This window comes from Chanodichthys erythropterus, chromosome 13 (genome assembly GCF_024489055.1).
Source record: "Chanodichthys erythropterus isolate Z2021 chromosome 13, ASM2448905v1, whole genome shotgun sequence".
NCBI lineage: Eukaryota > Metazoa > Chordata > Actinopteri > Cypriniformes > Xenocyprididae > Chanodichthys > Chanodichthys erythropterus.
Window position 1 is genome coordinate 36,463,202 of NC_090233.1, and position 71,159 is coordinate 36,534,360.

The 71,159-nt window shown below is 36.7% G+C and overlaps 4 protein-coding genes across 5 annotated transcripts in view; 3 read left to right on the top strand and 1 right to left on the bottom strand.

The window, feature by feature from the left end:
* Positions 1–7,133, top strand: part of si:ch211-225b11.4 (tRNA (32-2'-O)-methyltransferase regulator THADA) — a 20,747-nt gene extending 13,614 nt beyond the window's left edge. The window contains exons 26-31 of one of the 2 annotated variants that reach the window (XM_067406744.1): positions 1–99; positions 2,245–2,492; positions 4,535–4,705; positions 4,949–5,215; positions 5,989–6,191; positions 6,408–7,133. The exon at positions 1–99 is cut by the window's left edge and continues 90 nt beyond it. In XM_067406744.1, the coding sequence (XP_067262845.1) occupies positions 1–99; positions 2,245–2,492; positions 4,535–4,705; positions 4,949–5,215; positions 5,989–6,191; positions 6,408–6,649 (1,230 nt within the window). In that variant the 3' untranslated portion in view covers positions 6,650–7,133. Of the gene's footprint in view, positions 100–2,244; positions 2,493–4,534; positions 4,706–4,948; positions 5,216–5,988; positions 6,192–6,407 lie in introns of those variants that run through there. The other variant, XM_067406743.1, reaches the window with a different exon arrangement.
* Positions 7,134–11,796: 4,663 nt separating this feature from the next.
* pik3ip1 (phosphoinositide-3-kinase interacting protein 1) lies at positions 11,797–20,218 on the top strand. Its single transcript, XM_067406886.1, has 6 exons — positions 11,797–12,027; positions 12,329–12,442; positions 12,875–12,991; positions 15,088–15,282; positions 15,373–15,451; positions 18,821–20,218. Exons 1-6 carry the CDS (start codon positions 11,958–11,960, stop codon positions 19,035–19,037), a joined length of 792 nt encoding a protein of 263 aa, XP_067262987.1. The 5' UTR covers positions 11,797–11,957; the 3' UTR covers positions 19,038–20,218.
* Positions 20,219–29,678: 9,460 nt separating this feature from the next.
* Positions 29,679–60,611, bottom strand: limk2 (LIM domain kinase 2). The gene is made up of 16 exons (XM_067406868.1): positions 60,384–60,611; positions 59,592–59,688; positions 52,444–52,579; positions 44,268–44,377; positions 42,538–42,729; positions 42,036–42,141; positions 40,781–40,995; positions 40,414–40,597; positions 39,602–39,688; positions 39,147–39,278; positions 38,520–38,576; positions 35,157–35,222; positions 34,448–34,625; positions 34,069–34,124; positions 33,647–33,804; positions 29,679–31,119 (listed from the first exon to the last, which is right to left on the bottom strand). The coding sequence occupies exons 1-16, from the start codon at positions 60,397–60,399 to the stop codon at positions 30,957–30,959; spliced, it is 1,953 nt and encodes a 650-aa protein (XP_067262969.1). The 5' UTR covers positions 60,400–60,611; the 3' UTR covers positions 29,679–30,956.
* A 10,256-nt stretch (positions 60,612–70,867) lies between these two features.
* si:ch211-225b11.1 (uncharacterized protein LOC561694 homolog) overlaps positions 70,868–71,159 on the top strand; it is a 21,556-nt gene continuing 21,264 nt past the window's right edge. The window contains exon 1 of the mRNA XM_067408114.1: positions 70,868–71,159. This exon is cut by the window's right edge and continues 294 nt beyond it. The gene's annotated coding sequence lies outside the window, so the exon portion shown is untranslated.

The following is a 71,159-nucleotide window of genomic DNA, read 5'->3' on the forward strand; positions in this document are numbered from 1 at the left end:
GGCAATGCAATAGTGAGGCTCTCATTGGTCAAGTCTGCTATAGAGGGGCATGGTTGGAGAGGAACAGACCTCCAGGAGGTTATTGAGAGAGCACTGCAGGTTAGTATAACCATAGCACTTCACTTTTACTACTGCACTGCCTCTCTATATGCTCAGTTGATTTTGTTGTAATTATTGTAGAATGACACTTTATTGCAAAGATACAATAATAACACTGAGATACAAATATACAATTATACAGCCTTTTATTGTGTGGGAATTATTAAGAAATTCAATGATAAAAAGTGAAAGTAAAGACATACAATAGATTTCCATTTCAAATCAGTTGTGTCATTTTGAACTTTATCCATCACAGTTTCTGCAAAAATATTAAGCAGCACAACTGTTCCAGCATTGATAATAATAAGAAATGTTACTTGAGCACCAAATCAAATGATTTCAGAAGACTCATGTGACACTAAAGAATGGAATATCAGGAAAAAATGACATTTTAAAATATATATAGAAGTATAGAGACAGTTAATTTAAAGGGTTAGTTCACCCAAAAATGAAAATTCTGTCATTAATTACTCACCCTCATATCGTTCTACACTCGTAAGACCTTCGTTCATCTTCAGAACACAAATTAAGATATTTTTGATCAAATCCGATGTCTACGTGAGGCCTGCATCGCCATCAATAACACTCCCTTTTTCAATGCCCAGAAAGCTACTGAAGACATATTTAAAACTGTTCATGTGACTACAGAGGTTCAACTTTTAATATTTAATATCTGAACCACTGATTTGAAACATAAGATTTGTAAAGCTTCGAAGCTTCATGAAGCATCCTTTTGAAATCGCCCATCATTAGATATTGTTGAATAAAGTCGTTATTTTTTTATTTTTTTTGGTGCATAAAAAGTATATTCGTCACTTTATAATATTAAGGTTAAACCGCTGTAGTCACATGAACTGTTTTAAATATGTTTTTAGTAGCTTTCTGTGCATTGGAAAAAAGGGACTGAGCCATTGGATTTAATCAAAAATATCTTCATTTCTGTTCTGAAAATGAACAAAGGTCTTACAGGTGTGGAACAACATGAGAGCGAGTAATTAATGACATAATTTTCATTTTTGGATGAACTAACCCTTTAAATAAAATTTAAATAATATTTTGTAATATTACTGTTTTTGTATTTGTACAAAAACAAATAGTTGTATTTGTATATATATATCAAATAAATGCAGCCTTGGTGAGTATTTCAAAAACATTTAAAAAATCTTACTGACCCCAAGCAGGTGTGTATCAATATTTGCTTTTTTACAAAAAGTCAATATATTCCTTCAATATAGTCAATATAGCCACAGAAATCCATTTTGCGTTTAACATCTCTAGGGAAGACCTGGCTCTTGGCTCTTGACAAACTCTTGTATTCCATCTATGCTGTTTTTTTGCTGATCAGCAAGATAGGCCAGGGGCCAAAGACATCCATCTAGCTTATTTGTTCATAAAATTAGGTAGATGGACCTTTTTGGCTAGTGCATCATGTCTTGCTGCCAGTGAGCGTGATTAAAAATGTCAAATTAAAAACCTTTCACCTTTTATAAATGCGTCTTCTAACCCCTGCAATCTGTTCAATTGATTTGTGCTCTGTGTAACTGTTGATGAAAGTCATTGTACTTCATCTGTGCCTGCTTTCACTTAGTTTGGGTTGTTTAGTTGCATTGTCTGTTGGATCATACAGGTCAGCAGTCTTTATTTATTTATAATATATTATTTATATTTAAATAAGTTTTTTTCCCTGAACCTACTGCTAATGTGGCCTTTTCTATCACTGGCTGGTAGCCAGTCCCAAATGTCAGCTAGATACAACTGAAGGAAATGAAAAACAATCAAGAGCTGTTTAAAATGCTGGGATAAATCAGGCTGTAGATCTTATTTGACACTTCATTTTTCTTGTGTGAAGGGGGCATGTTAGTCATTGTATTCAGTAATCGTTAAAAACAGACTGGGTTTGGACTTGGCCAGGATTTCCGCCCAGCCATCATGTGAGGTCAATGGAATATCAAACTCACACACCTGATGGGAGCTGCTCTACGTCGTGAAAGATGAAATATACTACAATCTTTTAGTGCCTTTTAAATCCATTCATAAGAAAGAAAAGAAAATATCATGATTGCAAAATAATAGATGGGTGGTTTTTGTTTTTTTAAATAATGTCAGGAAAGGGTGCTCTTGTATAACAGTATCCATCACCTGCAGGCCAACCTGAAGAAGGCGCTGTTGGACCAGAACGTGGAGTACAGGGGAGCATTCTTGACCACGTTAGTTGAGGTTATGACCCCAGAGGAAGAGAGTTTTGCCCTGCCCCCTCCCTGTCCTCCAAGGTTTGAGGAGACATGGCTGAAAGAGTGTATGGAGGTTCTATTTACTGATCTGGAGTCAGATAGAGGAGGACCTGTGCTGATCTCCACAGCTCTGTGTGCAGTCAGCCTGCTCCTTTCCCAGAGGTACACTCACATGTCATGCACCCTAATGTTAATATGTTTTAGCTTGATGTTATTCGATATTCTTGATGTTATTTATTTATTTTTTTTTCCATTCAGTATTTTTGTCAGTCAACATTAAATCCAAATTGATCCAATTTACTTTCCATACCACATTTCTGGTCTTACTGAGCATGATTCACTTTATTTCAAAGAAAAAAATGCAATGGCTTACTTGCCTATGAAACTACTTTCTTGTTAGGCAGGGGAAATAATGTTGACTAATAAACAAATAACTATTTAAACATTATTTTATGCTACTCTTGTAGGTAATGCAGTCTTTCTAAAGTCCTGCCAATAGTTAAAGAGTAGTTATCACACACAGTTTCTGCAAATCTCATGTTAATCTTGAGTACATATAGAGTAACAATGCATCCTTCATATCTATGAAAAGTCTTTAGTTTTGCCATAGAAAAAGCAGAGATCCTGGAGGCGTATCTGCCGTCAGTGCCGTGGGCGGAGCTAAAGAGCGCTCGCAGCTTCTGCGATGTTTGCTAGCTGCGACATCACTACAAATACAAAGGGAATAAAAGCGTTCATGTTGTTTACATTATATGCACTTGCACGCCGATTCCCAACAAAATACAGACATCTGATGCAGCCTTACTCGCCACACACGATCTGCAAATCCAGCACCGAACTGGGACTTGTTTACAAAGTATTCATCACCGAAACAAACAAACATACATGCACAACTCCATTGCTGCCCTGGAAAAACAAATTTCATCCACTGTTCCCTTAACGCTGGGTTCTTTGGGAAGCTGAAAAAGGTAATCTTTCCCATACAACAAAAAACACACTCCTTCAATGACAGGAGCTTCATCTCATTTCGGAGGCTGCGTCCTCCTGAGGTCACATTTGAAGGCTGCATACGTCATCAAGGATGTCTTATTTAAGAAAAGTAACCGTAATAAAATTGACTGATATTCATTGTGAGGTGTAAAATACAGTAAATTCTTTCTTACATTGCAATCTGACGGTACTTTTTCTTTAATGAGACCGATGATGTATGCAGCCTTCAAAGGGTGCAGCCCCTGAATTGGGACACAGCCATTGTTGAAAAATCTCTCGGGCTTCCGTAACCCGAGTGAAGCGCGTTGATGGGCGTGCTCTTGCTCTTGTTCTGGCTGATGTGTACACGCTTATCAGGGAGAAGTGCCTATACAAGGAATTCTGCTCTCTTTTGATGTCATACAGGCCATACTTGGGGAAAAAAAACTCTCCGAGACCTGTACCGAATCATTTGGTACAGAAATACTCCATCAAACTTCCAACTCGTGTTTTGAAACTTTGTCCATGTTTAGCATGAGAATCCAACTTTTCAACAGTGTAAATAAGTCAGAATGCATGAAATAGCATTACACCTCCCCTTTAACACACTAATTAATGTTGTTAATAAAGGTTACAGCAGTAATAGCAAAAAGCAATAGGTTTGAAAAAGAAGCATTACCATTGGTATACACTACTGTCTTATGCTCACCAAGACTGCATTTATTTAAGTAAAAATACAGTACAAACAATTTAACGCTGATTTGGTCCTCAAGAAAAATTACATAATCACAGTGAAAACGGTTGTGCGGCTTCATATTTTTGTGGAAACCCTTATACTTTTTTTTTTTTTTTAAGGATTTTTTTGACAAATAGAAAGTTCAATTGAACAGCATTTTTAAAACAGAAATCTCTCGTACCAAAGACTGTTAAAGTCCTTACTCTCACTTTTGAACATTTTAATTAATCCTTGCTGAATAAATGCATTAATTTCTGTGAAAAAAATGACTTTTTACTGACTCAAACTTTAGAATGGTAGTGTATGTTGCGATGCCTTTAAAAAGTGGGTGTTGGTAATGTTTCAGAAGGGATATAGATACATTTCTAAATAGATAAAGTTGTGTGTTCCATTTTATGTCAACTTACTGATGTTTCTGAGAAAGCAATAAGACTTTATAGGTGGCTAATGGCTTTACTTTGTTTGCCTGCCCTTCTCTCTCTCTTTCATTCTCTCTCAGTGTGGACTTGTCTTTGCTCCAGCGCTGGTGTAAGTTATTAGAGAAGCACAGATGTCCCGAAGCTCCTGAGGCACTCAGAATATCCTGTGCTCAGGCTCTGTGTCTGTGTGGCGTCTCTGTGGTGACCAGGAGCCTGACAGACAGACTTTTACTCGCAGAGCTCAGTACCAGGTATAATAAAAAGGGGTGCTTTCATAACTCCAGTTTGGGGAGTAAGTTAGACCTAAGTTATATTGGTTGTAAATTATATAGCTATATCTGGTTGACATAGATTAACAGATTTAACTTATGTTTCTGCATCTGGTGGATTTTAAGCTACATTTAATACTCAAAACAAACCAGGCTTTTGTTTTCAGAGATGTATTACTTATTTGTGTTTATTATTTGATATTTTCATCCCTCTGTATTTTGAAGCTTGATCAACACCGGTATCTACCTGCTTCAGGATGAGAGTCCACAGGTAAGAGCAAAGGCAGCTATCTTTGCCTCTCTGCTCTGCTGTTCTCGACAACCAGAAGCTCCTCAGAGATGCTTCTACATGCAGGTGAACCAGGCTCTGCACTCACTGCTGGACCTGCTCTTGGAAAGATTTTGGGATGCGAGTGGCGCTTTAGAGGCCTTAATGTGCCACTTACCTGACTGTGATCTGAATGTTTTGCTGAAGGAGTCCAAAGAGACACAGTATGTCAACCCACATACAGAAATTATCAATATTTAGGACAGTCATTATTGTTTTTTTGTTTATATTATTGTATGTTTACTGTTGTCATTGTTTTATTTTTTGTTTTCAGACCACATTCAGTTTGGGTTTTTATTAAATATAAGTATATATATCAACTTTTTTGACAGGAATTATTACTTTTATTCAACAAAGATGCATATAATTGATCAAAAGTGACAGTAAAGACTTTTTCATTGTTACAACATTTCTATTTGTAATACATTATATTGAATTTTCCATTCATAAAAGAATATCATCAAAGTATCACAGTTTCCTCAAAAATATTAAGCAACACAACTGTTTTCAACAGTGATAATAAGAAATGTTTCTTGAGCACCAAATCATCATACTGGAATGATTTCTGAAGGATCATGCGACACTGAAGACTGGAGTAATGATGCTGAAAATTTAGCTTTGCCATCACAGGACAAAAAAAAAATTAATTTATGATATTTCACAACTTTATTGTATTCTTTCAGCATTAAAAATATCTTACTGACCCCAAATTTGTAAACTGTAGTGTGGCTTGTAAAAAAATCTTATATAGGTTTTAATCTTTATATCTTTAAATATATTAAATATATTTATATCTTTATAATATACTTTATATCTTTAAATATATTTAAATATATTTATATCTTTAAATATATCTTTAAATAATAATATATTATTTTGCATACAAACTTCCTGTTTTCCTGTCTCTTACATTATTTTTGTGTTTTCTGTTGGTCAGATGCCGCAGTCTGTATGAGCGCGATGAAGCAAATGTGTTTGCAGAGCCATCTGTGATCTCAGAGCGCCTGTTGCAGTACCTATTGCATCTAGTTAAACATTACCCAGAATCCTCCACTCTCGCCAAGAACCTTGAGCACTGGGCCCGAAACAGTGCAGCCATCGTCAAAGAGAATCTCACAATTTGTATGCAACTTCAATTAGGTATGTAAGATTTACCAGATATCCATAATTGTTGTTTTTTCTTGTTGTTACATTAATTATCAATAATTAACTTCCTGATGCTCCTTTATAATTCAATACAAAACCTTATAATTACAATTGATATGATCTGTAATATTTATTAATGGTTTGTGCGTAGTCGTTGTTGTACATTTACGCATGTTATTTTTGTAATTATGTCTCTCATTTGTTGTCTAGGCAATGTCCTGAATCCTGATTGGCTGAGTTTGCTAATAGATCCCCGTTTCCATGGCGCTCTTTATGGCCTGTTCACTAGGGCGATTATACTACTTCAGCTGTTCAAGAAGTGTGATTCCATACGACCCCTACTCGACCCTTTGAGTTTATCTACAGACCTTCAGGATATTCAGAGACGGTTTGTCCTAAATGGAGTCTTCCTTCCTCAGGTCTTCACTGATGCACTAGCACAGACAGATTAATCTAGTGCCGTCACAGATCAGGGTTGCATTATTGCAGTTACAGGCTTAATTAAGCACAAAAAAACAGTGTAATCATTATTGATCCGGGAAAGCTGGCTCTGCATCGCCATATTGAGTGCAAACTATTCAAAAAGAAGAATAACAGTCCTTTGTTGTGCAATACAAGAGAGACAATAAAGAAAACCTTTGCTTGTCTACTTCACCAGCCAAAATCAAACACCAACTCCAGATCATTCTTGATGACTGTAGCTCTGAGTGTAGCACATCTAAATCTGAAACGGCTGAAAGATGCCATTGTTTCTGGATGGGTGAAATGGAGCACACTGCTAGCAGGGACAAACAGTCAGCAGTGACTCAAAGAATCAGCGAGCATGTGTATGTTTATGCATGTTCATATGCATGTGTTTGACTGCACCCACGTAACACCCTGAGGATGGTATATGTATTTTTAGTCAAATCTCTCTTTTGAACCATTCAATATCAACTGTGATGTATGCTTGTTTATTGATGCTTTATATATTTATAAAATAAAGATTTAATGATTTTTTTTAGAACTTATTGTCTAACCTTGATCTGTGACCCCAATAACAAAGGGGATAGTCTGTCCCCTTTAGAAAATGAAGTGCTGCTCTTTTTTTTTTGATGCTCCATCTCTGTGAACTCGGAGACTCATTCGTTTTATGTGGAGTGGTGGCACATATTTAGTTGCGATAACACTTCACAAAAGCCCAGACCGGTTTGAGCTGCCTCGAACCAACCTCAGAGCATCTTCTGACACACACAGCAGCAGCAATTAAGCCTCATTCAGGAGTTTCAGACTGTAAGTCCAGATCCGATGTTTGTGCATATTTGAAATCCGATTTAACAAGTGTGAACAGCAAAAACAATCACATGAAATGTCAATCACAAATCTGTTTCAAGCTACATTCGTATGTGGTTTGAAATCTTAATCAAATCACATTTCTGGAAATCATTTTTAGTCTGACTGATCTGATCAGATTTTGTGGTTTATGCGACTTTTTCATGTCATGTAAAATACAAACATCAGACGTTGTTATAGGAAGTATGCTGAAAGTCGCTGCAGAAACAAGGTTGTGTTGTTGTGGAGTGCCGGACGAGCAGAAAATGACTATTGTAGGGTGACCATATTTGGATTACCGAAAACCAGGACACTCGGCCCGGCAATGAGATACTCAAATGATACTCGAAATTTACTCAAAGATGCCTTATAATTACAATACATTTAAAGTAGGCCTATGCCTTCTCTGTATGGATAGAAAATTGTTATATTACAAAATACTATCTATAACCAAAGACACAAATTCAGATAGGCTTCTCAGAGGTTACTCAACATGTTTTATTATGACAAGTTTCAAAAATAATGAATGAAATAATGATATAAATAATGTCTCTTCTGTATCAGAAAAATAATAAATAACTAAAAAAAATACCTCTGCTATATTAGCGATCCAAATTTAACAGAAAATAACTCTCACAAACTTACAAAAACTAACAAAAAATATCTATATCTTTAGTTTTCTTCTTCATCCTCGTTTTCCTTTTTATCCTGTTTTTCTTCCTCATCCTCCTTGTTTGCCCATCTATATTTTGCTGTAGAGCTGATCTTTCCCAGCAGTTTTTTGTTACTTAACAAATAGCTAAGTATGAAAGTTAAAAATAAATTTCTATATTCCTGTCAGCTGTTACGTCGCAAGGTACGAAAGAAGAGCACAATGAACTGAACTCATAGTAGACGATAGCTGAAGGTGGCTCTGCTGTATCTGTTATTCAGTTACAGACGACTGCACAAATCATGCATACTAATCAAAACATATAAACTTTTACTTAGAAGTAAACAACTGTAGTTTAGGCATAAGTCAGCCGTGACGCTGAGAATATACCTTTATGGAATAATCCACTAATGTCTTGAGATACAATGTGAACTAATATTCTCAGTTGCACGTGCATTATTAATATATGGATATTAACTCATTAATATTCATGTATGCTCCGCCTTCGGAAACCGAAAATCTCGTAACACCGGTAAATTGAATGGCCCAATGAAAAACAATGAAAACCAGGACATTTTCATCACTTTATAAAAAACAACCAGGACGGCCAGGACAGGACGTGAAAACAGGACATGTCCTGGGAAAACAGGGTCACCCTAATATATTGGAGAGTTGGAGACATGTTTTGAGACCGACGGAGATGATGGCAAAGAAGACGTAGTAGTCCAGGGCAGTGGCTACACACTGTCATGTTGCATATAAGACAACATGTTTCTTGCAAACCCCTCCATGTTGCTGCTGGTGGTGTTTTTGGCATATGCCTACCAACGCAATATTATTACCATAGAAACCAATGCAGATATTCAGGAAAACAAAAGAGTGCAGCGGGACACACACATCTGATCTGAACAATTGCAATACACAGTATGGACAGTCACTAATATAGACCAGATTCCAATCGGATACGCAAATAATTGGATTTGGACTGACAGTGAGGACGTAGCCTTACTTGCACTCATACTCTTTTTCCTACCCTATTCCTTTCTTTTATGTCCAATAGATATTTTATTATTTTATGTCTTTCTTTCTCACTCTGTACCCTCTTTCTCATCCTCATCTTCTCTTTGCATAAGCCACTTCTACTCAGGTTTCACTGCAGTGGTAAATGCATCAAACAGTGATGTAATGGCTTTTGCGGCAACAGTAGAGTTGCCCTACCATAACAGCAAGGGAATAGTGCCTGCTTTATGCCACATTACAGGCTCATCTCCCAGGTTAAGTGTCCATTTTCTGCCCTCAGCATAGGACTAGTTGATGATTCATGCTTGGAATATGTACTCAGTTGCTGTGCAACACGCCTGCGTGTCACAGGACACAGTGTTAGGACGCAGCTGGGTATCCCAGTAGCCATCAGTGGAGCAGATGGTCTGAGTTTACAGCAAACACTGAAGAGATTCACACTCCTCTACAAATGCTTCAATTCTATTGTAAATGACCTATTGATTATTTTAGAGTTTAGAGGGGATACAGGTGGATTAAAAGAGCAATCTTGTGTAAGATTGTTTTATTATTTAAGATTAAGTATATATCCATTTTATAATATTTCTAGAAAGATTTAAAATATTTTAGAAAATTGTTTTAGGATTTGGAGAGAAGTAGGCCTTTTTCATTTGACTAGCCATTTTAAGAAACAAGAGCTCATAACTTTTAAATAAGCTATAAATGGGCTATTTCTGTTTTTGTTTTTTCAAACTATTTTAAAAGAGATGTATAATGTGAAACATCTGTAAAAACATCTGGCTTTTTCCACTCATTGTCTGCTGTCTTCGCTATACAAACCCATGACACTGGTTTAGTTTTATTATTATTATTTTAATCACAGTAGTTTGGTTGCAAAGTATCTTTGGACAGAACATAATGGTAATAATAAATGTGTTGAATAAATAATGTTTGTCCCTAGTTCAATTTTGGAGTAAATAGGATCTTTTTTATCATCTTTATTCACTGTACTGTTTATGACTATGCATCTGTCCTGAAAGCATTCATGATGTTCACTCTTTTTTTTTTCTTCCAAATAGCACATTTTAAACAAACCAGTCAAACAGGACTTCATAACAGGCTGAAACTGCAGAACAAACAGGAGTAATGACTGGGTGTCAAAAATAGTAATGACATAATCAACAAACTTGAAAACAAAGAAACGCTGTAGTTACTGAATGTCTGATCTCTCTCGCACTCATCTGCTTGGGTGCACAACTCACAAAAAAGAGCTGCCAACCTGGCTCCAATTTTACTTTGGAAACTTTGTGTAATTACTTTGGAAAATAAAAGTGGGTCAGTTAACCAGTGCCATGGAAAAAAAAGAAAACTATCTGGTCAAATTAAATCTAATTGCTTACTTCCATGCATCAAAATGCCATGAAAACCTTGACATAATTTCCAAGATTTCAAAAAATTCTGATCTGATAAAAAAGACATTGTGCTTCTAGATTAATGGTGGACTGCAGCAGACAATGTGACACTGATCTTACTGTGCTGAACAGTGCAGAACTATTGAAAACAGATAGCTGTATTTATAATAGTTGTGTACTGTACTTGACAAAAGGAATGCACTTAAAACAAAGGGAAATGTCAGAATAGAGTTGTCCAGAATGTACCACTGAGAAAATCTTAACAAAAGAGCATGACTCACAAAGCATGTGTTTTTCATCTATTCTGAGAGGACAACTTTTTCAGAAGCTGAATAGCTTACACTGATCATGTCATCACTAATGAACCCTGTGTTTTCCTCCTTTTGATAGTGTCTCCTCAGGAGACCCTCTGCTTCCTTGTAAATAATAGAGGCGCTCATTGTTCCTTTATCTCCTAATGAAGTTCTGCTCTGTCAGATTTGTTTAACAAGAATGGATGACATGACTGCATTGATGGTGCTGTAATGATGAATTTGTGTGCAGGTTTTGTCCCATTTCATTCTTTGAAAACTCATGTTGCATAAAAGCTCATTCAGGCACATAGCTTTCATCAGGAAAGATAGCAATGATATCTTATATGACTGCTTCAAATTGTAAATTTGACTCTAAGGAAATATGTCTGAAAGGGGTCCGGTTGTGTCATCTGAGAATGATATGAAATATATATAATTTCAATTATTATATTTAATATATTATTATATTATATAAAAAGTCCATTCATAAAATAAGTGTGGGACTTGGGACTTAATATACGCACGCATACACAATAAATCACGTAGCTATACTGCATGTTTTTGGATAGTGGGTGAAAACCCACGCAGACACAGGAGAACATGCAAACTCCACACAGAAAGGGCTTCCGCCCGCTACCCACTGTGATTTATTTATATTTCTTTTTTTTTTCTCTCTCTCTCTTTTTTTCTAATGTACCAAACTCTGTACTAATGTTAAAAAATCTTCATACCAATTAATAAAATATTTGTGTGTGTTTTTTAAAAAAATAATACAAACACAATCGATTGTCTGCTGGAACATTCTGGTCATTTTGTCCGAGTATCATTCACATGTAGCCTACCGTCCATCATTTTAATCAGAGGAGCTGCTGTTTCTAGGACCCGGCGGACGCGGAGTCTCTGCAAAGGGAGTGCTCAGTCCATTCAGGCTGTTTACCAGCTCAGAGTCAGAGCCCAAAACAACAGCGCGACTGCAGTGTGTTTGGAGAGCAGTGTGGCTCGATTCACCACAGGCTTTTCCATTAAAACAGAGCGGTTTTAAGTCGTCATGAAGAATAATTGTTCCTGTTGTTAATAACATCGACGAATAAAAATGTTTCGACTGCTTTACTTTGTGCCCCTGCTGAGCTCTGGTTTGGTGAGCTGCTTGTCTGTTGTTGAAGGTAAGATCACATTTCAGTGTGCTGCAATATCTTTCTAAAAAATAATAATAATGTATGCTTTATTTTAAGTGATTTAGAAAAGGTAGCGATGCTGCATCAGGCTATATTTTCCTCACGATTTTTCATTTTTACATCCGTTTTTTTATCATTCCAAATCTGTTTATTAAAAAATATATATTGTAATGATTGTTTAATATAGTAAATGGTGAATTTGTTGTAATTTAAACATGAAAAATTAACCACTTGAACTTATCTGAAACCAATCTTCCAAATCATATAAAGTTCAATTATTTTCCCACAGAGTGTGTAACATCTAATGGCGAGAGCTACAGGGGAATGCAACAGAAGACATCCACAGGGAACATTTGCCTCAACTGGAACAGTCTAAAGCTTAAGTTTAAAGAATCACAGACAGGTAACTTATGTTTTTACTTTTCTTGATCTATTTGTACATTTTACTGTATAATTTGAAAATAAACATTTTTTAAAAACACACCCCAAAACATTATATTTGAGGAAATTAAGCTAGGATATGTACAATCATGCATATTTACAGATCGCACCCATTAATTAGAAAGTGCAAAATGCAAACTGTCAATGTTGCTAATTATAGATTTTGTAAATTATAGTTTTGTATGAAGAGGGCATGCGGCCAGGATATTATGAGTCCTAACTGAAAAAGCTGAGCAATCACAATTCCCTAATCCAGACGAGGGCATGTCTGGAGATGTGCATCTAGGATGCACTCACTACAACTCAGAAACACATACAAACATAGAAAAGTTTTAATAGAAAACATCTAAACCTATATAAAATGTATTTAATTTGTTTTGTTTTTTCTTGTCAGATGTTGGAGATCACAATTTCTGTCGTAACCCAGATGGTTCAGACAAGCCCTGGTGCTATGTCTCCGGATCCAATGGAGAAACCAGAAAAGAAGCATGTGATATTAAGATATGCCAAGGTAGCCATGTTTACTCTCGTCACCAGACTACATTGCATGTGTTTGGAGGAAAAAATGGCAATAAATGTCAGCAGCTCTTATAGATTCAAATAAATTTAGCCTAAATTAAATTTAATTTTTTTTTATGAAAATAAGCATTACAACGCACTTGATGTTTTTTTGGGGAGGAGAAAAAAAACATCCAGCATGAAATGTGATTATGATTTATGAAAGTGATTTATTTAACTTGTCTTTCTGTGGCATTTCACAACTGGGTCTTACTAACGGTCTTACACAAGTGTTTCCACAGTCTCAAACTCTTAGTCTTACACTTTTTCTTCCTAGAATCTGGAGGGAGCTGATCTAAAAATATTTACATAATGCAAAAATGTGCAATCTTACTTTTTCTGGGAAAAAGAAAATGGCTTTAAGAAAACATCCTCTAGGGAATGAATAAGGTCAGCACCAAATATTTTAATGCATTCATTTTCCCCTGAGCTTACTCTAAACACTGGTGCTGAACTAAACTTTTCTTTTGCTTTTCATTTTTCGATAAGCCAGCTGTCTTTTATTTGTTTCAATAGCAAAAAAAAAAACAGTATGGCAGTTTGTTTCCTTTGAAGAAAAACTCTTATTGAGACCACTAGGCCAGTTGGTCAGTTTTAATCCACACCAGTGCAGTTTTCTTAGAATTATCTTTTGACTCAACATGCTGCAAGGACAGTTAAAATTAAACAATAACACGAGTCTAGACTCATCAGCCTTGAGGCTTCTTCTGTTGAAAGGAGCAAAACAAGGAGCAAACAAGGAAACTTGTTCTGCAGCTGATAAAGAAAAGGTCTAGGCCTCACCCTCTGGGATTCTGATTGGCTGTGAGGACCATGCTTACCATGGTGACAGCTACTGATTGGCTAGCTGGGCTGTGACCTCATGATATTTAACTCTGCTGGAGTGTGTAAACAACTTTTTCAGAGAAGAGGGTGGTGGAAAAAATCAATAGGGCTGGCCTACAGTAAGAGAAGCACATGTTAATGTTCTCATCTGTGAATTCTTCCTATGGGACCTCTGAAACACACCACGCCCACCTGATGTCCTATTTAAATAAAAATAGCCAAACTTTATCTCATTACACAGGCTTCAAAAAGAAAAAAAGTCCTAGTATTCGCCTGGTGTGTCTAGTAAAGACTAAAGGCCCCGATATACTTCAAACAAAATTAAAGAACGAACTGATGTGATGTCATTTCGAACAAAATCAGGCCAAAACTATGTTCATTTTGGAAGTTCAAAACGGTTTGCCAAAGTGAACTTTCAGGAAAAGTTTGCTCCAGCTGCAAAACACCTTCGTACTACTATTGGTCCTTGAGGGTAACGTAATAGGAGGTGTGCCCCAAGGCTCCGCCTTCATTTTCGTGGAATTTCGTTTGTATAGTATATCGAGGGCTTATCGGGGCCTTAAAGCTTTGTTTGAAATAGCATACCACCACACTATTATGTGTTTTGCGAATTGCGTTCGGACTCATTTCAGAACGTAATGAGCAATTAGTGTTTGTGTTCACATACTTGTGTAGAGCATGTTTTTTGGGCCAAAATTGTTTAAGTTGTTTTAAAGTTGTCATGAAATGAAATTTCACCTTGTTTTCTAAATGCATCTTACTGATCCTGAAATTTGATCTTCCCTTTGGTGACATACTCTAGACTCCAGTCATTTAGTCCACTTACTTCCTGTATATATATATATATATGTATATATATATATATATATATATATATATATATATATATATATATATATATATATATATATATATATATATATATATATATATATATATATGTATATTTTTCATTGTAACTTTTTAAAGTTTTTTTTTTTTTTTTTTTTATGACAAAAAAACAACAAAAACATTAAACAAGAAGTAAGAAAGACATGGTGAATAGAGGACACAGTTGTCAGCTGAGAGCGCTCACTCCCTGACCACAGTAAAACTGTTTAGTACAATGGTGTGATGCCAGTGGACTTGTTAATTGATGAGAGTGCAGAGCTGACTTACATTAGCAGTGCAGATTGAGAAAAAGCAGAAAAACACTCATATCCTGTTCTTTCTCTCACCCCACAGACCAAAACTCCACAGAAGCCACAGCTCCAGAAGAGTCTGTCCCCACTCAGGGACTCACCCCAAGGATGGTGGAGACCTTTGAATCCAAAAACTCCTTCCCCTCGCAGGTGGAGGGTGCAGCGGTGCAGCCCGTCAAGGGAGTGCTCCAGCAGGCCAGGAGTGGACCTAAGAAGAAGAAAGACCTCGGGACTCTTGGTAGGTCTTGGGAGAAGATGATTAAAATCGAACTAAATCTGAAAACCAAGACGTTTATGCTTCTATTGGTTATCTTTCCTGCCTTTGCAGGTTATGTTCTCGCCGTCTTCATGATGGCCATTATCATCCTACTTGGAGGTGGCATCACCATGGGATACTTCTACAAACGGTCAGTATAACCTGAAACGCAATGTCTTCTCACAGTGTGCACTTAAAGGGTTAGTTCACCCAAAAATGAAATTTATCCCATAATTTACTAACCCTTAAGCCATCCTAGGTGTATAAGACTTTCCTCTTTCAGCCAAACACAATTAGAGTTGTATTAACACAACAGCTTTATTAAAAAATATTCCTTACATCATAAAAGTAATCTATACAGCACCAAGGAATTAATAAAGGCCTTCTGGAGCGAAGTGATGCATTTGTGTGGGGGAAAAAAAAAATCCATATTTATAAGTTTATAAACTAGAATTCCAGCTTCCGTACGCGAGTTGATTCCAGTAGAAGAGTGAGCTAGCTTTGACCTGATGCATGACATATTGATGAACACAGAGCGCAGAGTACAAAGCAAAACAAAACACCGGTCATGAATTAGAAGTGTAAAACAACTATTTTTAAAGATAAATGTCGGAGGAGCTTGAGTTTGTTACCCAGCCCTATTTGTAAGGGGCATCTACTCTTACTTAAGCTTACGCTACTCCTACATCCTACGTCATACACCTGAACTTGACTCTCTTGTGAATGCGTGAACGGACGGTTCTGGAGGCTAGTGATTCTAGTTTATAAAGTTATAAAAATGGAAATTTTTCTTACAAAAACATGTCGCTTCTCTCCAGAGGGCCTTTATTAACCCCCTGGAGTCTTATGGATTGCTTTTATTGCTTTTTCTGTTCTATGAGAACAGAAAAGAGACAACAGCTATGATCAATAGGGAAGGTCAACCCACAAAATCCAGGCAAAAAAGGCACTTCAGTTCTTCAGAATGAGGGGACTCAAGTAACTAGTATACCTCAAACTTCATGTACATTTCAAAATAATTGTAGTTTCTCTTTGCTGGAGAGCACAGTTGTTTGGGATAGTATTTGATCTTGACAGTTTTTTTGAGATGTTTGTTGGTTTTACTCTAGCTCAGAGGTGCTGTCTGTAGAACAGAGATAAAGGATGTCATTGAGTTTGCTAGATGCTTTCAAGAGAGTATGGAGTATGGAGAGTATGCAACGTCATGGATCACAAGCCAGGGCTGGAAACACATAACATGTTCTTCTAACAGCAGTGTCAGTGTTCCTTTAATGCCATTAGACACATGAGAGAGGTGGCGAGTGGGTGAAGTTATTGGAGGCATCTCGACTGTCTATATTTAGGGGGTTGGTTTGATGTTTAGAAGTGGGTGTTGAGTTTGGGGAGGAACAGAGCGACTCTGAAAGCTGATATTCAGAGATATCAATTGTTTTGGACATTTCTAATCACAATTTACCCGAACCAGTCCTCAAACAAAAGTGCTGTAAATGCAGGTATATCATCAACCATGACAATATGTGTGAAGTGCGTGTCTTGATCACATTTCACCTTAAACTCAAAAGAAATTTTTTTGATTTAGTATAAAAATAATTAATGTTATTTTTGGAGCAAGTGATATTTGTCTTGTGATATTATTTTAATGACATAAAGCATTTTTTTTATTGCCATTGCCATTGTTCTCAATCATTATTTATAAGGTATAATAAATACTGTAATCAGTTTTTTCTATTTAAATAATCATAAAGGCACTATAACAAATACAACTAAATACATGTTATTAATTTTTAATAATTTTGTGGTGAAATATGACATGGACCTGTCCTTTTATAGGTTTTATGTGATTCACCTTCTCAACTTCTCAGAATAGATCTGTTTTTAGGTCTATAACTTAAGTAAATTCTCGTCTCTATCTTGTAAAGAGTTTGGATTACCCAGTAGCCTCGGGCAGCATGTGCTTGTGCGTCAGCTGATTATGTGTGCATGTCATCATATTAATACTGAGCCAGTTAATCACTAGAAATAAGCAGGGTAGGTTGTTGAGCTGAAAGGAGGGTTTAGGGACAATGTCACCCACAGGAAACATGTTATGATGTTATGAAATCTTCATCTACCTCCTCAACCAAATGCTTTACTTCTTTCCAGAGAGCTTGTGTGTTTTAAGAAAAGAGATTAAATTAAGATGGAACCAATTCTGTTCATTTCTGATACAGCAGAGCTCTCTGCAGACACACAGGCAGGCAGGGAAGTGCTGGGTAAGAGTAGGAGGATTGCATAACATGCCGCAGGTCTGCTGTGCACAGCCTGAATGGGCAAGACGGAGAGAGATGGAGTTAAAGAAAGTGTAGACAGGGGTGTGTCCAATGAAATGACATTTGTCCAGCATTCAGCCCCCATTGTTAGGAATCCACTTTTAGGAATCTGAGAATTATCAATGGGATCCGATCCGTCTCTTGCTTGGCAGAGAATGACGAATTAGGCCTGGTCCTCTCTCTCTCTACAGTAGCACATTTATATCTTGACTCTAAAAATAGGCGATACTGGAGACAAATCACTCCTTCTGTCTATAGTGTGTCACTGTTAAATATGACAGTAATGTATATTATTAGAAATGGATAATATTAGACATAATCTTCAAAATATTCATAAAAAATGAAGTGAAACCACTGCAGAATAAGTCATTCATTTTTATAATGTAATTCAGAATGGTTCTTCAAGACTTTGCTGCCGAGACAGAAAATATGAATTTGGAAATCTTGAATATTCTTTTGAATATCCAAAGTATAAGAGCCATTATTTGAATAATTCAATTTGATATTAAAGTTAGAAATGCATGAATAGGACACATTTTTATTTGTTTGGACATATATGTATATTCGTTAAACACCCCCATGTTTATTATGTAATGGTTTGCTCCGTTTTATTATTGGACTGCCTTGGCGCCCCTTTGTGAGAAAGAAAGAAAGAAAGACGGAGCTACACAGTTTTTTTTACTTATGTAGTAGCAATAATCTTCGTTGTTCTCGGGCAAAGAATTAACTCAGAGTTTATTTTATTTCTGTTTATTGTACAAGAACATTCAGTAAACCATTGAAATCTGAACGAAGACCCGAGTCAATTCTTTGCCCGAGAACAACGAAGATTATTGCTACTACACAAAGGTTAATTTTATTATGTACAGTGAAAATCATTGAAACATTAAAAATCTGGGACTTTTTTAAAGTTAAAAAAAGAAAACAGGCTTTCAATGATTGAATTACTGTCATCTTTTAATCAAAGTTTATTAGAACAGATCATTTTACACAGGATAAACATTTAAGCAACACTACGCAACCTGTTTAAATAAAATAAAATCAATTTTACAAAAAAAAATTTTAAGCTGTCACTGGTCTCTGACTTTTACACCCCGTTCTATTATTTGATCAGTTGACGAATGACATTAAACATGGCTGATGTCTAGATTACATAGAATTCTGTGTTTGGCAATGGTTGAAGTAAAATACTTATGTTTTGGATCCTGTAGGGGTCGTGACCTCAAGAAACAGCACGAGCAGCGAGTTTATGAGCGCGAGATGCATCGCATCACTCTTCCTCTCTCTGCCTTCGCCAATCCCACCTGCGAGCTGGTGGACGAGAACACCATCGTCATCACGGCTGAACCGAACAACCAGACCCCCACTCAGGAGCCCATAGAGGGGGCTGACCCTCTTATGGGGACAGCGGGGACCCCTGGAGCCTGATGGAGGAACAGGATGAGCGCCTGGACAGGCGTCTTAAGATGTATATGCAGCACCGAGGAATCTCAAAGGACTAAACTCCACCTCCCTCTTGCCTGTCTGTTTTCTCTTTACCTTGCCTTTACAGCACGGTTTCATGGTAAAGGTAGGGCATGTGCCCTGAGAGAGCGTGGGAAGATTTTTTTGGTTCCCAAACTGTGTCCTTGTTTCCTCAACGAAGCTGTTGGGGAAAGTAGGACATGTGGGGATACACTGGAAAAGATGAAATGGTGGTTTTATATTAAATAGGCATGTCAGGGATTCATGTGGAGAAAAAATGCTAGTACATTTTGTGCATATCATCACAGAGCATGAATACTCCCTGCTTGTTAAACTCCAATGAGAGGGCGACAGTCTCGTTAACTGCTCCGTGTCCTTTTAAGAAGCGTCGATGGATCAGATCATCTGACGTTCTGGTGTTTTGAAAGAGAAGACAGTCCATTCTTATCTTCTTTCCTGCCTTTTTCTTTGTTTTTGTTCCTAATGCAGTTGTTTTGGAGTTGAAACTGAAATTGTAAATGTGTAACAATCTGTTGCTCTACAGCTGGGCTGTTCACTCTATAGGGAGCTTTGGTTAGCAGCTAGAGCTAATTGAGTTAATTGCCTTTGATAGCTCATTCCCAGAAATCCATATTCATTAGGCAGATCATGTGGCCTGGAACACTAGAGCTAAGCTAGGTAATGGTTTTCACTAAATGAAGAGGAAAGCTCTTCCAGAGATCTTGCCCTAGTAAATTACATTTGAATGTATTATTGCTTCTGTGGCCACAATCTGATAAAGAGCTAGTCATGCCTTCAGAGACCATGAATCAGATCCATTCTGATTATTTTGCTGGTTACATTTTTCATATCAGTGTTCAGTTGTTTCTGACCATACAGATGGGCTGAAATAAGACAGTGGACTTGATAAAGCATGAACTGCTGAGGAATGGATTGTATAGTTGGATGCTATTACATTAAGGCAATAGAATTCAGAGACTGAAAGAGAGTGCAAGATGATGTATTACAATAATAAGGTTTCATTTTGCAGAGATTCCAGTTTATGAAATGGGATTATGAACTTCTTTTTAACGTATGAATTTGTTTTCCCATGGGTTATTGAACTGTACAACTATTTAAAGTTCCATAAAAATTGTATTTTTATTTTTGGCAGCTTTTTACTGCTGTAAAATAAAATAATTTTGAAATTATATTGTCATACTTTTTTTTACATGATCTTGCCATATTTTACAATACAAATTCATGGCTCATTGAATTGTAAAAAATAATTCAAGGTGGATGGTGTGGTGTGGTTGGGACTACTGTGCCTTAAACATTTTTATTTATTGGGTTAAAGCGTAGAAAAATAGGCATTATTCTTTAAATTATTTATATCACTGTAGTACTGGAGTGACCACCAGAATCTCTCACACACACAAACACACAACCCATCCCTTTATATAAGCTACCTAAAATGGTGCCTTTGGAGGTCACTGAAGTGTTTAATCATCAACATATATTTATAATAAAAATAACTCTATGAATGAGTTCCAAATGACAATTCCCAGATAGTTGTGCTGGCCCACATCTGCCACACATGATCTGGGCCACATGTGGCGTGAAATGATTGCTCTTGTGCTGACCGATCTGAGCCACAAGCAGGCCACAGCAATGACACGTCAGCCAAGAGCAAAGCAATAAACCAGAACTGGACCTTGCCTGAGCCACAAAATGGCTCAAATATATTTATACTTTTATATATTGTATACTTTTATATATTATATTTATTTATAGAATCGTCTTAGCATTAACAAGCCTGTTAACCAGCGGAATCACTGAAAGAAAGAGGGGAACAGAAAAAAGAAACAAACAGAAACACAAGAGCTACAACTGATTTCAGCCACAGCCTTAGATGAAATCAACTGAAGATAAAAAGAAGATATTAAATCTCTCCAGATCTTAGCAGAGGAGGATTAAATATCACCACAAACAGCCTCAGCTTCACATACTAGACTGTCTTTATTTCTGTCGTGCATCTACAGAAGTTTAACGCTCATCTTTGTGTCATTTGAAATCACCATAATGCAGGGTACCCGCGGGGTCTTAAAAGCATTGAAAAAGTCTTAAATTTGATAGTCTAAAATTAAGGCCTTAATAGCCTTGAATTTGGTATACAAAGTCTTGGATTTCGTTACAAAGGTCTTTTTTTTTTACTTTTCCTAGGATTAAGTTCATACCGTAACAAAATGAACTGTTACTAGTGTAGGCTAATTAAAAATTCATGCAGCGTAATGTTGAGTGCACCTCGCGCTCCACGTCATAGCAGTAAGCGCGAAAGCTCGCGCACCCGTTACTATGGTTACTAGGCAAGTGAGGTAAATTACTAGAGATGAGCCGGATACTCGGCTGAAACGAGTATCCGGTACGGATAAAGCACTTCTGCCGAGTACGACTATTATACGAGTAATACGAGTCAATATCTGTGCTCGGATTGAATGAAAATCATCATTGGGTAGCTGATTGTGTCAGCGTTCTGTGATAGTCTAGTCCAGTGGTCTCAAACTGCCGGCCCGCGGGCCATTTACGACCCGCAACTGATCTCAAAAATAAAACATAATCCGGTCCGCTAAATTATTATTATAATTATTATTCTCTAGTACGCGTCACATACGCGGGCACGCCGGCATTGTCCTTCTTTCCAATGCGCTTTCGCTCCCGTGGCGTCTGTCGTTGCTATGCAACCATGAGCCGCGCTCTCAACCGCGTCGCTTCTATTATGAGCGCGCTTACAGTAAAAGCACTCGACTTAAAGTCACGAGCGTCGTTTTCTATCACCGAAACGCGTCCGATGCTACCATGTCAAGAAACAGAAGAGTGTACAAATGTATTCAAGGGTTGTATTTGTTCTGTACAGTGTTGTTCAGTGCAAGATTTTAATTTTATTTAAGCTAGCATGAAGTAAAGGAAAACAGCCTACTTCCACTAAATGTTAAAAACTAATAACAATGAGTGATTTTTATTTTTTGGCAAAATAAAGTTGATATATATAGCTTCAGTTTTTTGTTTATTTCTGACCCCTTCCTGGCATCTATGAGTGTTGCTGGTTTTGTTCCTAAATTACTAATTTTTTTTATTCCATGCACCTTGTTGGATGTGAGAAGTTGCACCAGACTATTGCAATTAATAGTATTATATTAGTAGTATTATATTAGTATATTAGTAGTATTACATCAATTACATTAGTAGTATTACATCAATTATTAGCCTATACAATTATATTACACTCTGTAACAATGAGAGAGACACTGCTGTTTACATTTAGTAGGCCTATGGTAAATAAAATATTTATAGTATAGGTATAAAAATATATGCCGAATTAATTATTTTCTAGGGTTCAAAATTTATACAGATTTGACATTTTCCCCTCATACTTCTGTCAGAATGGGTATGAAGTTGGCATTGAATTTCATTTAAAATGGTATTAAAAAGGTCTTAAAAAGCCTTGAATTTCATTTGAAGGATCCTGGGGGTACCCTGATAATGGTGATTCGTGTTTCCATTAGTTGGGCTCTTAACTCTTATAGTGTGTTTGTCAAACTCAGATGCAGCAGCAAAAAAAGCTGAAATAATGATTTTCAGTTATTTTATATATTCATCATAAATAGCCTGAATCATTGATAACATTAATACTGTACAACTGAATTTCAAACCCCATTTTACTACAACATGAAACTATATTTTGTTTCAGAAGACTGAAAATAAAATCAAACTTCAATTACAAACACAGACTTGAGCAATCAGCCTATGAATCTCAAAAATGGTGACAACAAAATATTCAGAAAACTCTGGACATCACACAAACCTACTAAAAGACAGAACAAAAACCACAGCAAAAACAAAAGCAAATATTTAGAATTAAAGAAAATAATAGGACAATTCTGCTGCATAATTTATTCATGCTGTGATGCATGCTGGGAGTTTTCTACTATTGTTCCAAGCATACATTGCGGTATGACACTTTTGATTGTCACCATTTGATTGTCACCATGTGCTGATTCTTAATGTCTTTGAGTGTCAATATAATTATTATTTTTTTTTTTTTTGATCTGGTTGTTTTCTGCAGTATATGATCTCATGTTTGTGTTGTAGATGTATCAGTTGTAAAAATGCTTTTGTTTAGTCGTGTTTCCACTCTAAATAAAAATTCTTAAATCCAGATGCCTTTACTAGATAAGTAAAATGACATATTTTTATTGTTTTCTGAAAAGAAAAAAAAATATCTTGTTTCTATTTGAAGGTTATTTTTCTAAACCCTTTAGCAGATAATTTAGCTTGTTGTAAATATGAAACCTGATTGGGGACACTCCGTCCAGATTGGGAGCAGTTAAATAATTGTAATTTATACCACACAATAGAGGATTTTTAGATAAAAAATAATTTGCGACAATCTTTGAATCGGGCCACAAGTGTGTGGCCAACCTAAGATGCAAAATCTTTCTTTACAAATTGATCGCCAACTATGTTTGCCATGTGTACAGCGCTTTTAGTCATTAGCGCGGATCATGTAGATGTAATGCAGTTAATTTCAACTTAATGATCTGTTATAGAATTCATTGCGGCATGAAGCATGTCACCATTGTTGAGATGTATATTTCTACATAAGAGGGCCTATGGTTGATAAAGTGCTTAAAAAGTCCTGCAGTGGGCAACCTGAAGCTTTCACCTGCATCCCCACTGAAGCTATGGAAGGTTGATCTGAGTCTATATCTGGATGAGAGCTCTCCCGGTAGATTGCTTAGCTGCAGGAAGTGGAATTAGAGAGGCCAGCGGGTCTGATTCCCCAGTATAGTAGCAATAAGCTGTACTGTATAAAGGATATCACCCTGGTGTAAAATAGTCTATACAGCACCTCATATACTGCCCAACACTGCAGTACAGTTGCCATAAACTGTACTGAATAAAGGGTTAATATAAACCCCAGAAAATAAGGGGTGTAACCCTGGGCCAAAAATAATCCTTACATTACATCACATACCACGCAGGTAGTTAAGTTAGTTAGTTTCACATCACAAATGAAATATCAGTTCTTACAACTTGGAAGCACTCTATTTTTTATTTTATTTTTTCCCCCTTTTTTTAATGTTTTTGAAAAAAAGTCTCATATGCTCATCAAGCCTGCATTTATTTGATCCAAAATACAGAAAAAACAGTAATATTGTGAAATATTATTACAATTTTAAATAATGGTTTTCTATTTTAATATACTTTAAAATATGCATTTCTCTGATGCAAAGCTGAATTTTAATTAGCCATACTTCATACTTCAGATACTTCAGAAATCATTCTAATATGCTGATTTACAGTCTGACAGCAACAATCGTAAAGAACTATTATAAATCGCACAGTGTGCACCCAGCTTTAAGGCGTGATTTCCCCTTACCTATCGGAATGACTTCCCCGCAAGAAATTTTATGTTCCCAGAACATTCTCAAAACGTCCTCACTGGTGTTAAGGACGTTGCCTAGTAACGTTCCCATATGTTCAGAGACAGTCACGATGTGGAGTTCTTTTAAGGTTTGAAGGACGTTATTTGGCGGACCTTTACAGAACATTCAATACGTTCTTTGAACATTTAGGGTGTTCTCAAAACATCCCTGCTGCCATTGTCAATAAATTGAATATTAGAGATAAACTAACAAAAGCAGCTGTACAAACAAAAGCAAATTTTTCTTGAATACCTTACACAAGACAAAAAAAACAACAGCACATGTAGGCTATGAGCTAATGTAACATGCAATAGAACACCAGTGTTTCTGGATCATCACTGACTGCAGCCCAGGCTCTACTCTCCAGCACAATGGTAACCTCACAAAACTCAGATAACAGAAACAACATTAAATACCATCAGATCTCTCTAGATCTCAGCATTTTCACTTATTACAAACCACACTGACTTTATTTCTTTAATACAAATCTTCTTAATGAGGTGTTGATGTTTTATCAAAACTTACACATGTCACCGTTGCGGAGGTAATCGCTTGCTAGTTGGGCTCCTGACTCTTAACATTTTGACTTGCTGTAACAGTGTTTTTGAAGCATTTGTTACAAAAACAATATGCTTCAAAAACTGATCAAATGGGTTTGATTGCCTTTTGTTGATGATTTTATCAACATACAGTGGCTTTATTCACTGATTCTTTTAGCTTTTTTTGCTATAACTAACTAAACCATATTCTAGTTTTAAATGTCAAGAATCAAGAACCCATCTAAAGCAAACGCTCACCTCAATAACGGTGACTTCAAACTTTATTAATTTATTTAAAACACACACGTAGAAGGCGACGTTCTCGTGACCTTGCGCAACTTTGCCTAAAAGTTCTCTAAAAGTGACAAAAATTCAGAATCTTTACAGAACATTTGGGACATAAAACGTCCTCTTTTGGTCATGAAAGTGCTGCAGTTCAAGGTTCCTTATGATTTTAGGGGAACATTCCAATTTGGTTAATTTTATGGTCACATAAGAACGTTACAATGAGGATATTTGGGACATTAACTGAACATTCCCACATGGTTCTCTGTTGGTCATTTAATAACGTTCCCGATATGAGTTTAGGGGGACGTTCTATTTTGGTTATTTTATGGTCGCACGAGAACGTTACAAAGAGGACATTTGGGAAGTTAACAGAACGTCCTATAGTTATAGTCCCCTAAACATTCCCAGAACGTCCTAAATGTTCCCTGAAGGTCCACTAGATAATGTTGCACAACCACATTGTGACCTTCTCTGAACGTTCTGGGAACCTTACTAGACAACGTCCTTAATACCAGTGGACGTTCTGAGAATGTTCTGGGAACATTAACTTAGTTTTGCTTTTATTAGGGCCCGAGCACCGATGGTGTGAGGACCCTATTGGAATTGTTCAGCCAATTATTCTCCTTCACCAAAATGAATCACATTTTTGAGGGCCTAAACATTCTCAAAAACTCATGAAACTTTGCACACACGTCAGAAGTGGTGAAAATTTACATCTGATATGGGTTTCAGAATTATGTGTGGCAAAATGGCTCGATAGCGCCACCTACAAAATTTCAATTAAGCGCCCCTCATACTACGTTTCACGTACAGTTATGAAATTCGGTAGACAGATGTTACAGCCCAATACCTACAAAAAAGCCCCTGGGGTGCAAAGTTTGTAAACCCAACAGGAAGTGAGATATTTAGATTTTTCTCTACAAAATTTTGGCAGTTTTTGCCATTTCCACATGTTGTACTTTAACGAACTCCTCCTAGAGCTTTAATCAGATCAACATCATATTTGGTCAGTCTAATCTAAAGGCCTTTGAGACGTTAAATTGCGAAGATCTAGAGTTTTTGCTGAAGGGCGTGTCCGTGGCGGCCTGGCAAAGTTCGATGTTTCGCCATGAAACAGGAAGTTGTTGTAACTCGGGCATACAATGTCTGATCTGCCCCAAACTTCACATGTTTAATTAGAGTCCTGACCTGAAGACATCTATATGACAATATTCAGTTACAGTCATAGCGCCACCTGGGGGCAACTGGAAATGACATGTTTTACACTGTGATTAACTCCTCATAGAGATTAAACCAGATCAACATCATATATGGCCAGTCTAATCTTAAGGCCTTTGAGATGTTAAATTGCATAGATCTTGAGTTTTCGTTGAAGGGCGTGTCCGTGGTGACCGACAAAGTTTGATGTTTCGCCATGTAAGGTGAATCACTTTTTTGAGGGCCTAAACATACTCAAAAACTCATGAAACTTTGCAGATGCGTCAGAAGTGGTGAAAATTTACGTCTGATATGGGTTTCAGAATGAAGTGTGGCAAAATGGCTTGATAGCGCCACCCAAACAATTTCAACGAAGTGCCCCTGACACTACGTTTCACGTACAGGTATGAAATTTGGTACACACATCTAACAGCCCAATACCTACAAAAAAGTCTCTTGGAGTGAAATCTGAAAACCAACAGGAAGTCAGATATTTTGAATTTTCTTTGCAAAATTTGTACAATTTTTGCCATTTCCAGGCACTTTAACGAACTCCTCCTAGAGCTTTAATCAGACCAACATCATATTTGGTCAGTCTAATCTAAAGGCATCAGAGTCAGAGTCTCTTCAAAGACATCTATATGACAATATTCAGTTAGCTATAGCGCCACCTGTTGGCAGCAGGAAGTGTGGCGCTTTTACATGATTTTGCCATAATTCTCCTGTATTTACTGTCTCACATGCATGTCGCCCACTGTTCGCTGTTTTCCTGAGACCAACAGGTGGCGGTGAGCCCGGGTGCGAGGGCCCTTTCATCGCTGCTTGCAGCTTTAATAATGGTTAGTGTTTTTTATTTTTTTAATTCATTACACAGACAGAGTTTTGAGCAGTGTCTTTTAGACTCACACGGACATCATGAATCAGCGTTTGAACCTCAACAATGGTGACAATAAACAAAAATCTTTTTTGTGACTTCAGTAGCTTGTTTTGTGATGTTCAGAGTTAATCTGTTTATCTGAAAATTTTGTCACCATTGTTGAGGATCATATGCAGAATCTTGATCTACATAGTCCTGTCTGAATAATACATAAAAATCTGATAAAAACTTTCAAAATATCAAAGCAGAACAGAATTTTATGCATTATCATAGGAATATGACATGAAAGAAAATACAATATTCAGAATTCATTGAATAAAACCACTGTATGTTGATAAAATCATTAGCAATGACCAACTAAATGCATTTGATTTTTTTTTTTTCTCACAATCTTTAGAAACACAGGTATAACAATTGGAGAAAATAACAAAGTGAAAATGTTAAGGGTCAGGAGCCCAACTAAGCAAGCGCTTACCTCCGTAATGGTGACATTTATAAATTTTGATAAAACATCAACACTTCATTAAGAAGATTTGTATTAAAGAAATAAAGTCAGAGTGGTTTGTAATAAGTGAAGATGCTGAGATCTAGAGAGATCTGATAGTATTTAATGTTGTTTCTGTTATCTGAGTTTTGTGAGGTTACCATTGTGCTGGAGAGTAGAGCCTGTGCTTCAGTCAGTGATGATCCAGAAACACTGGTGTTCTATTGCATGTTGCTTTATTTAAAATCTGCAGTAACTGTGTAGTTGCTGATGCAGTGATACTGCAGTAAAATTACTTTAAAAAAAATAGTTTATGTTTGAACAGCCACTTTTCTTAGTTAATTTTCAATTCAATTTTTTGATAAGGGCAGCAAAGACATTCTGAGAACATTTCCTAATAAAATATGGCTTCCTAAACATTCAGAGAACATCCTGAATGTTCTGTGAAAGTCTGCCAAATAACATTCCCAAAACCTTAAAGGAAATCCACATTGTGACCATCTGTGAATGTAAAATTTGTAGCAGGGGAATATCTCCTGCATTTTTGCTATAACATGCATGTTTTGACAACACATTCAAAGCAATTAAAGAAAATCTAGTTTTAAAGTCAAGAATCAAGAGACCATCTAAAGCAAACGCTCACCTCAATAACGGTGACTTCAAACTTTATTATTTTCTATAAACCACCCACGGAGAAGGCGACGTTCTCGTGATCTTGCACAACTTCACCTAAAAGTTTTCTAAAAGTGACAAAAATTCAAAAATTTTACAGAACATTTGGGACATAGGCCTTCTATGAGGTCTCTCTGACACGTTGGATGTAGCTAGGCCTCCTTTCTCTCTAGAGTCATTATAAGGCCTCCGAACTCAGCCATGGGCTAAGTTCTTAGGCTCTCTGTGAGCCTCCTTGGCCACTGCTCTTGAACTCCTCTTGTTATGAGAGTCATTCTATTAGAGGCTTCCGCTCCCCTCCCCTCATTTTTTTCCAGGCACAGCGAGATGAAAAAATCTTTTCAGAATGTTGCAAGCGCACTGCAGGTCATGTGACAAGAACCAACCAATCAGCTTTGGCCTTTCCGTAACAAATTCGAAAGCTCAGTCGAGATGGACGAACAGCTGATCATAGCTGTACAGGGTGTTTATTTATTTATTTATTTCTCCATAAACATATCTAGTAGTAGTGCTAATGCAAGGGCTAGAAATTCATTTATCCTTTGCTGAAATTTCATCTTCATGGAGAACACAGCTCATGATTGCTTAGCAACGGCAGACACCACAGAAGCACAAGCTCCCAAGCACTTTTGAAAAGATGAGAAAGTGGTGTGGCTGGCAAATGCCATTTGGAATTGGAAAAGTCTTCATTAAACTTGCAGTGCTGGGGATGCTCCAGGACCAGGTTTGGGAAACACTGCAATGACTACACTTTAACTTATCTGTACGTTTAGGACTCACAATTGGCATCTGTTATATTTAACTTTTATTTCAGTGATATATTAAAAATGAAAAGAAACAGGTCAAGAAAATTTCACAATGTCACCATCTATATTGTCACAATTGTGATCTAAGGTCATGTCAAGCACGCTTCATTGTGGGACACCGTTTTGATATATTAAATCTAGAAGCTCATACTTTCATACTTCAGCACCTTATACTTACACAACAGCGCCTCCCTGTGGGTGATTAAACACTTACAAAGAATATGAAATTGGTGGAAAAGAGAGCAAACGAAGACAGCCAATACTTTATTCCATCTTTATTCATGAAACATTAGTGTAAGGAATCCTGTAGTGGTTATAATTTTATACATGTCAGTACCATTGACATACGATTAGAAAAAAAAAAAACTTTTCACATTCTACAAACATATGCATACCACAAATCCACATTATCCCAACGCAACATCAAATCTATACAAAAGATGAAAAATATATCCAGTTTTAATTTAAACATTTGTGATCAAAGTGAGGATGACATTCATTTCCAAACATCCTCAATCAGTCACTTGTTAAATTCTGCAATTGCAGATATTCTGATTATAGCCTGTTTCAGTAACGAGCTCAAAACTCTTAGAAACGGCCGGTCAAGATCCAGCATTACGATCTCACTTATCATTTCACTTGGAGAATACAACTCCAGAGCAGGTTTTGATACAGAGAAAAAATCATTCTTGCCCTGTCATGATATATTTAAAAGGTGAGCCCATGACAGCGAAACAAACAACTCCAGTTTTTAAATAGCTGATGTACCAGGAATGAACTACAATATAAGAAACATTTCCAAGAAACCACACATTGGAAAGCATATCAGAACTTAGAAGCATGCTACTTACTTTCACAAACAGTTTTATCGCTTTCTGTCTTTGGATTATAGAGTTACAGAGGTCAGGACCTCAAGTGCTAGTAAAACAGAAACAATCTAGCGATTGAGTGTACATCAGTACATAAACTACCTGCAGGGGGCGATGTGGTCCAACAATGCTTGATTTACATTAATTTCTAGAGTTCCGTTCAAGTCAATAGAACTTTCCATATTATTTAGGCTGTAATTTGAAAACATGTCCAAGTCACATTTCACCCTATTTGTAAAATACTTACTGTGACACTTCCATGACAATTAAGCACATTTCTCCCCAAAATTTTATTGTGCGTTAATTTTATTAGAGTGGTCTCAAATTCTCATTAAATCTGACAAAAACTTAATCAAGGAAATCTATGATAACTTAAATAGTGGTAGGCGTAAAGGATTGAACAACATGGCTAAATCATAACTAAACCATCCAAATCAGACAGAAGCAACAAGAAGCTCATAGTCACTGAAATGCATCTGTTCCCTCAACAGAACTTTGAGGGCATTCTAGAACTGCAAAGGGTTCTAGGCAAAGTTCTGTGTGTTGAGACAGATCTCTCTAAGGAACACCAGCATGAGCATGTTTCCAATATGCAAACCCAAGGTAAATGCTCTCAGTTCTGTAAACTCATTTAAAAAAAAAAAAAAAAAAAAAAAAAAAAAGATCCAGCCTGTGCTGACACTGGATTAGTCCCTGTTGTTTTCCTGGTTTTCAGAGGCAATTTCACTGGATCCATAAGTCCTTAAAAATTTCTGCTGAAGTTCATCCAGTTCAGCAGGCAGAGGGATATTCAACTCTTGATTCAGAGTTAATGCCTCAAAGCAGTCCTCCAACTTCTGAAAAGCAGGCCTGAAGAAGACAGGAAGAGGAAAAAGGTAAGAACTGGAGGTCTTTCCGTCCATTACTGGGTAATGTTAATCACCACTGTTCATACTATAGCTAGATACACTACCATTCAAAAGTTTGGGGTTGGTAAGATTTAATTTTTTTTTTTTTTTTTTTTTTAAGTCTCTTAATCTCATTGCTCACCAAGGCTGCATTTAACTGATCAAAATAAAGTATACAATATTACAATTTTCATGTCCTAATATTAATTAAGACTACATGGAAGATTTGTAAAAATTAAAGGTGCCCTAGATTCAAAAATTGAATTTACCTTGGCATAGTTGAATAACAAGAGTTCAGTACATGGAAATGACATACAGCGAGTCTCAAACTCCATTGTTTCCTCCTTCTTATATAAATCTCATTTGTTTAAAAGACCTCCGAAGAACAGGCGAATCTCAACATAACACCAACTGTTACGTAACAGTCGGGGTGTACTCCCCCAATATTTGCATACGCCAGCCCATGTTCCCAACATTATGAAAGGCATTAGACAAGGGCAGAACGTCTGGATCTGTGCAGAGCTGAATCAACAGACTAGGTAAGCAAGCAAGGACAACAGCGAAAAATGGCAGATGGAGCAATAATAACTGACATGATTCATGATAACATGATATTTTTAGTGATATTTGTAAATTGTCTTTCTAAATGTTTCATTAGCATGTTGCTAATGTTCTGTTTAATGTGGTTAAAGTTACCATCGTTTCTTACTGCATTCACGGAGACAAGAGTCGTCACTATTTTCATTATTAAACACTTGCAGTCTGTATAATTCATAAACACAACTTCATTCTTTAGAAATCTCTCCAACAGTGTAGCATTAGCCGTTAGCCATGGAGCATAGCCTCAAACTCATTCAGAATCAATGTAAACATCAAAATAAACACTGTACTTACGCGATTAGACATGCTGCATGACGAACACTTTGTAAAGATCCATTTTGAGGGTTATATTAGCTGTTTGAACTTTTTTTATGTTGTTTAAGGCAAGCGCGAGCTCTTGGGGCGTGGAGCACCAGATTTAAAGGGCCACACACCCTGAATCGGCTCATTTCTAATTATGCCCCAAAATAGGCAGTTAAAAAAATGAATTTAAAAAATCTATGGGGTATTTTGAGCTGAAACTTCACAGACACATTCAGGGGACACCTTAGACTTATATTACATCTTTTAAAAAAAAGTTCTAGGGCACCTTTAATTTGTCATTCATGCTGTTAAATCTGCCCACCCATAGTAACAATCAGGGTTTGTACGGCCATGAAAAACCAGTAAAAATCTGTATAATAGAATATATGTTTAATCGTGCCCTGAATTTCAGAGTTGGATTGTGGGTATAGCACAAGTCATAGCACAATTCCCACAGTCTTATAATGTATGAAATTCCTGCAAACATTTATTCACTATAGCATGTTGGTTAGATGATTAAATGAATCCACATTTGAAAACAGCATGATTGATTTAGTGGTTCTTCCACATCTTCTTTCTCTCGCTCTCTCAAGTGTATGGTGGCCAAGAAGTGCAAACACTCACTTTGCAAAAAACAAACAAAAACATGCCTTGGGACGCTCTCACTGCATGATGTAGCCTTTTGGAATGCAGTTACAATGCCCCTAAAATTCCAGTTATGAGGGCAAAATGCCCATGTTTTTGTTATAAGAATGGTATAGTTAAGCACACAAGCAAGAGTGCTGCTTTTCCCAAATATCAGATTGAGCAATGTCAAATATCAGATCGACCGATTTGATAATGATTTTATATACTTCAATAAACAATAAGTTAATGTTAATTACATTTTAGAAAAAAGAAAAGTTAATAATGTAGGTTCTGCTCTATTTCGCCAACGAAAACAGTTCCAAACAAAGTCACAGAAGAACTCACTGTAAAAAAAAAAAAAAAAAAAAAAATATGACCAATAAGTTGACTACTTTAACTCATCAAAATAAAGTAAAGGTGCAATATGTAATATTTTCTGTCCACTAGAGGTCGCTAGAGTCCTATTCAAAACAAAGGCGTAGCTTGATGACTCCAAGTTTAAGCACGGAATCTTGGGACATGTGGTCTTCACCTCAACGGACAGTGCAAAAGAACAGGGATAGGACTCGGGAAGAAATCATGTTCATGGATTTGATTATTAACGTTACTGTAGTATAAAGCAGAGCAGGACCGAGTGTTGTGGGAGCCAAACGAGGCCACTGGAGCGATTGTATTTATTTGTGCTACTGCTTTTAATTTATTTGTTCTTATTTTATTGAGTAAATTCAAATCAAAGTTTGAAATCAAGCTTCCTTGTGCTGTGTGTAAGCTATTGCACAACAAAATAACCCCATTATAAAAACCCAAATACATAGAGTGAGCAAATATTTAAGTGAGATAATTGTCATTAAAAAAAAAAAAAATGTCTAAAAAAGTATTTTTAGACTCAAATTAAAACCACCTTCAACATTACTGCTTAAAAAAGAAGGGCATTTGTGACAAAACACAGTGGACCTTACCGGTTGTCAGGGGCGAGGTCACAACAAGCCACAGCCAATGCAAAGAAAGCAGGAGGACAGTGCTCAGGAAGGAACTTCTCTATGAATTTTTGCACATTAAGCCCAAAATCCAGCGTTCTTGGAAGACACTCAGGATCTGCATAAACTTGACCAATAATCTATTAAAAGAAGAAGGAAGAATGAATAAAGAAAAATGGAAGAGAAATAAACATGATGAAACTTACAAGCATCCACTTTATAACCGAGAATGAAATGTAGCTATTTTGACTCAAACCAGTTGAGTGTAATATAAGCTTTCAGCAATCCTACATTTGTATTCGACAAGCGCTTACATAAATGACAGTTAGTTCTAAGAGCACATGCTGTCCTCATAAAGACATGCCATAAAATCTGAGATGTTTACCACTCCATAAGACTCTTACCTCACAAAGTACAATGCCAAAGGAGAAAATATCCACCTTTTCATCATAGCGTTTACCTGTTTACACAGAAAAAAGAGCTCCATCAAGAAAAACAAGCTTACGGAACAACTCACAAACACCTTTATATTAGATGATAACAATATACCTGGAGGAACAGGACAGTATTCTCAGACAACAATTAAGGTGATATAGGTACATTTGACATGTCCAGTTGATGTCCATCCAGTAAGCAGTATATAAAATGTAGTCACATAAATTAAACTATTCACTGATATTTTTAAATCTTTCAGACACCGCATGTGAAAGCGGATGGATATTTAGTTTAGGATTATTTGTTTTTCTTGATGCAAAGATCCTAAGTGTAATTCTCTTTTCTCACCATTGAGCATTTCTGGGGCCATCCAGTACGGGTTCCCCACCACAGTGTAGCGTTTCTTACGGTCAATGCGTCTAAACAGCCTTTTCTTATTGGTTGGTTTGTCGGGGGGTGGCTGCTTGACCTTTTCCTCCATGATTAGACGAGACAGACCAAAATCTGCCACCACAACGGTATTGTCCTGCAGGGGTCAGACAAGTCGAGCAAAGATGAATAGATTTATGCTTATCATGTGCAAAAATGCTTATCATGACAGATAAACATTTCTATGATACGAGTTTGAGTATAAAGGAAAAAAATATTGAAAAAATGTGTCAAAAATCTTGATCACACGAGAAGTCAATCCTAGCTTTATACTGTTTGTGCATGTCTAAATGTGCATGCCATTTGTTCTCTTAAAAAGGTTCTTTAAATAGCTTGTGATTCACAGAGGATATATGAATATCAGCATTTCCTGTCTTATCATCTTACCACTAACTAAACAAGCGAGCACCCACTAACTAAACAGAACAGATCTTCACACTTCAATGTATTTTCTCTCTCCTGCTCAAGTGTTCTTACGTAACTTGTTTTTGGGTGCTTGTCTACTTTAGCCTTTCCATTTGTGCTGACAAAAGCCTGTCAGCTATTCTAGGCCATGGGCTCCCTAAGCAAGGCCTAATAAATATAGACTTTGATCTAAATTAATGTGAATTGGGTGAAACTCCCGTACCAGTTTGATCAGGCAGTTGTGAGAGTTGAGATCTCGATGTATGATGCTCATTGAATGCAGATATGCCTGAAAGAATAAAGAAGATAACAAAATCAATCAGAGAAGAAAGAAAAAGAGGTTGTGTCTGAGCAGAATGAGGAAAGACAGAGGTGTATTAATAGATCTACCACTTGATCAATAAGAAGAACAACAAGAAGAACTAAGACAAAAAATGAAGTGGTGTATTACAGCAACACTAGGCAACAGGACACAACAAAACCTCCTACTAAACAGGAAGTTGCTTCACAGTCTCTTCAACTACTCGGACAATCGCAGCCAATCTGAATAAGCATGCAGCAACAGAATTTACAGACAATACTATTGATATTGTCTGGACACAAAAAAACCCACACATATTAGAAACCTCTTCAAGGTTTATATTTTTTCCATTATCTATCAGTATCTCTTAAGGGGTTAGTTCACCAAAAAAATCAAAATTCTGTCATACAGTGGTTCAACCTTAATGTTATGAAGCGACGAGAATGCTTTTTGTGCGTCAAAAAAACTAAATAACGACTTTATTAAACAATATCTAGTGATGGGCGATTTTAAAACACTGCTTCATGAAGCTTTTACGAATCTTTTGTTTTGAATCAGTGGTTGGGAGCATGTATCAAACTGCTGTTACGTCATGAGTGTTTTGAAACGTTTCGAAATTTCAATGGTTCATGTGACTTTGGCAGTTTGATACATGCTCCGAACCACTGATTTGAAACAAAAGATTTGTAAAGCTTAGAAGCTTCATAAATCAGTGTTCTGAAATCGCCCATCACTAGATTTTGTTGAAAAAAATGTTATTTTGTTTGTTCTTTTTCTTGTCGCTTGACACATTAAGGTTGAACCACTGTAGACACATGAACTGATTTAAATAAGTCTTTAGTAGCTTTCTGGGCATTTGAAAGTGTTAATTATCTTGCTGTCAATGGAGGCCTCACTGTGCCATAGGATTTTATCAAAAATATCTTAATTTGTGTTCCGAAGAAGAACAAAGTTCTTACGGATGTAAAACGACATGAGGGTGAGTAATTAATGACAGAATTTTAATTTTTGGGTGAACTAACCCTATAATTATTGTTAGATGAGGATCTTAATTTAAATATAGGTATAAACTATTAAAGGATTAGTCCACTTTTAAATAAAATTTTCCTGATAATTTACTCACCCCCATGTCATCCAAGATGTTCATGAATTCTTTCTTCAGTCAAAAAGAAATTAAGGTTTTTGATGAAAACATTCCAGGATTATTCTCCTTAAAGTGGACTTCAATGGTTGAAGGTCAAAATTACAGTTTCAGTGCAGCTTCAAAGGGCTTTAAACGATACCAGACAAGGAATAAGGGTTTTATCTAGCAAAAACGATCAGTCATTTTTGAAAAAAAATACAACTGTATATGCTTTATAAATACAAATTAATTGCACGTTCCTTCCCTGTTCTACTTCCGAAAAAAAAAAAAAAAAACTGGCGCCGCGCGCTCTTACCGGCGTTCTTACCTTAAAGGGTTAGTTCACCCAAAAATGAAAATTCTGTAATTTATTACTCACCCTCATGCCGTTCCACACCCGTAAGACCTTCGTTAATCTTTCAGAACACAAATTAAGATATTTTAGTTGAAATCCGATAGCTCCGTGAGTCCTCTATAGGGAGCAATGGACACTTCCTCTCTCAAAATCCATAAAGGTACTAAAAACATATTTAAATCGGTTCATGTGAGTACAGTGGTTCAATATTAATATTATAAAGCGACGAGAATATTTTTGGAGCGCCAAAAAAAACTAAATAATGACTGATTTAGTGATGGCCGATTTCAAAACACTGCTTCAGGAAGCATCGGAGCACAGATGAATCAGTGTGTCGAATCTGCTGTTCGGAGCGCCAAAGTCACGGGATTTCAGCCGTTGGCAGTTTGACACGCGATCCGAATCATGATTCGATACACTGATTAATTTATGCTCCGAATCTTCCTGAAGCAGTGTTTTGAAATCGGCCATCACTGAATAAATCGTTATTTGTTTTTTTTGGCGCTCCAAAAATATTCTTGTCTCTTTATAATATTAATATTGAACCACTGTACTCACATGAACTGATTTAATTATGTTTTTAGTACCTTTATGGATCTTGAGATAGGAAGTGTCCATTGCTCCCTATGGAGGCCTCACGGAGCTATCTGATTTCAACTAAAATATCCTAATTTGTGTTCTGAAGATTAACAAAGGTCTTACGGGTGTGGAACGGCATGAGGGTAAGTAATAAATGACAGAATTTTCATTTTTGGGTGAACTAACCCTTTAAGTTGAATATGGAAGGCTTAGGACATTCAGCGTAAGCGTTTTGAAGAATGCGGAAAGCGGAAGCACGTGCAAGGTGATAATTTGTGTTTATAAAGCATATACAGTTGTATTTTTTTTCGCAAATGACCGATCGTTTCACTAGACAAGACCCTTATTTTTCGTCTGGGATCGCTGTAAACTGTAATTTTGACCTTCAACCGTCTGGAGGCCATTGAAGTCCACTATAGGGAGAATAATCCTGGAATGTTTTCATCAAAAACTTTAATTTCTTTTCAACTGATGAAAGAAAGACATGAACATCTTGGATGACATGGCGGTGAGTAAATTATCAGGAAAATTTTAATTGAAAGTTGACTAATCCTTTAAATATCCAACACTGATGGATAAATATCCAATAATGGATGATGCCAATAAATATAAAATATACTAACACTGGCTGATAAGTGATAAACAATATGGCACAGATATTGTGCATAAAATAAATAAAACATACTTAATGTAGAGCTACCCAGTGTGTTACAAGAGAAATAGAAATCAAATGTCCTGACGTGGCATTTCTGAAATGTTACACATGGAGATGTCATAGATTCATATTCATATTAAAACAGGACTAATAAATCTGAGTAGAAAATTATACTAGTATTATTGCTCCTCTGATTACACAAAACATAATGCAAAATTGTTTGCTATCAGTTGACAAAACCCATGTCATTGCTGCATCATACTGGTTGAAACACTATAAAACTACAATGTTTTGATAGTACCAGAGGCACAGTGTTTACACTTCGAGGAAAATCAACCTACGGAAGTCGTATAGTTTTTGCATATTAAGCTGGGATGGAAAAATTTTTTTTAACATCCAAATAATTACATTAAACTGGCTACAAAACCCATTTAAATGTTATCTCACCATTTCCTTCATAATATGTATATATAAGTATGTAAATGATAATCCAAAATTGCCTCAAATATTGTACAACAATAGCTTATATTGTTTTGCAGTGCTATATGTGTGTAGACCCAGAAGCCCACTCACCATTCCAGATGCAATGCTCTTTGCAAAACTAACTCTCTGTTCCCATGGGAAGGAGTCCTGTAGGGATAAAAAGAGAGAGAGAGATGAATTGCTGGCCTAGTTTATAACCACACTATAATACAGCCCAGTGTGACAGCACGCTATGCTGTCCGTGAAATAGAGAGGAAATCGCTACACAACGGCAGCCGCTTATTACAGACACAAATTACTCACACACAGATACAATTATTGAAAACATTATAGTGCATTAGAGAGACACAATGAAAGACTGAACGAGAGAGGTATATCATCTGTTATCCTTATGTTTTGTGTTGAAACCCATATTTGAAGCAAACCCAGTGGGTGATCTGGAAAACATTCCCACTAGAATCCCTCACCTGGAAACACTTCATACCTCCTTTATCTCTCATCCAATGCAACCACACAACTGCATTTTCTTTCCCTTTCATTTCATAGAATGTGTTTGTGCTATTCAGTCCCTATTCCATGTCACTCTCCCTTTCTCCTTGCAAAGTTCATCTCAGGTGAACAGAGACAGTGACAAAGACTAAAACACTAACAGATAATGTACGGCCCTTCCTAGAAGCAAGAGGAAAGGAAAAAAGGGATTTTAAAATCAGGACGCACCGTGTCACGGATAAAATCCTTCAGAGTGCCTCCCTCAATGAACTCTGTTATCAGATTAAGCCGCTTGTCCTTGTACAAAACCCCAATGAACTTCAAAACGTGTGGATGATCAAGACTTCTCATCACTTTTACCTGGAAAAGAGAGAGTGAGAGAGAGAGAAAAACACTAATCGTTGAGATTCTTAAAAGTTATTCATACTAAATGCAGACTGGATAAATCTAAGACTAAATCTCTTTTCCTCTGAAGAAAATCACAAACCCTACAGCAACGCTGTATCCCGGCGCCACATGGATCTGTTTTATCTGTTTAAATCACACTCTGATAGTGACCAAGTGCAGACAACAAAGGGATGGAAGGAATAAAAGTGGATACGGAGAGATGAAGGAAAAAATTAAGGAGGTAATCAGATGGAGGAATGAGAGATACTTGTGGGGAAAGAAAGGGATCTTCATACCTCCTTTAGGAACGTTTTCTGTGTCTCTTCATCACAGCGGATCAGCTCCTTCATGACCATAACCTCACCTGTGGCTTTATGGGTCACCTACAGAAGATCACACAGTATTAGGTTTGGAAATTGAAAAAATGATTACAGTTCTTCAAAAATATTGGAACCAAATAGTTTTAAAGGGATAGTTCACCCAAAAATGAAAAACTTGTCATCGTTTACTGGCATTCATCCTCATGTTGTTCAAAACCTGCATGAGTTTCTTCCTTCTGTTGAACATGAAAGAAGATATTTTAAATAATGTTGGTAACCTGACGGTAGCCATTGACTTCCATAGTATTTTTTCCCCTCCCTTCTATAGAAGTCAGTGGCTACTGTCAACTCTTTGATTACCAACATTCTTTAACATATCTTCTTTTCTGTTATACAGGTTTGGAATAACATGAGGGTGAGTAAATGATGACAAAATGTTCACTTTTGGATTAACTATCCCTTAAATGAACTTCATTAAGAGTTCTCAAACTTCTGCATTCTTCTGCCAGTTGTGAATGGAACTATAATCCTGCACTGTGGCATTCCAAGGCAATAGAAATTTCTTCAGCTGAGTTGTTTGGAAATTCAATGATTAAGAAAACGCAATTTAGAGTTGTGGAATCAGAACCGAAATTCCTTATGATTTTGGTACAGAAGGAAATACAAGCCTATCCTCCAACAATGAACTACACGTATTCAATGCAGCGATACAGTTCTTCTAGACTACTTTGTGGAACCAATGACTGCATTACAAGGAAAATTAGATATGTTGTTAAACATATGCACACCTTAATGGCCTGTCCAAAGAAGCCTTTTCCAAGGATTTCTCCATGGATGAGGTCACAGGGACGGAAGATACGGTGGGACCAGCTGGAAGGAGAGCGGAGGGATTCAGAACGCCCAATATCTCGAGTCAGAACTTGAGGTTCCTTAGGAGATGAGACTGGAGACTTGCAGGTGCTGTTGCTACGTCTACAACACACAAGATAAAAGTATTAATTTTGTATAAGCCCAAATAGCAATGAGAATAGGAGTGTGTAATGTATATTTACTTTGCACCATTTCTTGTATGTCCACATCCACTTGGAATAAACAAACAGTTTTAAATGCTAAACCTACACAAGCCCAGTGCTGAAACCTGACTGGTTAAGTTACCTGAGGGACCTCCTCTTTAACGTCCTATTGTCCACTGTGTCACTCCGCTCAATCTCAGCATCTGCCTGGGAGGACAGACGCATACGGGAGGCTGCGGGGACACCAAGTTGATTGCAGGAAGTGCCCAGGCGCAGTCGGTCCAGACGCTGTCTGACTGGATCATATTCCATCAACAGCTGTAGTGTCTGACTGGTCCGATGGATGAGGTCCTCCACCTGAAATGACCAATCAGAATTCAGAAGGTCACAAAAGAACTCGTCATTTTTTAAGTGCCTGTGCGCCACAACAACAATAAAAGCTAGAGGACAGCATTTAGCCATAAAACGTAAGCATTGTGCACTAGTGCTGTTCACATAGATAACATTGATTTCCCTCCCAGTCAAAGCTGGTGCCACACAAAAGGTCTTTCTAAAGGTGCAAAAGATAAGCCTTCAATACCAACAATAAATTATGTAATACACAGGAACAGTGGAATACATTTGAGATTCAATATTTTTAGGTTGACAAATCTGGACATCCAGTAATGAGGACATCCAACAGCTTTCTGTAATTGTGTCTACGTTCCATTTTAGGACTTTACGTTTTTCCATTTTTAGGATTAAGTGGACCTCAAGCTGCTCATTACAACAGGCAGATGGCTGCCAAACAAAGTCAGTCCTAAAACCTCAATGGCACATGATTAAATTAAGGCACAAATCCATGACAACAGATGAGAAGCAGTGGAATTCAAATGTTAAGGAGAAATGGTGGGAAAATGAAATCACATTTACAAATGCACAATGAGAATGCAAAGCATTTAAATCAGAGTTCACACAAACCTCCCAACGCAGGTATGCGTAAAAAGTTAAACCATGCGTGACTCCTTACATTCTATTCTTAAGAAAACTAAATATTGCTTCTGCAACATTAACACTAACAAAAAACAAAACAGATGCAGGTCAATGAAGTTATAGCAAAGCGCCAAGTGTCATATGAATTTAAAAAACACACAAAAAAAAAACAAAGCAATAACAAAGAGCCTGTTTCTAGGAAGTAATTTAAATTCAGTGTGATGACCAGGTTAAAGTAATTACCAAGGTATGAAAGGAGTGTCATTGTATGTGCTGAGACAAGCTATGGTATGAGTTTCTATTTCAAATGGTTACCATGGCGTTCCTCTGTATTGTCACACTGCTTCAACACGTTAGCGTTGGCACGATTTCACCTCACCTCAAAGCTAATATCAAGCATGGTAGCAGTAATAAATGGAAAGTACCTCCTCCTCCATCAAAGCTGACACCGGGAGTCCATTGATCTCCAGGATTCGGTCGCCAACATGGATGGCGTTCCGAACCTCTGGACTGATATGCATCCCTCTGACCCTGTAAGGATAAGGTTTTGGGGAATTTTCATCAAAAGACATGATGGGAGAAATCTCATAGCTTTCTGTTAAGGTTTTAAATCCAAAGAACACAAAAACAAATTGTCAGTTTGTGCCCTCAGTCCAACACGAGCAGTTGTATCACCACAGTTATGCAACACATTCCTTATGGCATTAATAGTGTCTCTGGCATGGGGTGTGGTGGCATTGTGATGAATCTGTGAGGTGATAAATAACTTCAAGTCGCTATTATTCAAAATATTTCTCGGCATATTCTGCTTGCTTAACCAAAACTCAAACGAAGATCTCAAGTAAGGAAAGCAGGGGATGCATAAAGTTGTTGTTTTTTTTGTTTTTTTTTAAACATGTTAATTAAATTCTGCATGTCTTCACTTACTCTTTGACCTGGACACTGGCCGTGGCACTGGTGCAGTCTCTAATCACACTGACAGAGAAGCCCCTTTTACCATTGGTGGCAGAAGGCATGGAAACCAGAGTCACTGTGTGAGGGAGCAGGTCTGTTGGAGAGTCAGCCAAACCACGCTTCTCCAACATCGGTGTCAGGACCACCTGCTTGTAACATTTACCACTGTGTGAGAAAGACAAGCTGATGAGCCTTACTAGAGTTCGAAAACTTTAGGACCTGAACTTTTAAGGCAAGACCTGACAAGAGCAAGTCACCTCCAGACATGTTATGTAACGCTCAGATGTGTCAACCTGCCTGTGCTTTAATGAAAACAACAAATGAAGAGAAACTACAAAATAGCAAACTGAGTACACACAAAATGCAAGTTAAGTCCAATAAAAAGCCTTTTAGATAAAAAAAAATAGGAGATAATGATTATTATCATATTCAATATTAAATTCTGTTTACCATTACTGTTTGGATATAATATACATTTAAGTTCCCACAGTTTGAATTTAATTTGAAAAGTCTCCCCACGGACAGTTAATTTATGTATCGTTTTCTCAGTAAAATTTGGAAATAAGCCTTATTCATGAAAAAAAAAAAGTCTCTTAATTGTACATAAAACTATTCTACATAAATATAAATTGATGCATTAAAATCAATGGGTCAGTTTATTAAAGAATACATTTTATAAAAGAATAAAATTGCATAAGGTTTCCTCACCAGTTAATTTGGTTACCAGTACGGTATGTAACTAAAATAAGGGTGACCAGATTTTTTAAAAGTCTAAAACCAGGACAAACGGGCTTTTTTTAATGAGAGGTGTCCACCTATTATTACATAAAATAATAATAGAAATGCAATGCCAATTTGATGATTTACCTTTATAAGTGTAAAAAATGTAAGCTGAGAGTAGAAACCCTCATAAAACACCACATAAATCCACGTGTTGCACAAAGAAATTCTTAGATTTTGTTCAGTTTGTCTTTCAAAAACAGCTTTGTGTTTCTGTCATCCTATTGAGCAGCACCACAAATGGTACCAGAGACTGTAGATAAATTGACACTGAAGATACTTAAAGGGATAGTTCACCCAAAAATGAAAATCTGATGTTTATCTGCTTACCCCCAGCGCATCCAAGATGTAGGTGACTTTGTTTCTTCAGTAGAACACAAATGATGATTTTTAACTGCAACCACTGCAGTCTGTCAGTCAAATAATGCGAGTGGATGGGAACTATCAATAAGAGTTGAGAAAACTTGCAGAAAAATCCTAATTAAACCCTGCGGCTCGTGACGGCACATTGATGTCCTAAGACACGAAACGATTGGTTTGTGCGAGAAACCGAACAGTATTTATATAATTTTTTACCTCTAAAACACCACAATGTCCAACTGAGTTCAGCATTCGCTTAGTGAGGTCTGATTGCGCTCTGACAACGGCAGTGATGTCTCGTGCTTATGAGTGCATTTTTCATTTTTGGGTGAACTATCCCTTTAATTCAAATTGAAAATTGAGTAAGCCTAATACTGAAAATGGGACATATGTACTTTTTTTGTATGTGAATTGTCTGGGCGCACCTTGTAAAACCAAGACATCTGGTCATCCTAGCTAAGATATGTAAAGTCAACACAAGAGGAATCATTAATACAGTCTAGTTTCTGTACCAGTACAATCTATATGTAAAGTTTGGAGTTGAAAAGTGTGAAGTTACTCACCAGTAAAGTTTGGTACGTTCCACTAAGGCATAGGTATCCTGATCCTCAATCACTACCCTGCAGCTCAAACACACAAAGCATTCAGGGTGGTATTTATAGTCTCCTGCCACCTGAAACACACAAATGCCCAGCGCAGGTCAGAACATCAGATGCCTCGTGATTTCATTCCTAATGCCCACTTTGGACATCGCAAAAGAAAATCCTAAATGCCAGCAATATCAGCCCTGACAATGTCCAGATACAATCTTTATGGAATACTCTCAGTGTATGCTCACAGCTCTCTCTGCCAAGCTCAGGCATGGTGGATCATGCTTTCATTGCGCTTCATCTGCTTTGTGTCGGTGTACTGTCTTCGTTCAGTCTGCGTTCTTTGGCAGTGACGTGAGCATGTGTGCTATCTTTTTCTGTAACACCTGCAAGTGTCTGGGCCAATCTGTTATCAGAAGAGACATAAGGCTGCCAGACCCTTTCTATAACCATGATCCCATGCTCTTACACAACGTAATTTGTGTCAGTCTCTGTTTAACACCTCCTACCTCTATCTAATGCAGGCTCTTGCTTTGACCTCCCTCTCATAAATCTTAAAAAAAAAAAAAAACACTTTTACACGAAGAAAAACAGTTTTCTCTTTTTATTTTTACTGACATTTTACCCTAAGAAACAAAAGAACCGGAAAGAACTACACATAACATTTTATTCTGAGAATTTACTGGAAATACATTAACCATAAACAGTCATTTACTAACCACTAGCGAATACAACTCCACAGAATTCATAAATCAAACACATTTTTTTTTCTTGTAAGTAATTAAATCTTGTAAGCAATTAAATATCCCAAATCTCTTTCTTTAAAGGGATTTAGGATATTTTAAAGTACTGTTTTGATATATAGCATATTCTATTAACTTCAGACCAACACTACTTCCCTAAGAAAACATCTTGCACTTTTAACACTAAAAAAGTGTTTATTAATGATTTTCTTACATTTGAGGATGTCTCCAAAGGGAAGTTTTGTGGGATTAATTCAACTTCTAAGGACACATTTATCTCAGAATAAAAGCCAAATAAAACCCACATACACATTCATTACCTCGATTTTGCAAATAAATCAAAGTCTCAGTGCCAAAATCTTAGTAGCTCTCCATTTCACTCCTTAGAAAGATATTACACACACACACACACACACTTTGCAGATCTTTTTGAACTGTATTATGAAGGCACACAAACTCATAAATTCTAAATAAAAAGAACTGCCAATCAACAAGGGTTATGGAACAGAAACAGACTTTTATTCTCTTATTGTGAATGGAAAATTATTTAACCAATAATCCTCTGGCTCTTCCTTTCATTGTGGCTGAATGGAGAAAGTATGAGGTCACGCTGAGATTTCATTTTATGTGTACCACAAAAGACAGATTAGCAGTTATGTTTACCGAGCTGTGAATCAACGGTCCCAGGGTTTGACTAACCAAATTCTTGGGTAATTTCTCAGCTGGGTAAGCCACACCTCCTCATGCAGACTAAACTATTCAACAATCAGAGTGTAGAACATGCAAACAGGCAATTAGAGGATTTTATGCCTACTTGGTTTTGGTCTCACTCATTCTAGCATAAAATGGAAATGCATATCACCATTACAAATTATATATAAATATATATAAAATGTATGTGTGTGTGTGTGTGTGTGTGTGTGTGGAGCAGACAGAGTATGGGAGTGAGGCAATTGATTTTTCACTGACTACATTTACAGTGCTTTGCTCAAGGGCAGTTAGTTGAACTGCTTGACACTTGGTTCAACTTGTGAGTAAGCATGATGTCTCAAATCTTTTTGGTGCTTACACGACTCATAAATGTCATACCTTCCTGTGTGTTACAGTACAGAGTGAATGTGCTTTTGAGAGGCTGTTTCCCATCAGTACATTGTAAAAGAGCCACCCCTTCCTTAGGACTCAAGGAGTCACATCATCACAGCTAACTGAACAAAGAACAGGAAAAAAAACCCTACACATCTCATTTACCAAGTTTATTTCTCACCATTTATTTCTCAACATTTGATGTGCTATAAAAGTGGTGGCAAAACCAGTACAGCAGCTTTAGACATAAAAAGTTCATACCAAGATGGAAGAAAGGAAGAACACAAATAGGCCAGAAAATGAACTAAACTGAACAACAATGAGGAACTCATTCATCAACTTTCAGGCAGCCAAAGAAAATCATTTTCATTATCATGGATGGTCTATGAACAAATACACAAACACATTTAAACAAGCACATCAGCTGTGAGGATGTAATTTCTCCCTGCCTGTCTTTCAAAGGTTGACACCCCGCTGCTTGTGCTTCTGAGCCCAACTGGCAATGCACCCTGGGTCTCTCCAACCAGAAATACTTGGCATCAGTTAATCCAAGCCCAAACAGAAAAGGCCCATTATGCTTTTTGATCACTGGCAAATTCTCCTCTTTCTCCCCCTTTTTCTCTTAACCCATTTAAAAACTACCTGTTTTAGTGAGAAGTGATTTGTTTACATTAGAGATGGATTTGTAAGTCTCTCTCACATTGATACAGCTTCCATCAGCATTATGATTACAAAGCTCCTCATTGAAGCCCAGGCAAAGGCATTCCAGACCCATGATGAAACAGCACACAACACTGTGGCCATTCCAGCCTTCAGATCAGTCATTCTGTTCAAAGGAATGAGATCATTTATAACAGTCAGCAATAACAGTTAGGCTGAAATCAAGACAGAGATTAACAAAGGGAGCTATGATTCAAGTTTTTTTGAGACACATGAGAAAACGAATGAGTTATATATTAGGGCTGTCACGATATCAGATTTTTCACACCACAGTTATCGTGGCCAAAAGAATTCACAATATCGATATATTGCGATATCTATAGAAACCTTGAAACCTATAGAAAAAAGAAAATGTTATCAGTCAAATTCATCTTTACTTTATTTTGTCTTTTTCATTGTTTTTTTAAGTCAATGAATTACACCATTGCATACAACTACACTTAAGGGTAATCAGATACTGATAAACAACTGATAAACACAAGGCACCTTTATTTTTACTTTGTGCATTCTGTCTTTAGCAAATTTTTATGAAGGAAGACAAGCATTTAGTATATCTGATTTCTGAAGCTGGAGTAAAAAAAACACTGCCTGAATGTATCCCAAAGAACTGAAAAGTCTTTCTGATGCACATTGAGGCAGAAAATATTTTATTTTATCTTATTCTATACAGTGATAAAGGCTATATAGATTAGCATAGCATTATAAATATAGGCTACATTATCCTTATGAAGATAACTAAGATGGCTTCAACACAGACAAACCATATATAGTACTGTCAAAATGGTGTGTTAAATCATTCAAAATGTCTATCTGCATTTTAAATGCACATTTAATAAAGATTACAAAATCAGAGAATAGCCTACTTTTCGTTTTGAATAGTTTCATTTAAAAGTAGACATTTCAAGTTTTCTGTAGATATATTTCTCATGTCTGTGAGAGGAATTATTGGCACCCTTGATCAAAGATGACTCTAAAAATAAATCTGCATTGTTTATCCTTTTGATCTTTAATTCATAAAATTAGCAAGAATCTAACCTTTCATTGAAGGAAAAGAATTGAAAGTGGGGGGAAAATAACATTAAGAAATAAATGTTTTTCTCAAAAACATGTTGGCCACAATTATTGGCACCCCTAGAATTTTTTATGAGTAAAATATCTCTGAAGTATATTCCCATTCATATTTACATTTTGTTAGCAAACCAGGGTGATCATGAAGTTGTCCAGCCATGACTTCCTGTTCCAGAGGGAGTATAAACATGAGGAAACACAAAGGCCAAATTCCCTTAATCATTCATCACAATGAGAAAAACCAAAGAATATAGTTCTGATGTGCAGCAAAAGATTGTTGGGCTTCACAAAACTGAAAGTGGCTGTAAGAAAATAGCTGAAGCATTGAAAATCCCCATTTCCACTATCAGGGCAATAATTAAGATGTTCCAATCAACTAAAGATGTTACAAATCTGCCTGGAAGATGACGTGTGTCTAAATCGTCCTAATGCGTGGTGAGGAGGAAAGTCTCAGAAAGCCTAAAAAAAAAAAAAAAAATACCAAACAGCACCTACATCCCCACAAGATGTTCGGGAGGGTTTCAATAAAAATCCTCTGCTCTCATCCAGAAACAATCTCCAGCATATTCAGTTGTCAGACAAGACTGGAACTTCAAACGGGACCGGCTTCTACGGTCAGACGAAACTAAAAAAAGAGCTTTTTGGCAGCAAACCCACCAGATGGGTTTGGTGCACACATGAATAAAAAGTGCCCCATGTACACGGTTAAATATACTGCTGGATCTTTAATGTTGTGGGCCTGTTTTTCTGCTGGAGGTCCTGGACATCTTGTTCAGATACATGGTATCATGGATTCTATCAAATACCAACAGATAAAAAAAAATCAAAACCTGACTGCTTCTGCTAGAAATCCAATAATGGGCTGTGGTTGGATCATCCGTCGGGACAATGATCCAAAACAAACATCAAAACCAGCACAAAAATGTGTCAATGAGCACAAAATGAAGCTTCTGACATGGCCATCCCAGTCCCCTGACCTGAACCCTAAAGAAAATGAGTGGAGTGAACTGAAGAGAAGAAGCACAACATGGAGCTGGGAATCTGAAGGATCTGGAGAGATTTTGCATGAAGGAATGATCTCTGATCTCTGATCTCTTGTCAGGTGTTCTCCAAACTCATCAGATATTATAGAAGAGACTCAGAGCTGTTATCTTGGCAAAAGGAGGTTGCAAAAAGAATTGAATAAAAGGGTGCCAATAATTGTGGCCAACGTGTTTTGGAGAAAAAGATTTATTTCATAAAGTGACTTTGCCCCCACTTTCAATTCTTTTCCTTCATTGAAAGGTTAGATTTTTGCTCATTTTATGAATTAAAGATCAAAAGGATAAACAATGCAGATTTATTTTTACAGTCATCTTTGATCATATTTATATTCTGGCCACGACTGTATATATACAAAAATGTATTTATTTTTTTAAAGAGGCACCATTTAAGAGATGGTCTCTTGCTACATATTCTCACTGAGGGCTAAGCCCCCCCTGAAGATCAAATCCTAGAACCGCCGTTTGGTTCACTCCAAACACTGCACTGTATTCTGCAAGAGTCTTCATTACACCGGAGAATCCAAATGTCATGAAAGGCCATTTCAGGTCTGTTCATTCATCTCTTTCATCTGTTCAACTCACTGTTGCACTGTTGTCTTTCATAGATATAAAGAATGTGTTGTTTTCATTCCTTCATGTGCATTTGGCTATCTACCAACAAATAAGGAAGCACATAAACGGAATATGCATTAGTGTGTCCTCTGTGCTGAACGCACGATGAATTTAACAACACTCACAGTTACAGTTCATATCTGCACCGGAGTGAGTCAGTTTCAAGTTTTTTTGGACATATTTCATATACTTTTTAAAGGTTGCCTAGAACTTTTTTTAAAAAGATGTAATATAAGTCTAAGGTGTCCCCTGAATGTGTCTGTGAAGTTTCAGCTCAAAATACCCCATAGATTTTTTTTTATTCATTTTTTTAACTGCCTATTTTGGAGCAATATTATAAATGAGCCGATTCAGGGCTACTGGCCCTTTAAATCTGGTGCTCCACGCCCACGGAGCTCGCGCTTGCCTTGAACAGTGCATAAACAAAGTTTACCAGCTAAAATAACCCTCAAATGGATCTTTACAAAGTGTTCGTCATGCATGCAGCATGTATGTGTCGGATTATGTGAGTATTGTATACTGTTATATTGTTTACATGTGATTCTGAATGAATTTGAGGCTGTGATCCGTGGCTAATGGCTAATGCTACACTGTTGGAGAGATTTATAAAGAATGATGTTGTGTTTATGAATTATACAGACTGCAAGTGTTTAAAAATGAAAATAGCGACGGCTCTGGTCTCCGTGAATACAGTAAGAAACGATGGTAACTTTAACCACATTTAACAGAACATTAGCAAAATGCTAACGAAACATTTAGAAAGACAATTTACAAATATCACTAAAAATATCATGTTATCATGAATCATGTCAGTTATTATCGCTCCATCTGCCATTTTTCGCTATTGTTCTTGCTTGTTTACCTAGTCTGTTGATTAGGCTATGCACATCCAGACGTTCTGCCCTTGTCTAATCCCTTTCATAATGTTGGGAACATGGGCTGGCATATGCAAATATTGGGGGCATACACCCCGACTGTTACGTAACAGTCGGTGTTATGTTGAGATTCGCCTGTTCTTCGGAGGTCTTTTAAACAAATGAGATTTATACAAGAAGGAGGAAACAATGGAGTTTGAGACTCACTGTATGTCATTTCCATGTACTGAACTCTTTGACTATGCCTAAATAAATTCAATTTTTCATTCGAGGGCAGCTTTAAAACAAATATTAGCATTGAAGTTTTACAGTTTTACTATAAAATAAAATTATCTTAATTAAATACTCAATTTCTGGTCTTGAGATAGATTAGGTCTATACTTCTCTAGGTGGGTCCTTGAATGTAAAAGTTTGCTTAATTGGTATTCTTACAACACTATTACTTTGTAAGAGGAACAGATCTTACTTTAATCTTAGTTAAATCTTTTTACTAATTTATCTATTTACTAATAGATAATTAAAATCAAAAGTTGTTTCTTTAACACTAGTTAATGAACCTGAACTAACATGAACGAACAAACAGCTGTATTTTTATTAATTAATGTTAACAAAGACTATTAAGTACTGTAACAAATGTATTGCTCATTTTTAGTTAATATTAGTTAATGCATTAACTAACCTTAACTAACGGAATCTAATTGTAAAGTGAACCATCCCATTAAGGCTGCAAAACAATCAATGACACATCAGCACAAGCTCTGTTGAATCTGATGAAAGTTTGGATAATTGTAACTTCCACCTTTGATGATATATTGTAATTATTTAATAGATATAGCAGAGCTTTGATCATTTATGAGACAGCCATTTTTGACTCATAAAATTGTTAGAAAAAAATAATGCTGACATAAGGACTTCATAAAGAGACTGAAGCGTGTGTTTCATATGCTTTCCTCACTCATCACTCAAATGGGATTCACCACTCACATTAAGACCTCTATATACTCACAACGAAGTTCTTTTTTGTTCTTCGTTTAGGAGTAAAAAGAAGTTCGAAATACCTGAGCAGCGATATACTGTTATCAAATATCTGACTCCGCCCAAACTGCTGAGAGTGGCGTTTAGATGAATATGTAAATAAGTGCTGCACGCTTTCCTCTCAATAACAAAATAAACAAGACAACACTATTTTTTATAGAAAGCATAAGAAAAGCATCTGATCATAACATGTTAGCACGAGCTCTGCAAATTAGCACTCCAGTAAAGTCACGTCTTGTTTATTTATATGGCATTTAATTCAATCGGTTGCTTAAAAGCAAGCAGCTTTACAGTATCAAACATGAAAAACAGTGTCAGTGTCTCATTTTATCAAAGTACTTCATTTTCTACTACAAAGCGGCTCTCCAGTGTGACAGACTCAACAGATTAAATGAGTCAGAAGAGTTCCATGTAAAAGACGACAGAGCCTTAGCGCACACCTCCTATTACGTTATCATCACGAACCAATGGTAGTTCGAAGGTGTTTTGTAGCTGGAGCGAACTTTTTCTGAGAGTTCGCTTTGGCAAGCCATTTCGAACTCCCAAAACAAACTCCAAACGAACTTTGTTTTGGCCCGATTTTGTTCAAAGTGACGTCACATCAGTTTGTTCTTCGATTCTGTTTGAGGTATATCTGGGCCTTTAGGAGTGGAAAAGAAAGTTTAAATCCTGTTCACCAACCTTTACCTTATCAGTGACCTCTGCAGGACTATGAAAAACATTTGCATTTATTGACTTTGCCTGCCTTCATTCGACTTCTTGTTTTAGCCATGTAAATATTTACTGAATGAGACAATGGCATGTTATCTAAGTGGTTCTTGCGCAGGTTAGCAGAACCTTCTGACATTATCTTCTTAAGACCTTGCAGCTGATAGTGAGTTTCTTTACTCTCTCTGTTTTTTTCTGAAACTCTCAAGAAAAACAAATAGACTGCAATGAAATTCAGACAAGTTCACATGGCTTTTCTTACCATAGCAGGTCCTGTCATAAGCAGCGAGCAACCATGGCACAACTCTCCAAACTTCTCGCAGTAATGTTTGTGACAGTACAGCCTCCCCTCTTTCTCAAAGTACCAGTTTGTCAGCAGATCAAAGCACACAGAACACCTGGGGAAAAAAGAATGGAAGAGTCTGTAAGTGAAACATTCTGCTTACAGACTTTCCCTTAAGCAACTGCTCTGAATTTAGCTCTCCAGGAGAGAATAGAAACCTGATTGACTGAAATGTTTAGCAAGTGAGGAGGATTGCTTTGCTCAGTACCAAAGCATGTGACTGTTTTAGGTATTTTACATGTTCACCATGTCAATGGGAATTTCACACATATATATTTTACCTAACAATCATTTACTCTCCGTCATTCTGTTCCAAACCCACAGGACTTTCCTTATTCAGTAGAATACAAGGAGCAGCAATATTGAAGAATAGTCACTCTTCTGTTCCTCACAAAAAAATATATATCAGAAGACTTGCAACATATAGCTTAGTTCACAGGTTGACTACTTTAATTAAAGTTTTATTATTTATTTGTTTGTTTGTCTTTTTAGAGCTTGACAGTTCAAAATACTTTCGTTACATGCAAAAGAGTGGTCAGGATATTCTTCAATATTTCTTCTTTTGAGTTTCACAGCCAAAAGAATGTCATTCAGGTTTGGAACGAAATGGTCAATTATTTCATTGTTAGTTGAACTTTAACATTTACCAAACATTTGGGTTCAACAGATGGTCCAAAGGATAGTAAAAACATAAGTTATTGAATGTCTACAGTATTTCAGCCATACGTCTGAAAATGGCATAACTCACAAAGTACATTCTACTTCTAAGACATATTTTCTTAGTATCTGAGGTAAAGCTAAAGCAGTGGTCAATGATGTCAAAAGAGACACATGCAGTACGTACAAAAACATTCTTTCAATCGTGGCCGAGACAAAGTCCAACCGGGCAACACACAAACACTATAGTTAAGGAATTTGGGACATGAGCCAAAACAAGTCATGAAATTTTCTCCTACACTCTTCTTTCAGCCACCCTACCTACAATTGAAACCTGATGTTGGGATACAAGCTATGCCACTTTAAGCTATTATTTACTTCCTATGAGGAAAAAAAAGGAACCTAATTAAAGACTTTGAACAGCAGAGCACTTGCACCTTGAGGCCTTTTGAAACAATAAAGGATCACTTGTCCAGAGGAGACAGGGAAGGATGCTTGAAAAGCAAAAAGTTCCTCTTTACATGCCACAGCTTGTTTTGCCAGACTAGGTGAGGTGAGGAGGGGGGCAACTGGGACCTACATCAGATGTGAAACACCTAATGGCTGTGTAACTTTAAAGTAAAGCCTTGGAGGCAAATGGCAGTACCATGATGAATGCCCTAAATATTTCTGCTAAATATACAACAAATCCCGCTCATACAGTCACTGTAAAGTATGTGTGCTGTTATATTAGGGATCATAAAACAACTCTTCATAAATATAATGACAAATAACGATACCAAATAGTTGGACTGTTTTGTCTTACATAATTTTAATTTTATAAATGAATCGCTAATAGGTAATCAATATACTATGATTTATTACACCTCTGAACTGTGTAGTTATTATTCATGCTATTTTTAGGTAGTTATTACAACACTGTTCCTGGATCATTATTGATCATAAGTCTATTAGGACAGAACTGAAGCAGCCACTTGAAAAAACCTTGAAGCTAAAACAATTTTGTAAAGAGCGAATCTGGCCAAATTTTCCACTGTGAATAAAGCACAGAATTTTAGATCCTTAATGCTCCAAAAGGCACAAATTAAAGGTAACACCTGCAGGTAAGAAAGTAAAGCATCTTGCCGCCAGGGTAAAAGAGCAGGATTAAACTCACAGACAATGGTTACTTATTTTTTAAGAGACTCTGGTCAGGAAAGGAGGTAGACAGCCACCAAGTCTGAACCAAAGCAAAGTCCAAGCATCCAGGCAGGAAATCATCCCCAGGCCATGTTCCAGAAGTTCAATGAGCTTTATTTCCACAATGAGGAAAACATGAATTATTCTACAATGCTGAAGGTATTAACAATTAATCTTTTTAAATACCCTATTAAAATTGACTTGGCACGCAGCACGAATGGCTTGGTGTGTGGTATGAATGGAAATGTACTAACTTAAATAAAAGTTATAGTAATTTTCCCCCCAATTTTAGAATTCTGAGTTCACATTTAAAGCTATATGTTGCAGATTTTTTAGCATCTAAATCAAGCCCTGCAAACTGAAGGCCAACTATCACTCGAAACCAACTTTCTGACAAACCCAACGAGACAAAGTGCCAAAGGGAAGCGTCTGGCATGCAATGTTCTGCTGAATGCTGTTTTCTCTGGTACACCATGTGCCAGAAAAAGGGAAATAGAGGGAAAGAAATGGGGAAAACTGAAAAAAAAAATCCACTCAATGGAATGAACGTAGGGAGGATGTGGAAAAGCAACATAGTGCTGAGACGTTCTGATAATGATCACATTAGTGCGAGAAGGCCACCAAACCCTCAAGCCTGTCGACAGAATGGCTAGATTTTGGCCATGTGCCCGATTGTTGCCTTTGTTTGGAGGAATGTTGACAAGCTCTGCTTCTAGAGGCAGACACAATAAGTCAGTCACCCAGACAGAGTGGGTAGAACCTTCTCATCCAGTCTAGGGACACCATTTGTGTGCCTGTGGGATGAAACCTGCTCACAAGTTGGGCAACTTGTGTTCTGACAGTGACATCATAACAGATGAAAATGTTTGTGAATCATCCTCTGGCAAACATGGTGAACTAACATCTGTGAGGACATTGCAAAGGCAGAGCAGGTGTGCACATATGACAAACTTTCACCTGTGCACCAGATGCGACCGGTACATTTTGGTCTCTAATTTCCAAACATGTTTGTCATGTTCCTAATGGAGAATACCAATGCACAGAACTTAGATAAGCTCATATTAACTTCATAATTTGAACACTTTAAGTGAATTTAGGCATTGTAATATAAATAATTTAACAGTATGAAAAATGCATTTGCATTCTGATATTTGGTAGAGATTACATTTAGTGTTATTAAATTATTCATGTTCTTAAAGATCAATTTAAAATGAGCATTAGGTGAGCATCTAATGGATCATATGCAACTGACGATTGGACAAATGGCTACTGAAAATTCAGATTTACCATGAGAGGAATAAATTATGTTTTAAAGTATATATTAAAATAGAAAACAGTTATTTTACCTTGTAATGTTTAATTAATTTTTGCAGCATATTTTGATCAAATTAATAAAGTCATATATATATATATATATATATATATATATATATATATATATATATATATATATATATATATATATATATATATATATATATATATATATATAAAAAAAAAAAAATCCAAACTTTTAAGTGTATATTCAATATCAACCAATACCAATAAAAAAAAAAAACTAATATTGACCAATAACCATATTTTGTGAATTTCCTAGTTATTTATGACCCCCTCACCATTTAAGCTCTCAAAAGAAAAGAAAAGAAAAGAAAAGAAAAGAAAAGAAAAGAAAAGAAAAGAAAAGAAAAGAAAAGAAAAGAAAAGAAAAGAAACCTCTGAAAGACATAGACAATAACAACTGATTTCTTGGGACATTTAAATAATTATAACAATGACCTAAAAATACTGCCATTGCAAACAACGCTCACACAGAACCTCTTTAACACCCTTTTACATGACCAGGTATCTCAAGAAATCTCTCTTTCTCTTTCCAGTTTACACCCAGAAGAAAAATAACAGGCTTCACGTTAAACAAAAGAAATGATTCAAACCTTGACATACACTCAAGACAAACAGTACAGATAGAGAACAAACAGTCCTTCACTTCCTTCATTCTAGCATTCACAAAGAAACATTCTGCTGCCCACAACTGGTATTCCAACCTCCTGATCCTTGCAGGTACCCCATGACATCTATTAGCTCTGTTCTATCTCATTCGCAGAACTAAATGATTAAGATCAAAAGAAATAAAGGGAGCAGACATATAAAGTCCCGTCAAAATAATCACCTCACATTAAAACAAATCCTCAAATCCTACAAAAACCTTTGTTTAAAGATGCAAGAGAATATTATTTTAAATCTGGATTTGGTCATGGTCAAAACAGCAATGCATGGATTCAATCAATACCATAAAAAACAAAACACAAAAAAAACAGTGCTATCTTTCTGCAGGTACTTTCACATAAAATGTGACTTATGAAAGCTGACAGATAACAACAATAAATAACAAAATGTTGCAACAAAGTTAAGAAGGTATTAAAAAACGTTGGCTATAAAACTACACACAACATAAATCACATTTGAATCACTAGTAAATGTAAGTAAAAAGGGAAATTCAGATCCGGGATGCATTCTTTCAGAAGACATTCCAGGCCCTCCTATAATTATAGTTAGAACAGTCATTAAAAGCATAAGAGTTCAGTCTGTCCCTCCAATCACAAAAGGGGTAGAAAGGGGGGGAAAAAGGTCTTGTATTTGTCTTGCAGAGCTATGAGCCGATGTCTGGGAATGTGACAACTAACCAGAGAGGAGATCCTACCTGCACTGAAACTAAAAGCTTATAGGAAAACAGGGAATGCTTGCCACAACAAGAGGGATTACATAGAGAAACAAAGAGTCATAATCAATTAAGCTAATAATAAATTAAACAGTAAAAAGAAGTTAATTACTCTATGTGTATTCAAGCACCAATCTATATAAACCTTGTGATGGTATTAAGCCAGTGATAACAAGCTTTTATGATTTAATTGGGAAACTAAAATTTACCAAGAAAAAATTCAACCGGTGAAAAAAGGTGTACCCTTGTTCCAGATTGCAAAAAATGTTGTAGACCCTGGAGTAATTTCTGCCCTCAAGGAACATGATGGAACCCCCAGAGCCTCCATTTGGTCCTAAATCTCCCAGCACAAGACTGATTCAATCATGATGACAAAACTGTTCCATAATCTTTGGCTATGGACTTTAGGAATGACTTGACATAAGGGTTTTTTCCTACCTCTCAGGCAGCATTAAGGCCACTGGGTTTACATCCATGGGCGTCATTCTCAAATTAGTTTCAATGAGTCTAAAGGTCTGATTGAGCATAAAAGCTTCTACTTTAATTCACTGTAAGGTTTAATAGCAAAAAATAAGTCAAAATAGTTGACAAACCACAACTAAGAATAGTCTTCAAATAAAATGTCTCCTGAGGTCAGTTGTGTTAACTGATGTCCTTTATGCAACAATGGTCACTGGTACAATTAAGAGCTGACCTTAGAAATAGGAACAGTATGGACTCGGGCAAGCAGATTTTTAACTAGGGATGCAACTATTTTGATGACACATTAATCTAGCCTAATCTAGAACTGCTGAATTTAGACCTTCTAGTTTTTGGATCATTAGCTTTTTCTTAAAAAGAACCTTTACACCATTAACCATAAAGGATTAGTTCACTTTCAAATAAAATTTTCCTGATAATTTACTCACCCTCATGTCATCCAAGATGTTCATGTCTTGCTTTCGTCAGTCAAAAAGAAATTAAGGTTTTTGATAAAAAAAACATTCCAGGATTATTCTCCTTATAGTGGACTTCAATGGCCTCCAAACAGTTGAAGGTCAAATTTACAGTTTCAGTGCAGCTTCAAAGGGCTTTAAACAATACCACACGAGGAATAAGGGTCTAATCTAGCTAAACGATCGGTCATTTAAAAAAAAAAAAAAATTCAACTATGCTTTATATAAACATGATCGCCTTGCATGTGCTTCCGCTTTCCGTATTCTTAAAAAAGCTTACTCTGTATGTCCTACGTCTTCCCTATTCTACTTACGGAAAAAAACTAAACTGGCGCCATGTTCGTTCCGTAAGTTGGACATATACATACATTATGTCAGTCAAAATACCCCTCTTGGCAAGTATTCTCGTAAACACATTCAGTTATGTCTTAATTGAACGAGGTGAGAATTCGGATGTGTATCTATCGGATGTGTGCGTGCATGGGGTCTTACTCTTAAATTGACAGCAACCTATAAATACCTGCTGTTGTATGTCATGTAAATCAAACAAGAAAACACAGCTTTAACAAAGATTAATCTATATTACATTTATACAGTGAACAGTGTCACTTTATATTTAATTATTACATTTCTGTGCATGAAAATTAATACTACAGTTAGATCTTATACTTTATTTTTAACTTTATGTTGTATGTATCTATGCTTGTGATTGGTGTACAGTTTTTGTTCTTTTTACAGTCTGCTCACTTGCCTTTATTAATGTATTAGTTAGGCTAGTTGTTTCTGCTGTGGTATCGGAGTAGTTAAAATGGGCTAAGTAATAAATTGCACTGAAACAGAAACTGTAATTTTGACCTTCAACCGTTTGGAGGCCACTGAAGTCCACTATAAGGAGAATCATCCTGGAATGTTTTCATCAAAAAACCTTAATTTCTTTTCGACTGAAGAAAGGAGGACATAGACATCTTGGATGACATGGGGGTGAGTAAATTATCAGGAAAATTTTATTTGAAAGTGAACTAATCCTTTAAGCAGTCTTAAGAGAGCTAGAAAAGGGAGGACAACTTTAGTCATTTCAATGTCTCATTTCCGCTTTTCATCATTTCACTGTTTAACAAACTTTTCTCTCACGTATTTACATAAAACATCTAAGGTAAAAGTTCTAAGAAGATCCCAGTAGTCACTGAAAAGCTTCAGTAAACTAAGCAGACGATAATACCTGTAGGTATGAAAGAAAACAATGCAGAATGCTTTCATTTTAATGTAATAGTCTGGATATTTTTAAAAAGACAAAAAACAATTATCAGGCAGAAAATCAAAAGTTTAAAGCTTATCTGGTTTGTTTACGCTGGACTAGTTGGTCTACAGCCTAGCAAAGCTTGTGCTCAGCTAGACATCTATCTAAAAACCAGCCAACAGACAAGACTGGGAAACCAGTTAAGATCAGCGAACCATGTTAAGATGGTTTAAAAGAAGTAGGCAAATCCAAGAAAAGCAATCAAACACATTTTTTATTTTTTTATTTGCTCCATTCCAAGCAAGTTTGGCTCAGTTTAAAGAGAAATCAAGTTAAGACTCACTGAAAGCATGAGTTGTGCCAGGCATCTTGAAGAACCTTCACATGAAACGCATCCTGAATCCTCCCGCCACAGCCTGTGCACGCGCGCTCCGTCAGATCTGTCAATCAAACATCAGAAGAATTTTCAGGACTGGCACCTCATACACAGATTATGTTTGTTTACATGGGGAAATCCCACGCATTTAACTTTCAACTCGACGTGGGAAATTTTGTGTTTTAAAAATTGTGAGCTCGAGGTGAAATTTCACATTATGTAATCTCGCGCTGCAGATCGACTGGTGTAGTTATATTTAAACCAATACTTAACATTTTAGCATTAAAACTAAATGTCTAACGAATCTAAATGTAATAAATCTTCTCTTAATAAACACAGCTTTAATATCGGTCTCAAATTAGTTTTTAATGAAAAACAGGTTACAGAAGGGACCCATTTAAGCTGTTTATTTGCTTGTTGTGTGATCAAAACCTTATACAAAACAGTTCTGAACGTTTATTAAAGAGGATTTGAATATTTAGAAATTGTGCAATTTACATTAATTCTGACAAACGGCAGAGTGTTGTTTCTCGGCAAACGTCAGCTACACACACAAAAAAAAAACAAAAACAAAAAAAAAACACAACAACAACAAGCGATCGAACGAACAAATTCCTTGTTAGTTTCTACTGCATCTGATCTGAAAACGTTTTGAGTAACTAACAAGTCCAGGAACTACATAAAAAATAATCAGTATACGAATTAAAGAAGCCATTTTCTGGTCCAAAAGTAAGTAAATATCGTTCGCGTTATCCTTACCTTCTCGTTCGTCCATGTCCTCTGTGCTCTGATTTAATGATATATTTGTTCAAGCTCACATGCTGGTCCAGAAACGTCTGAAGTTCACACGCCGCATATCAGCGATGCTCAATTTCTGATCCATGTGTAAGACCCTCAGAGTAAATCCAGCTGAAAGTTGAGGGAGAAACAAAGTTTCACAAAGTTTCGTAGCAAGTTCAAAGTTTCTCTCCCGTCCGACCAGATGACGTCATAACATAGCTATGTACGGAGACCGGAAGGGATCAAACAGAATCACCTGAAACAGGAGCGTTTGCAAGCAACAGACTGCGCGACAAAGCCGGACCACGTCCAACGATACCGCAGCGACATCTATCGCTAAGGGAACGAAGCGTACAGTAGGCCTGGGCAGTGTTTCCTTTGTTTCACAATCCTTGCTATATGTTTTTTCAGTGCACTGCTCACCTACTACTTCAAAAAGAGCGTGTATTCGCCGAATATTTTATCTATATTCACTATCACTATTCTAGGGAATGTAAGTTTTTTGACTTTGTTGCAACATTTTAAGGAGGATTTTCTATTTCAAATGTTTTGTTCCAGCATGGCAGTGTCCCTGTGCACAAGCGATAGCTAATCCTTAAGCAAAGTTAGGCTACAGAAATGAACTGGGACTGGTGTGCACTTGTGCAAGCCAGTCAAGTTCTTCCATACCATCTTTTTGTATGCGTAGTATTAAGATTTATTTTCACTGGAATTACTGAAGTTAGAAAGGGATGTCCACACTTTTGTCATAGTGTATTTAACTGGGTGAAAAGCACCATTTGCTGTTTCTCTGATGACACAGAGAATCTTTTTTTCAGTGAAAGAAAAGGACAATTCTATGGACAATGAAAATAGCCTAAGACTTTAAATAGCCTATATTATAGTCACTTACTGTACAATAGAATATTTGAGGCACCCTTAAAAGGGTCCGGCTAGATAGCATTCTGAGAATCCTAATGGTGCCTTCCCTGATAGCACACTTACATCTCGGAGACGTCTATTTGATGTGTGTGTTTACGTCTGGAAGACATATTTTTTAGAGTGTTTGCTCATCTGCAATACGTCTATAGGATGTTTACTGTCAAATGTCAAATAGACATTTAGAAGATGTCTTTAAGAGGTTTATGATTTAGAATATATGTAAAACTGACATCTTAAAGATGTCTATAAGATGTTTGTAAACAGCAGATGCTTTCCGGATGAAGTGATCTTTATCAGACGTCTTGCAGACCTACATGTGCTATTTGGGTTGAGTATCTTTTCATTGTTAAAGTGTGGACTACTTGAATTCAAATTCTCAACCACTGATAATAAATGTTCAAAGTTATGCAAATGTTTATTTAGCCTACATTTGTTCATACTTTTGACACTGCTCTTTTTTAATCTCTAACACCCATTTTCTCAAATCACCCCACAATCTTCAAGCATGTTGTTTCTTTTCTAAGTATACAAGATCTCATATTCCAACTACTTTGAAGCAATTAAAATTTCAATTAACAGAGCCAATTGATGTAAGATCTGCTAATTTATATTGTTATGTACAGTAGATGAAGTTTACAGTGGTAACTCATTTAAGTTTTTCTATTTACTGATTTAATTGGATTCTCTCTAGTCAAGGGAGTTTTTCTATTTCAGAGAAGCAGTCAGTTGAGCAGTAGAGGGCGCTCAGAATCAGAAAGAGATTTATGGCCTAGTGTACTTGAACACACAAGGACTTTACCTTGGTATTAAGCTTCCAGTGCACACATAAATATAACAACAAGACATAATAAAAGCTAAGAATAAAATAATAAATATAAAATAACAATAACTTGTGATAACTTAGAACTGGATGTGAGATTAAGTAGTCTTTTTATTATCATTAAATGCTTAAAAGAACAATAACAATTGTCATCAATGTCACATCATAACAATAACACAGTATACTCAGAGTCCAACAGTCTTTCAGTCTGGATTAAAGATGATACAGAGGATCTTTAAGTCGACTGAGAAACCAAAGACTGTTACTGAGTTTTTGAAATGAGCACATGCGTAAGAACAACCCCCCTCCTTCACAGCTCATTTCGAGGGAACGCCTCCCAAACTCATGCACGAGTATTGGAACACGAGTGTTTTTCACAGGCATTCGCTGTGTCGTGTTAGTGGATTCACTATGTCGGACTCACCACAGGTAACTCATAATCTGCAGTTGTTACTCCTGTCTCCTGACAAAAAAATTGCATGCAGCGCCTGTGGAGTGTGGAAAGTTACTGGAGCGAGCAGCCGTGCACGTCTCTCACAAGGAACATAATGGCAGTGATTGACAAGCCAGAGGGCCAATCGATTATGCGATGATCGCGTAAACGATTGGCTGATGTTAAGGCCCTACCTCGTGCACAGATGATGTATATTAATATTATTACTTTCAGTGCACCTAATAAATAGTCTTTTATCAATAAGTAAAGACAGTTTCAAGTAATATTGCAAAAATGTATAAAACAAAACATCCTTTCTCTAAACAGAAAGAACAAAGGCTATTAATATTATTCTTAAAGGTGAAGTAGTCATTGGCTGAACAGCATTAAAGATGACGCCCTCTACCACACCTCTCTCATTGTTAAACTAAGAATGAATCTGCAGCATATTTCACACGTTTCATGTAGCACACCAAATGTAAAATCCAAACAATGTGTCTGAAAGGTCAAGAGGCTTTTCTGGTTTGCCACTATTTGCTCTCAAATTGAATGTCAGAATGAGATTGCTGAAATGGGGATGATAATATCCATTTTCCATAGATTGTCCATTGTCCATAGATGAGTGCGGAAACAGGTCAAAGGATGCTTTCTCAGAGGACTGGCACTGTAGGATCAGAATAGGACAGAATACAGATTGCTAGTGTTTCCACTACACTTTAAGACCAACACAAAGCAACTGACAAAATAAATTGTTAATGTCTCAAGAGTCTTTCAGGTGTGCTAATCTACAGGGCTACATGCTTAGGCTATGCACTATTGCACTATGTATTCATACACGTGTATACGTTGTTTATTCATTCATTTTTCTGCCTATAGATTAAAAGCAGGCACATAAGCAGAGCTGGGCTGCATAGCGGGAGCATGTCAGAAGCATAGTAGAGTTTCAGAACCGAACCGAACCTATGCTCTGAACATACCAACCATGTCAACTTATGATGACGACTTATAATGGCTGTTAATAAAGGAAACACTCAATGCATTAGCTTATATCACTTTATTTTCAGTAAAGCTACACATCTGTCAAAGGGCATGAAGGCAGATCCATAGTAATCAAGCTGTTGCTTTGCTCACACACTGCTTGAAAGGCCTGAAAACATAGCCTGCACTTCATTTCTCAAAATCATGAGTTACATTGATCGTAGAGATCATTGGTGGCAATAGTGATATAGGCTTACAATGCTTTTTGAGAAATGCAGCCCAGTTTGATTTAATATGGCTATATTCAAAACAAGGAATTATTTTACCACTGAAGCTTTAAGTAGACCACATTATTTTGGAAGTACGGGTATTACTGTATCATACAGTAACATGTTCCAGTCCTTCTCGTGCAATACTGCAGCAGACTTTTAAGCAGAACATGCTCCAATCAGGGGCGGCGCCAGAGAAATTTGAACGCATGCGCTGAGGGGGCGCTAGATGATTGACAGGGGGAGCTGGGCAATTACTTTATTTTTTTATATGAATAACAAAATAAATGAGTAAAACTCACCCACTCAATTTGTATAATTTTTATAACATGATTTAAATCAGCACAATTTAACTTGAATTTTTCATTTTATGAAATCAAACAAGTTCAGTCAGTTCCCAATATGCTAGACATTCACTGAACTAGCGTTTTGGAATTCAGCCAACGGCAATTTGACAACAAAAAGTAGGCCTACTGGTATATTTACTTGTTATTTATAGTCTCAAACCAGAGCCAAATGTGTCGAGCTGTTTTGGGAATCCCCGCAGTTGCTTCTCAGATAATCTCGGAGACAGGACAAATATCTCTCACATGACCTCAGAACGGAGTTTGTACAAGTCAATAAACGCATGTCTATATGGTCCAAAAAGTAAGTAAGTGTTTTATGCAGAGGACCGTGAAAGCTTTAAAGTATCCTAATAGCGCGCTTATGAAGGTGCTTTCACGTGGCCTCGTAATTCCTGTAGTTACGAGATTCTAGCTTGTAAAAAGTGTTCACGTCCTCGTAAAGCTTGTAATTACAGTTTGTAAGCTGGGAGTTTTCGTAAAACTCCCACGTGTGCCACCTTACCACTGAAGATTAATTTAGGCATTGATAATGGTACAGGGGCACGTTCAAGCTCACACCTGTGCGCAACGTTTTGCTGGTTTCCGGGTTGAACGACACGTTTCCTGGAAACGGTGTGCAACGGGTTTGAGATACGTTTTCTCTTGTTTGGTGGGTGTGTCAGAAATGTCAGCCCAATCAGCGGCAAGATGTATAAACCACGCTGTATTAAAGAGACAGCCCGCACAGTGGATATTAATGTAAAAATACTACACTTATGTTGCTATTGTATTGTGACGTGACACTTTAATAAACTTTTCTATACTCCTCTGATTATATAATGGTAAATATTACAATACCATAGCACAACAATAGTGATCCGCAATAATGATAAGCCTAATAAATAATTTAGATCATAACACAGTCTTGGAGGGAAGAAGTGGATTAGCCTATCCTTGAACTGTAATGATAGTCTTTTCATCCTGAAATGCGAGGCAAATGTTGCATCACAATAATTAGAAGTTTCCATAAATCCCTTCACTCGATTGGGATGTAAGGCCCGCCTAATGGGTCCAATGACGGTTTCCCACAGGACAGGGAAGGTTAACGCGTGTATGCCTTAGCGTCTCTATTAAGTTCACTTAATTTCACTCGCTTAATCTGACTCCAATTTCAAATGATTCTTATTCTAAGGGTTGTGTCTCCAACTAGAAATTAATCATTTGTTATGTATTAATTTAGATATTCGATTATTCTGATTACCTTATATCTTCAATTATTTCGTTCACTGCAGTCCCGGTATCGCTTTAGAAGAGTTACTTCGGCCGATTTGAGCACTCTTCCCGGACACAAACTCGTCAGTCTGACCTTAAACATTGGATGCAGGGTAATCTACCTTTAAGTCGGTCGCGCTCTGCTTACTCGTAACAAAAAGCATAGGCTAGTTTTGATATATTTACGAAACTGCAACTTATTTAAGGCAGTGATTGTCAGAAATCGAAATGGACTTAATTGACGTGCCGCATGCTCCATCTATTAAACCTTTCGTATGAACAATCCTAAACACAGATTTGAGGTAATACCTTCGCTTTGATCTACTAGAAATAATGGATTAAGAATAATACAGAATCAACCAAATATAACATTTTATTTGTCAAGTAAAAATATATGATGCCAATTACATTACAATTAGTCCTTTTGGAGTTAGGGCAAGGCGTTGTCCGCTACTTCTTTGAGATCTTCTTTCCAGATTAAAGTTTTATTACTTTATTGCAGGACACTTTATCTCAGTTTTTGTTTAGCAGGAAAATCAAGCCTTACAGGGATGTTCTCTTTTATTCTGGACGGCAAGGGCAGTGACTGTAACATCGAGCGTATTTTGCAGTATTAAACACGTATTTATACTGATTTCATCAAGCTCCGAAAATTCTTCAAAAAGAACACAAAGAATGGCCTTCTCAGCTGCCGTAGTGTCCGCACTTGTGTCATCAGAACGGGGTGTTCAACGCACCACCGTTTCCGTTTAAAAAATGTTTTGCAACGTTTTGTCGGGGCTGAACGCAGCCCAGAGGCTGTTTTTTGAATGGATGTCAATGTATGAGAGGCTTCACTATGTTGATTAAACAGCTTTTATGGGGAAATAGCTAAACATTTAATTAATGGACAGCATATTTGCCAATCTTCAGAATGTTTTACACTAAACCATACTTTCTTTGGGAATTATATGAAGATTTTAGCTTGATAAAAATGTATTTTTTAAGAGAAGGCAGACTAGGTTTACACGAAAGGCTGAGAGGAGCCACACGTGATTAAGTTAGCTGTTACGCTTTCTCCAGTGGTAAGAGATACAGACCCTCTTCTCCCCATCTCTGTTTGAGATACGTTTTCTCCAGAGCCGTTAAATATAAGAGTTGCGACACTCTTTGATCTTGCCGCCAAGCTGTCACGTGGTTCGTGTAGCTCTCAACAGTTCCAAACAAATCCATGCCGTAAACCAGTTTGAATGGTTTTAAGCGGGACAGACAGCTGTAGCTATATTTGCAGCAATTATCCATAAACACTGACGCATAATATACATTGATTATTATGTTGACACTTACATTACATACATATGATAGCCTTTTTTTCCTGGGTAGTGGTGAGACCGTCTAATCTCCGCCTACTGACCTAATGTGTAAACATTATGGGAAGCACGCTAGCTACATTGAATTTAAACTTTGTTGGCTGAAGTTTGGTTTGAAGATGAAAAACGTACCAAGCACAATGTTCTCTCACCATCCCTGATTTCTAACACACACTCACTCGTTCAGCTGGTCTTGCGACTGTCAGAGCAGAAACAAACACTGATGCTCTCTGTATGTTTTCCTGTCATCTCTGGGCGTGTTCATATATAAACTGCTCAAGCTTATTTTGTCTATTAAATTGAAAGATCTATAAAAACCTATACATTTACCCACCCCCTCGAAGAAATCAGGACAGAAGTGGTTGAAAGAGGACAAAAGAGATGGATTAAAACACCAGGTGTAAACGTGTATGTGTGTATGTGTCTCCCTTGTCCACTTGTGATCCAGCCTGTGTCAGGCCCTAGAGGAGACTGAGTCCGGAGTCGAGTCAGACCTGCTGCTGGACAGAACTGGGAGCTGTGAAGAAAGAGGAAACAGTGTTAAGGTTAATACATTGAAGGACAGATTAAATACACATTTTCAAAACATTTTCACGAGGTTGACATTACAGAAGTGAGAGAACACAACTACAGACAGGTCCATAACTATTTGGACATTTGTCATGATTTCTGTTACTTTGGCTCTCTAATCCAGTACAGATTAAATGAGGAAAAAAAAAAATACATATCTATATGCAAACCACTATTGTTATTCACATTTTTATTCTTCCACACAATAACATTATGGAAGAAGCTGGGTGATTATTTTGCTCATCCAAGAAATTATGCAAATAAGGGAAAAGATCTTTTTTTATGCAGTCATAAAGGTGTAAATTTTAATGATGATTTAGCATTGAGGTCATAGTTTGTGGGGGTGTTTTTGCACTTGTTGATTGTTCTACCCAGATGTGTTTAATATTCTGGCCACCCCATGCATGTAAATAAGAAACCCATCTGAACACAATGTAGTGAATCATCACCTTTAACTATGAGCTCAGTATTGATTTTACACATTTCTGGCTGATTATAAACTTCATTAAAGTAGAATTCATGGCAGAGCTGTTGTATTGAATTAAATTAAATTGTAAAGGTGTTCCTAATATAGTGTATGCAACCTCCTTACTGTGTTATTCTCTGGTACTTTAATGAACTGGCAACAAGTGATAACATTAACAACAAATCTAATAACTGAAGATAAACGTTGTTTGGCAACGAACTTAAACGTAAAGGTAAATGTATCCCAACTGACGTCAGGTTATGGTAGCTAAAGTTAGTGAAGTGTTGGTCACTTAAGCTAGCTGCAATTAGGCTGCATTCACACGGGGCGCCGGCGTTAACGCTTCTCGTTTACTTTGAATGGGTGACGTCATGCGTTGCCGAACTGAATTGTGGGTTCCGTCGCGTCGCTTCACTCGCGTTGCAAGCGGCAGAAGTTGAAGATTTCTCAACTTTTCAAGCGCCAACGCAGGCGTCATCCAATCAGATCGCCCTATGCAAATACCCTAGAGCAGTCGCAGCCAACTGCGTTCATGCAACACCGGAAAGTAATGTGATTGGCTGTAATCACTATAACGGTTGCGTCACACAAGCTTCAGACACGCCCTCCGTCACGCCCCGTGTGAATGCAGCGTGTTTGGAATGATCGGCTGCTCCACGACACGCGTTACTTCCGCATTCCAAAGTTCCTATGGACGTCTATGGGAGTGTCGCAACTCTGTTTTTCAACGGCTCTGGTTTTCTCTTGTTTGGTGGGTGTGTCAAAAATGTCAGCTGGGGGTAAGCAGATAAACATCAAATTTTCATTTTTGGGTGAATCCCTTTAAAGAAACAGCTCGTAAATATAATAAACATCTAAATAAATCCACAAGAGCAAGTATATTGTTTGCACATGTTTATTTACATTAATGGCAAAATAACTTAAATAAGAGCACAAGTATAGATCTGGAGCTTCTTTAAGTCTGTCTAAATATCATTTAGTAATTGCAATGTCTTCTGGTCCATATCCTTTCCTTAGGAAGGTGTGCTAGACACTGATTAATGTAACATAAAAATACTATAGGCTACTTATATATTTTGCTATTGTATTGTGGTGTGATACTTTCATAAACTTTCATAAACATAAAGACAAATGTTGGATCACAATAATTAGGAACCACAGTTTCCACAAATCCCTTCACTCTTTTGAGATGTTTTATTCTGGACAGCAAGGGCGCGACTAACATCGAGTGTATTTTGCAGTATTAAACACATATTTATACCGACTTCCTCAGGCACTGAAAATTCTTCAAAAACAACACAAAGAATGGCCTTCTCAGCTCCATAGTTGCATATCTTGCGTCATCAGAACAGGGTGTTCAACGCACCACCGTTTCCGTTTAAAAAACGTTTTCTCGGGGCTGAACGCAGCCCTGGCTTCTCTCGAGACTTTCCTGCTTCAGAGCAGTCATAGTTAATGATATGCTAAAGCTTTGGTTTACTGCAGTTTCAAAAGTTTAAAATACTCAGCAATGGTGCTGACTTATGAATTTGCACATGGCTTGACTTAAAGCATATTAAAAACACTACATAGACATATAAACAACATTAAAAACTTGATTTTCACCACAGGAGGGTCTTTAAACTATTTTTATTTTGTAGCCTATTTTTTTACTGATTGAAGTAATAATTTTATTGTTGCAATAATAAAGGTTTGTACAGGTTAAATGTATTTGTTAAACAGTTAATTGGTGATGGGCCCACCCAATATCTCATCCAAATGTTGTAAAAAAAAAAAAAAAAAAAAAAGGGTTTAGGATCAGTTTATTTTTTTTTATTTATTTTTTTTTTATTGAATTTGGGACCTATAGCATTTTTTTTTTACTTGTTTAATTTATTTTTTAATGTTTTCAATGACTTTTGGACTTCAAACCTTCTTTTGTGGATGGATATAAAAACTCAGAAATAAAGTTGAACAAACATAAACATGGACGCTTAATGATGATGAACAAAAAAAGGAAATATTGCATACAAAATTATATCAAAGTATGAAGTAACATGTGCAATACAGTAAATATGCTTACACTACCCTAAAGACGTGCTGTCCCAATCACCCAAATGTTACCAAAAACATTTTTTTTGCTAAGTTTGCAGAAAAGTGTGTCAGACTCATCTGACACATCCTTTCATAATATACCATCGTTTCCTCCTCAAATGGATAGTTAACATCTTCAGTATTACAGAAATGTATCATGTGTTGAGCTTATGTTTTTCATTTAAGAAACCTCGCACAAGGCAGAAATTCAAAAACTATCCCAATCACCCTTAATTCACCCTATATTCTTTGCTGCAAATCACACCATGCGTCATGAGTCAAATGTTTTTTTTTTTTTTTTTCATTTGTTGCTTTCATTTTCAACTTATTCATAACACAACCTGTAAAATGGCTTCTAAAAATGCAATCGAGGGCAGGTTTACTTCATTTTAAAATCCCGCCTTTTCCCCTATCATTTGCCTGATGGTACCGCCCCTCCCTCCTTCCCATTTCTGCAACTCATGATGAGTCGGCAATACAATTCTTTTACTCCATACGTGAAAGAAAAGATGTTACGTGTAAACTTAAACCTTTAGGGTGTCTAATTTTGAATTAAATTACATCACTGACAAACTGGTCTACGATATGGCCAATCTAAATCCTCAAATTTGTCGTACAGTAGCTATAGCCAAACAATCCATTATTAAAATCAATCAAACGTTATCACGTTTAAAACCTTTTATCACAGTCAGTATATAGGCTAATGTTTCAATTCGGTAATGCAGGTTACATTCATTGTGGATTAGGTAGGCTAAACAAACCACTACACGTGCATGCTTGCCTTGTTATTTGACTCTATTTTATATTTTCCTGTGAGCAATGAATATTATATAGCCTGCTGACAGAGAGGCGCGTTCACAGTCGACTGTCGTCACTCAATGGGCGGAGCCGAAGGAAGCCAGAATGGAGATGGATATGTAACGTAGGAAACTATACTTTAGGGGGCTGGTCTTAAAAAAATTGTGTAACTGAGCTTTATAAGCAGCTAACAGCATGTGCACATTATGTATTCGGAACAGTTAAAAGAGGATGCGGTATCTCGGTATTGTTTTTTTTTATATAAGGGTAGATTTAGTTAGCCCTAATACTCTGTACCGTCAATTTTTTTTGTAATACAGAGCGGTGATAGTGACATCTGATAACATACCGGCAAATTGTAACAGTGTCAAGTTAATTCGTTTTGAAAGACTGTGGCATCCTTTTTTGCCCATATTAAAAATCGCCATTTTTAATGCGCTAATATTTATATTTTAAGCGCTAATAATAATAGCCTATATA

Bases quoted from the DNA above. Each gene is read 5' to 3' on its own strand.
- limk2 (XM_067406868.1), bottom strand. The intron at 52,580-59,591 runs GTGAGTCTTAAC...TTTTTTCCCCAG, and splicing joins TGGCACAACTCATGCTTTCA to GTGTTCTGTGTGCTTTGATC. The intron at 40,598-40,780 runs GTAACTTAACCA...TGTGTGTTGTAG, and splicing joins TTAAAGAGGAGGTCCCTCAG to ACGTAGCAACAGCACCTGCA.
- pik3ip1 (XM_067406886.1), top strand. From the start codon at position 11,958: ATGTTTCGACTGCTTTACTTTGTGCCCCTGCTGAGCTCTGGTTTGGTG. The intron at 12,443-12,874 runs GTAACTTATGTT...TTTTCTTGTCAG, and splicing joins GTTTAAAGAATCACAGACAG to ATGTTGGAGATCACAATTTC. The intron at 15,452-18,820 runs GTCAGTATAACC...TGGATCCTGTAG, and splicing joins ATGGGATACTTCTACAAACG to GGGTCGTGACCTCAAGAAAC.